The following is a 72,089-nucleotide window of genomic DNA, read 5'->3' as shown; positions in this document are numbered from 1 at the left end:
AGAGAATCCACTCACCACAAAGACATTTAAGAGGCTTGTTAAAAGATGCAATCCAAGTCATATAAAGCTTTCACTCTGTAACCTCTGGCCCCATTTCATACTCTCCCCACTACACATCCTAAACTGATCTAACTACCCTAAACTGATCTGAAAGTATGCAGTACCCCTTCCAAAGCCTGTGCCCTTTCACATCCCATTTTTTATTTATGCCTGTAAGGCTCACTCCATGCTTGTCCTTTCATTTGTCAATCTTAACACATTCCAGGCTTAGTTAGTTATTTCTTTCTGCAAACAGTGCTTTTTCCAGATCCCAATGAGAGTAGTTACCATGCTATGTTTTAATTGAAAGTTTACAATTGTTCTTGCCTACAAATTGTGAGTTATTTGGGGGAAGTACCTGTGTTCTACTTATATTTACATTCCCAAAATCAGGTACAATATCTCAGCAGACCTCCAGTGAACACATGCATGAAATAAATACCAAGATGGACAAAAGGACCATGGACTATCAGGGAAAATCCAAAACTGAATGCTACGCACTTGTAGTGCACAAAACCACACTTTTGTGATGACCTTTAGCAATGGTCATCAACATCTTCTGTTTTTGTCTATGCAGTTTCTCTCACCTCCTTTTAGCAATAGGCCTATCACGTGGACCCCCAGGGCTGAGCAGGTGATCCAAGATGGGAAAGTGATTGCTTCAAGGGTGGGAAGGCACATAGTTCAGGCTGAGCCAATTGGAATCCTTCCCTGAAAATGAATCTCACTGTAGCTGTGGAGATTTCTTACCTCTTGGTGATCAAGTTGAAAAAATGTGGATTACTACAATTTGGGCTTCATGAGAACAAAAACATTCTTAGTCTCATTTATAGCAAGACAGTGATGGGCACAAAATAAGCTCTTAAGAATATATGTCAGATGAATGAATCCAAAACTTCAAGCAGCTATATTCTCAGAAACAGAGTTTTGGCCACTGGCAAATAAGAGTCCTAATAAATTGATAGATAAATCAATTTAGGAGTTTCATTGCATTAGTACAGTCTTTTCCAAAATGTGCCAAGAAAAAAAAATACAGAAAATGTTTTAAAATAATTGCCATCTACTATTACTATCACATTTTAATAAGAAGAAACTAGGGAGGACTAACCTCAGAATAAAGAACCATTCTCTGCATTTAATTTATTTGACTTTGTGAAAATTTTATTGTCATTGATTCTTTTATTTCTTTGCTATCTGGCAAAATTTAGATTGGACTTGACCAATTTGTGAAACTAGGGTATAAGGGAGTAAAATAGGTTGAATAATGGCTCCCCAAAAGATATGTCCAAGTCTTAGCCCTCAGTATCTTATTTGGAAAAAGCATCTTAGTAAATGTAATTAGGTTAAGGATTACAAGATAAGGTCATCCAGATTTAGGGTGGGCCCTAAATCCAGTAATAAGTATCCTTATAAGAAGAAGGGAGAGGGAGAATTGAGTCACTGAGTCACAGATGGGAAGGCCATGTGAAGGCAGAGACTGAATTAGAGTTATGTGTATGCAGTATAAACCAAGGAACATCAAGGATTGCCCGAAGCCACCAGAAGCTAGGAGAAAGGGCTGGGATGCATCCCCCCTTAGAGCCTCCAGAAGAAATCAACCCCACTGATACTTTGATTTCAAACTTCTAGGCTCTAAAATTCTTAGAGAATATATTTTTATTGTCTTGAACCACCAAGTTAGTACTAATTTATTACAGGAACCTTAAGAAACTAATACATGGGGTTATTCAAATTGAAGAGTGAGAAAAAAAAACAGCATCATGAAAATGTAAGAAATTGTAGGAATATATAGTCTGAGAAAGGCCATTGTATTTGGTATTTTATGTCAGAAGAAGAATATCAAAGTGGCAATTCTCTCAACTTTGCATTTCCTTTAGCTGAGAGCTGGTAATCATACATAGCCATAAGCTACATTTTTAATCAAACTTGTTTGATGAAATTTATACCCGATCCAGAAGCCACAATGATGAAATTTTCTATTATTTTCCTTTTAAAATCTCACTGATACAAAATTGTGATCATATGGAAAGTAACTTCATATTTTTTCTGTGCCTATATTATCTATAACTCACATTAGTATCTGTAATGTTTTATTACACGTCTGTTCCAATAAATGAATGACCATGAATGAAAGTAAAATTCAAGCCCATTGATGCAGACTACTTATGTGCCATGGTTAGATCATGAAGTGACCTACATCATCAATCATAATCATGTATACATTTTTGTTATAGACAAAAATTTAAAATTAATACTAATCTTAAAGTTTGTCTTAATATGCAGAAATAAATGAGTATATGTGACTCCAGGTCTCTGTAAGATAAGTGCAATATTTTGTTCTAACATTTTCCCATCAAACATAGTAAAAAGCTTGGGCTGTTGTTGTTCTGCAATCTGACATTTAAGCTTATGTTTTTAAAATTTTTATGTTTCTCATGTTTCTGATTCATTATATTGTGCAACGAAAGCATCTCTGTTTCACTTAGCATTCTGTTGAATCTGCAGAGATCTTGCTACTTTAAATGTATATGCACTGTTCTTCCAGCATAAAAATCAGTCATTAAGTTGGAATGATGGAGCAGCGATTTCTGGGTTTTATAGAGATTAACAAGGCTTACTTCTACCTACGGAGACCATCTAACTGACAGACTGCACATTGATGACCAAATAAGAGATTGACAGATGCAAGGAACTCTCACGTGCTGTCAGACATCCATTGAATTTTTCCAAATATAGTAAATGATCTTTGGCTTTTTCAGAAGCTGTTGAGTAAAGCTACCATCCATTAATTACTAAAGGCACTAGGAAAAGTCCTTAACCAAGATGTGGATGGATAGTTATTTAGGAAACCAAAGGCTAGAAAGGGAGGTATTTAGTATTAATGAGGTTATGGAGTAACTTGATTCATTACAGCTACTAGCTGAAATTGAATGGAACAATCAAAGTTCATTACTAGGCCTGATTTGCTGAGCAGGAAAGAGTAAAGATACTGTGTATATGAACCTGTTTCCTATACCTTCATTTCTGCTCTTCTTTTTTTAAGATTTCTTGTCACTAAACATTATTCACTTCCTATTTTGTTTTCTTAGGACAGCAATGTACACTGAAATTCAAAAAGAAATCATTTATGGAGTATATAGTAAAATCAGAAAACTATAATTGCTCATATGAACAATTTCTTTAACACAATCTTACTTAAAAAAAAAAACTAGCATTACCTTAAAATCCGTTCAGACACAAAATGCAAAAATACCCATGAAGTTAGGTTGCTGTTTACTTTTCATGGCCAATACCATTAAAACGAAATTTGAAGAATTCAATTTATGTAAATTTTTTCCATTAAATTATTCATAATAAGAAATTCTCTCAACCTTTCTGAAGTGAAATGAATGCAAATTTAATTCATTAGATGACTAGACTGGTATAAAACCTTAGAGGAAATGTAAATGGTAATTGAAAATATAGAAATGATATTTGTTTGGTGACACAACAAATCAATCAGCATGAATTGTCAAGGTACAAAAATATTACTAGAATGTTTCTGTGTTTTCCCTTAAAAGGCATTTTTTTTCTCTTTAAGGCACATATCTTACAGGAGAATAAATGAAGTAGAAATTGTAGGTTCAATTGATCTGAATGCCATGAACCTTGCAAGACCACCATATTCCCTCCTCTCAGAAGAGGCCCCTAAAGAAGGCACTGTTGATGACAGGAGACCTGACTTTTATCTTTGCTTCTCCTAATAATTCTGTGACTTTGGCTAAGTCACGAGACATCTGTAAACATCAGTCCCCTCATCTATATTAAATGGAGTTTAAATACTATACATGTAAAATGCTGGTCCTACATCTACCAAAAGGATTTCATAAGAATAAAGTGAAATAATGGGTTGACAATGCTCAGTAAATCATAAAATACTACAGAGCTGGCATGCTTTAGTAACTACACATGAATTCCAGGCTGCTACCCTAAAAGTTTCATAGAATTGAACACAAAATCTACCCAGTCTTTCCTTGGTTGCCCTTATTCACTAGATTTCTGGAAAGCATAAAGCTCACTAACACTCAAATGCCTTCTAAGTCTTTGTATAGTCTAATTTAATCACTATGACAAACTAGAGTGATAAATTTTCCTATCTACATCTTACAAATGAAGAAAAAGACTCACATTGACTAAATTGCCTAATGTCATTTAGTAGGATAGAAGAGATGACATGTAAACCCAGCTTTGTCTTGTTACAATTCCTCAACTTTTTCCAACTAAATTTATAGCCCATCCAAATTTTTCCTTTTGGCGAAAGCGCATATTCAGAAGTGAAATGTTAACATAACCACAATCCTCTTCCATATTCAAAGGTAGCTGCTTAGTTTCCAAATTGTGAGTCTCCAACCATTTCTGAGCGCCAATTACCCGTATCCCAGGAATTCAGGTGTCACTGCTGCCATGCAGTGAATTCCAAGGCATTGATATGCCATGGGCACATTTCCATCTGTCCTTTTAAACTCTTGCTGAAGACACCAAATAAAGCTGCCTCATGAGCCCAAATTTATCTAAATCATCATAAGCCCTGAAAACAAAGCTGTGGGATCTCAAACTACACTATTGCCATGATGATTTGGTAAGGGCAGTTGAAGACGAGCAAACAGTTGTTGAACGAAGTGGTAGAAAAGTATATAATGAATTAGGAAACTGAGCTGGCTCTAACCCACGTGCCTCCCATCACTGGCAAGTAGGTCATGTATGGGGAACACCTAACGCAAAGAAGGCACTCAATAAATGATCGTTTGCATAGAATTAAAAAGTGAAAAAGACACAATTCTTTCGTTCTAATGATGTCTACAAAGCTTTCAGAGATTCAGGACTATTGCTGCTGTAGCACAGGAGAATATATATATATATAGAAAAATTATTTTGTTTCCTTGGCCAGGAGTAGGATGAAGAGAAATGATCTCAAAGGAGAAAAAGTATAAGCAAATATGGATTTTAATCCCAATTTAAGTTTTGTCTTACAGGGTCTATTTTTTCTTCAAAAACATATCCATGTATTCAGCACTAGGTAAACATTATGTGTCATTGATATTGTTTGTTTGTTTTGTTTTATATTGTTGTCATGGGATAATTTTGTTTCAAATATCTTGTAGAGATCCACGCAAATGTAAAACACTGAATACTTTATTACAAAGTCATTGAAACCTTATCATTAGACTTGTTACTCAGCAATTGAGTGAGCCAGCACTTCAAAATATCTAGAAAACCAAATTCATGACCTCAGAAAAAAGCAATAATTGTTTTGCAGATTAAAATCCTTTTCCTCACTCCAGCCAGTAACTTAATTTTCAAATGTAAATGTGGTGTGCAATCTGAGTAACCCAAAGGAGGAATTACGCATCATTTTGCCTTAGTGCCAGCAAAGTATCTCTAGTTGACAGTTATTAATTTCTAGTCAAATTATCCTGGAATAGGGTCAAAGAGAACTAATGGTTTTATTTTACATTCTACGAAGTGCTGTGTTCCAGTATTCAAAATGCAGTGCTCTGGAAAAAGAACTGCAGCAGAATGTAAGAGACCTTCGTGCCCTCTCTAAAAAATGTTAGCCAGATTAGTAAGTATATTAACCCTTTACCATTTCTAAGGCACGCTCCCACAAACTATAATAAAATTATCCAGCTATTTATTCTTGATCTTCATTGAGTAAAATGTACAAAATTTTAACTTTCCTAAAAATATAAATATCTAATTATATATCACTGACCAAAGATTAAAAGGGTTGTTATTGTTTTCATTAACTTTGCAGTTTGTGTTTTACTTTTAAGTTGGAATTTTAGCATACTAAACATGCATATGGAAGTTAAGGAGATCTAAAGTATTAGTTATTTAAAGCTCATTTTCCCCCTCAGTTCCCAATTAGATGATGCATGTGATATGGGTTGTACCAAAATAAAATTAATTATTCAACTCACATGTAATCCTTTTAATTGGCTCACAGAAGTTTAAACAAATTTTGTTTTATGTTATGGCATGCAAATAATGCAAGTAATTTGCTTTTGAATTTTACAAAATCCCAGTACAAATCCAGGTACATAAGTTAAATAAGTATGTGGAAAACGTTGGAATTTGATCTTTGCAGGTATAATATAACCAATGGCATGGTACAGTGGAAACAGCAGGAGATTTCAATTAAAAAAATTTAATATCCCTGTTCTAGCTCTGTTAATTTCACCTTGGGCAAGTCACTGTCTCTCTCTGAAGCTAGGTTCCCTCTCTAAAATTTGTTTGAAAATAGTATTTATTATTAAGAAATAGCAACAAACTTTATTGTAGCATTTAAAAGAAATATCTAGAAAAGTGCCTTTGCTAACTGTGATGCACTCAAAAGATGATACTTTTAACAGCTTTATTGTCATGTAATTCATATGCAGTATAATTTACCCATTTAATGTGTACACTTCAATGTTTTTAGTATATTCGCAGGATTGTGCAACAATCACCACAACCTACTTTTGAACATTTTGTGTCCCGCTAAAAGTAACCAATACCCATTAACAATCCCTCTCAACACACTCCCCCACCCTCATCTCAAGGTAACCACTAGTCTACTTTCTATCTTTATAGATTTGTCTATTCTGGACATTTCATAGAAATGGAATCATATATATATATACATAACATGTAATCTTTTGTGACTATATTCCCTCATTTAATTTAATGTGGAAAAGTTTTATCTATATTATAGCATGTATCAGTATTTCATTCCTCCTATTGCCAAATAATATCCCACTGTATGGATGTACTATATGTTATTTATCCACTCGTCAGGTAATAGACATTTGAATTGTTTCTGGTTTTTGACTATTATGAATAACACTGCTATGAGCATTCATGTACAAGTTCTTGTGTGGATATGTGTTTTCATTTTTCAGGTGTGTGCCAGGAGTGTGACTGCTGGGTTCTATGATAACTCTACGTTTAGCATTTTAAGGAACTGCCAAATCATTTTTCAAAGTGGTTGTGCCATCATACATTCACTAGCAATTTTCAAGAATATCAATTTTTCCATACTTTTGCCATCATTCGTTATTGTCTATCTTTTACATTATAACCATCCTTGTGGATTTTAAGGGGTATCTCATTGTAGTTTAATTTCCATTTCCTTAATAACTGATGATGCTTATTAATCATTTATATAGCTTCTTGGGAGAAATGTCCAACACTTTACCCATTTTAATGGGTTATTTGTTATATTGTCATTGGATTGTAAGTGATATTTATGTAATTGGGATACAAGTTCCTTATCAGATGTGTGGTTTGATAACATTTTCTTTCATTGTGTGGATTCTTTTAACTTCCTGATGTTATTATTCATACCACAATGTTTTACTTTGAATGAAGTTCAATTTATCTTTTTTTTCTTTGTTTGCTTGTACCTTTGGTATTCTATCTAAAAAGTCAATCATAAAGTCTAACTCCTAAGTTTTCTAAGAGTGTTATAGTTTTATCTTTTTACATTTGGGTTCAATTTTATTGTTATGTCAATTTAACGTGTCTAAGCCAATGCATTAATTCTAAGCCAATGAATACATACATGTTCATTAAAGAAAAATCAGAAAATATGTATATGAAAATATAATAAAACAAAATACAACCCAAAACAACTACTTCTAGCATGCTGGTTTATACTTCCAAACCCTATTTTCTGTATGTGTATTCTAATTTTTGTGTATATATATGTACATGTATGCATGTATACATTTTAGTGGGATTACATAATGCACACAGTTCTGTAGACAGGTTTTTTTCTTTGATATATTGTAAACATATTTGCATATCAGATTTTTGGACTTGGCTTTTCTGAACTTCAAGTGTTTTAGCTGCATGAGAGCAAGTAGTTGTGATAATCAAAAGAAATAATGTTATAAACGCATTTTGTAAGACTTCATCTATAGAGTAAATTAGCTTTATTCTATTATTGTATTAAATTAGTCTTTCTTGTTAAAATACTTTCTCCAAATACTCTATAAAATCCCTTATCACATTAGAATATTAAACTAGTAAGTTTTTGAAATACCTATGTCTTCTAAATTCTTCAGGACTAGCAGTCTACATAGCTTTGGGTCCCCGGGGCCTGTCACAATTCCTTGGCCAAAATAGTGATGAATAATTGTTGGAATTAATATGTATTATCAACACCTCTGAATATTTTAGAAACGGTACACTGTTGTTCTTTGATCACTGATTAAATTATCGAAAGCTTGATGAATATATGTTTATGACTATTATATCTTCCTGATAGATTGACTATTTTATAAAATGTTCCTCTTTATCATTAGAAATAATTTTGTTTTAAAGTCTACTTTATCTAATATTAGCACAGCCACTTCAGCTCTTTCATTGTTACTTTTTGCACAGTATATATTTTCCTATCTGTTACATACAAAGTAAGCCCCTTCAACCAGAACTATGAAGCCCTTCATCCTCATGGCTTGCCTTCCCTTTGGGCAGAACCTTAGCACCATTGCAACAGAGCTGGGAATGGTGGTCTCTAGTTTTCTCTGATTGCCACTCCTAGTGTGGAACCTCTGTCATCCAAAAGAGCTGGACTGGCAAGCAAAGCTTTGTCCAGAAGCAGGAAAAAGAGAGTTCCTGTTTGCACATTATTCACCTGACTCATTGAGTTCCCTTTAAGTGTGAGGAAACAAATACTGGAGTCAGGTCTAGGAGAGTGGTCGAATCAACGGATAGGCATCAATTACATGGCCAGCCAGCTGATAAGGTCCTAAAATTTCATTAGTTTTGAAATAAAGCAACACTGCTTTTGAAATTTTTTACCTTATGAATGTTATGTTGAGATTTCGGCATTATGTGTATGAATCAGAAAGTATTATGAATGATTTTAAAATACTTGAAAGAAAAAGGAAAAAGAAAAGAAGTTGGTGTTAACCCTCACCATTAAGATTATCTCTATCTTTGGTTGTTTTGACCATACTATTTAGAAAACTGATAGTAATGAAAATGTTTCTTGCTCAAAGTTATGCAAATGATTTCTGTTCATACAAATGCAAATAGACTTTGTCCAAAGGAAAATATAAATTGTTGAAAGTTAAATTCTCCTTTAACCAGTTGTAACATCTTACTGGTTCTCATTAATTAAAAAGTTAAATAAAATTTTTGACATATATTCATTTCATATTTGTAGGAGTCATAATTTTCTCTTTTTAAAAATATTATCCATTAACAAAAATATTGAACATTATTTGGGCAGCATTATTGCTGTTACCCTGATCTTTCTGTCCTTTATTAGTTTCCTCTCCCTTCTTAACCTTTCTTTCCTCTTCACTGAGCTTAATCTGCAGGGCAAGAAATAAACAATAGCAGACACATTGAACATAGATGATGCACAAGGGAAACAATGGAGATCATCATCAGAATACTGTCATGTCAAGAAGAAGGCATATTACTGAGAAGAACGTTGCTAAAATTTTTAATGTCATACACTAAAGGTACACACACCCAAGAGATAGGTATGCTACTTTATCAGAAAGTAGGTAGGTAGATAGATAGATAGATAGATAGATAGATAGATAGATAGATAGATAGATCTCATAGAACTTGTAATCTTTGTGGTTCTAGATATCACAAAGCTCATATTTTAAAATATTAATATTGAAATTTTAAATTTAAAATTAACTGGAAAAGTTTTAAAATTAACTGGAAAAAAATCCATAAACTGTTACCCTTGCAGTTATTATAAATTTTCAACCTCTTAAATAATGTCCTTATCATTTATTCTTTTTTAGGCCTCAACCATGTCTATGTCTGGTCCTGGAACATTTTTCTCTGATTTTCTTAACCAACAATTCAGTGATAATAAGCATTCAAGCAGCATGAAGGATTTAAATCAACACTTGCATAAATGCATCAGAAAACAAACTGTATAAGCAGAGATAAACTGTAAGCAAATATATACTGTCTTTGTAAGCCATAATTTGTTTGAAAGTAAGTTAGTTCTGGAATAGAGCGTAAAGTAGTTATTTTAACCTTAAGTGAAAGCAACTTGTCTCCACCGCTTACCAAGATGAATCTTAACAGAATAAGCATGTTTACACCTATTTTAATGTAGCAAGAATCTTTACAAAGAGAAATCAGATCAGTGAAGTAAATCATCAAATACATTAGATTATTAGATGATCCAAAATCATCTCTATCTTTTCCAACAGTTAAATTAATTTGTTTCCTTGCCTTGGCATTTATGAATGTTAATTTAATCACACAAACTTAGACTTCCTGTGAGAGAATTTGAAACCACATTGTGAACATGATTTTCACATAGGGTTTGTTCCTTTTTCCCAAATTAGAAAATAAAATTTAAAAACTGCATGCTTGTATTAGACCCTAGGCAAAATCAGCATAGGCCTGCCATCTCCCGTTACATTGATTCAGGACTCTGGGGAACCATGTCACCATCTGGACGGGAGAGCATATGGTCAGAGGGAGGCCTGGGAGAGTGTCCTCAAGAAGACCCCAGCTGGCTGAGCAGCCACCTGTTACTGAGATGAGCGAGGGCAAAATAGATCATATTCATCACAATCCATCTGCTTATAATCTCCAAATATTCAGTCCTGTCATGGCAGGGTACAGCTTCAACAGGAGAGGACTGACTTAGAGAGACCAAGACCACAAGTCCAGCTAAGCAGAAGACATGTGGAAGATCCTCTATGATGAGAAATAGACAAGGAGGGAAATCTGAAAAGGTCAAGAAGGCAGGGGTAGCAGGCTCGGAGCAGCAGAAAGGCAGTGATTATCTATGGCGCAGGAGCCTAGTGAAATCATAAGAATAGCATTGATGAACAGGGTTGGAGGTTTCAGACTCTAAGAAGAGTGGGATGTTTTAACAACCTGCTGAACACAACTGTCTCTGGATTCAGAAATGTTGATCATGGCTTCAAGACGGGCATATACGCATGAATTATTTCAACTCCTGATTAAGGCATGGATATAGAATCTAGGATTCATTGATATTTTTCATGGCAAACAATAATAGTTAATAATAGTCAATAGGTACATCGCCCTTCATAAGTACTATGCATATATTTACTAATCTAATCCTCATTGAAACCCTGTAAGATAGATACTATTATTATTCCCAATTTGAGGTTCAGAAACAAAATAGATAGAGGATTTTGGTAACTTGCCCCAATCATATAAGTAGTAGAGCTAGATTTGAAACCCAGCAGTCTGTACTCGTAAGCACTACTGTTTGCCACTCCCATTCCTTTTACTTTCCAAGAGGCTGCAATGACTGAGCTCATCTCTTCCTATTTTACACTCTCATTTCCCTATCTAACCTGTTTTACCCTGATTTTCCCTGTCTCTTATATCATGAATATCAGATTGGATATTCATGTGGAACCTGAACAATGACTGCAAATAAATGAAATGTGCCCTGCCCCTCCTCCTCCGAATCCATTTGTTTAAGTTGAAATGAGGAAGGACTCTTGTTTTAGGTTAAAGGGGAGGTTTGACTCTTGAGTGTCTAAACTGTGTAAAGGGTATGAGGGGTGTATGTGTGTGAATGTGTGTGTGTGTGTGTAAAGGGCAGAGGGTGGAATATGGCAGGTAGAAATTAGCGAACAGCTGAAGGTTGAAGGTAGAAGCTAGAAAGGCTGTGTTTAAGAGGAACTCCATGAGATTTACGATTTACACAGGCCTAGTAGACCCCAAGGGCTAAAATGTGGGACAGTTATGGAGGGGGCAACAGAATGGACTGAGATGCTCAGCATGGCACCAGCACCAGCAACAGTACTGAGACACTTCCGACAGTGACTCGTGAGCAGCTGACATCAGAGACAAAAGCAGATTAATGGGATTCTTCTTCAGACGTTATGAGAACCCTCCCAGAGATGCCTAGAAATAAACAGGGGAGATTTAAAATGGGAGAAGGAAAAAATTGATGTCCCACAGTTGTACAGAAAAGTGCTACAAAGCAGCAAAATGCAGGTATTAATGTTAATGTGGCTTCACTGCTTGCAGAGAATGGTGAGGCCTGCAGATATCCTAGTTTGCTGTATACAAAGCAGTAGGGAAGAGTAAGTGCAACACAACATAAACTATCCTGTTCGATCATGTCAAGCACAGCTGCTGACATATTCTACTAATAAAGGGCAACATAGACATTTTACCAGAATAGCTTATAATCTATTGGTGTCTTTTTTGTTGAGGTTTATTTTTGTAATCATTGCATAAATAATGAATTCTAGCCATATATTAAAGTTGCTGTCCTTTTTGTTAGGGAATTCTATCTCCTATTATGCAACTTTTTCGTGCATTTTTTTTCACTAGTATTGACATATGGTACCCAACCTTGTCACTCTAGACAAGGTTCAATTCAAGTCCTAAAAAATTCAACTGTGACCTTTTAATTGTCCCACTGAGCTTGTGCTTTCTTTGTTTGCCTAAAGTCAGATTCCAAGGATCAGGTGACATGGGATAAAAAACAGAATAAGCACTTTTGATCTAAGCTAATGTGACTGGACCATATGTAATAGCCCTGCTGTCCTCCCATTTTCTATTTTGCACTATCTTTTCTGGTCATCAGCTGTAACAGGCAATCTTAGGGGGGAAGCAGCCTTTTAAAATTTCTCAAAAGGATGAAGTATGAGCAGATGTCCAAGAGAAAGATAAAATAACATTGCAAGTAAAATGTAGAGATTTATTGATTCATTTTAGCAAGCTGTAATAGAAAATGTTGAGAACCCTACAGTACAACACTAAAAGAGAAAAGTAAAAAGTCTTATTTTCATCCCATTGTGTTCAATAAATCATGTAGTTCCAGTTGCTTTCAACAAGTTTGTTTCTTTACTTTGAGTTGTCATTAGTGCCAAGTTCAATTCACCATATGCAAAATATTTTCTCCTATATATATTATTATATGTAGATAAACATATTATATATTAGTATTTACATGTTGATTTGTAGAATGTAACATTTCATGTTAACATAAAGCTATTACACACAAAGCAATATAATTATGTATTAATATTTCTTTTTTAAAATTTTCATTTTGTAACAGTAATAGAATAATTACCCCAACAAAATAGAATTCCATGGGAAAAGGGATAATATGGAAACACAGTCCATATTTTTCTATTAAAAAAAGAAGTAGATGGCTGGTGTTGAAAAGATCAGCACTTTCTATACATGCTGACAGATGTACAACCAACAGGACATAGATAACCTGCTAACAGGAATTAAATATAAATATGCATTGAACACCTACTATGTACTAGGCACTATGAGGTTACTACAAGTAAAGTTTCTACTCTCTGATTAGTGAAGAAATAGACATGTAAACAACTAATTCAAATGCAAGACAGAATTGAATAACAATCAGTCCTGCTGGATGCGGTGGCTCACACCTATAATCCTAGCGCTTTGGAAGGCTGAGACGGGCGGATCGCCTGAGGTCAGGAGTTCAATACCAGTCTGGTCAACATGGTGAAATCCTGTCTCTACTAAAAATACAAAAATTAGCTGGGCATGGTGGTGGGTGCCAGCTACTTGGAGGCTGTAATCCCAGTAATCCCAGCTACTTGGGAGACTGAAGGAGGAGAATCACTTGAACCCGGGAGGCGGACGTTGCAGTGAGCCAAGATAGCGCCATTGCACTCCAGCCTGTGTGACATAGCAAGACTCCATCTCAAAAAAAAGAATCAGTCCTTTGGCATAATGAGATATCATGCCACACCTGTTAGGATGGCCACTATCAAAAAACAGAAAAATCACAGGTGCTGATGAGGATGTGGAAAAATTGAAACCCTTGTGAAGTATTTGTGGGATTATAAAATGGCACAGCTGCTATGGAAAACAGCATGGAGTCTTCTCAAAAATTAAAAATGGAACGACCATAAAATCTAATAAACCCATTTCTGGGTATATTTTCAAAAGCATTAAAAACAGGATCTCAAAGAGATATTTGAACATCCATGTCCATTGTACCATTATTCAGAATGTGAAAGCAACCTCAATGTCTATCAATTGATAAACTGATACAGAAAATATAGTATGGACATACAACGGAATACTACTTAGCCTTATTTAAAAAAGGAAAATTCTGTCATATGCCACAACATGAATGAACCTTGAAGATATTATGTTAAGAGAAATAAGGCAATAACATAAAGACAAATACTGCATATTTCTACTTACGTGGGGTATCTAAAGTAATCAAATTCATAGAAAAATAAGGTAGAATAATGGTTGCCAAGGGCTGGGGGAAAAGGGAAATGGAGAGTTGTTTTTCAGTGGGTATAAAGTTTATCATGCAAAATGAAACAGTTCTAGAGATCTGCTGTACAACGATGTACATATAGTTAACAATATTGTAATGTACACTTAAAAACTTTAAAAGAGTAAGTTTATGTTATATGTTTTTTAGCATGATAAAACGTTTTCTCAAAAAAAAAAGAAAAAGAAAAAGAAAAACAGTGCTTTGGCACATGAAGGGAAGGGTGAAGGGAAGAGTATTAATTCTAATTCAGAGGATTATAGCTTCAGAGCCATGGCAGCATTTGACCTGAGTTTTCAATAGTGAGTAAAATTTTGATGTACCAAAGGGGATGGAAAAGCATGAACAAAGACCCAAAGTGGAAGTTCATGGATTGTTTGAGGAATAAGCAGTCTGAGTGGCTGAAACATAGGCTACGGAGGGATTAGCTCAGACCATTTATCAAACAAGTTCCTTGAAAAGACAATAACATCTTTTCCATTATCTGTAACAATTTACAGCTATTTTACCAGCACACAATGTTATTTTATGTCCTCATTGTAAAAATATTATCCATCATAGTTTATTTAGCACCCTTCCTAGAAAGTGTGAAAAGAAATAAAGATGGTAAATCCACTTAATCTTAACCTTTTTGCCTTTAAATTTTGAACAGCTGTTTTTCATGGCCTGACATAGGACAAAGCAACTCAACCCAATAAACATAAACATTGAAAATACTAGTGAGGAAAAAAAGTATATAGGAAGCTCATTATCTAGTTTCTGATATATATAAGCATACATTTTGGTATTGTCAAAATCTTTTACTCAAAGACAGTTATTGATCTTAATGACCCAATCTTATTCCTGTCTAATTTGACAATGATGCTGAGAATTTAAATAGAAAATTGGGAAGAAATTGCAAGAAAAGTAATGAATTTAAATTTGGACATGTTTGAGATGCCTGAGGGACATCAGCTGGAAATAATTAATCAATTAAATCAGGAGTTTTGAGCTCAGGAAAGAATTTGACTAGTAGGAAAACATAAGGAGGCATCAAACAAAAAGTGATTGTTTAATTTATGATTTTATATAATCACCCAGGGAGAATGTGTAAGAGAAAAGAGTTAATTCATGTAGAAAAAAAATAACAGGAAGCACAGTGAACGAGGGGTGGATAGGAGAAGATTCAGGTAAATTGAGAGACTGAAGGTGAGTCAGAAGTGACAAATACCCTGGAAGCAAAGAGATGGGGTAATAGATGAAGGAAAATGTGGGCAAGAGTATCAAATGCCACAGCAGCCATGGAGGAGGATAATAGAAATATACTATTGAACCTACCAATTATATGGCTACTTTGCTAGAAAAGAAAGACTGAGTAGACTAGTGAGTCAATTCAAGAGTGTATGTTCAAAAAATATAACAGACTTGATAACCTGAAACCCTCCCACAGCAAATCCTAAGATATCTGGCTGTGATTTAACATTCTTGAAATGCATTACTCAACTCAGAAAAAAAAAACAAGTGAAATAATCAGGTGCCAAACAAGATTCCCCCAGACTACCATGTAATAACATGGAAATCCTCAAAACACCGTATAATGACATAAGCTGATGCTATAATTGGGAAAGTGAGGATGGGTCAAAGGGAGAGTAGCTAATCTTACTATTTTAGGACTTGACACACACAAGGAAAAAAGAATGTGTCTGGTCTATGTATGTGGAGACTTGCAACCAAGATACCCTCATAAACCCAGGATCTTAGGGTTACATGATCACTTAGGGGTATAATAGAAAAAATTTATTCACTAGTACAGGCAGATGGTAATTGACTTTAACTCTTCCTGAGCTCCAAGTGAGTAAACAACTAAGAAAGTTTATTAGAAACATCACACACCAAAAAATAGGCCTGTGCTAGTGTGTGGTGTTCAGAACCTCAGAGCCAATAAATTAATATAAAATAGCATAAAATAGGTTCAGGCTTTTGACATTCCTAGGACTCCTGAAATAAATGAGTGAATTGCAGTGACTCTCCCACATTCTGCAGCATTAGACCATTCTCTTTTTTTTTTTTTTTTTTTTTTTTTTTTTTTTTGAGACAGAGTCTTGCTCTGTCACCCAGGCTGGAGTGCAGTGGCACAATCTTGGCTCACTGCAAGCTCCCCGTCCTGGATTCACGCCATTCTCCTGCCTCAGCCTCCCGAGTAGCTGGGACTACAGGCACCTGCCACCACGCCCGGCTAATTTTTTGTATTTTTTTTAATAGAGACGGGGTTTCACCATGCTAGACAGGATGGTCTCAATCTCCTGACCTTGTGATCCTCCCACCTCAGCCTCCCAAAGTGCTGGGATTACAAGCGTAAGCCACCGCGCCTGGCCTAGACCATTGTTTCTCTCTTCTCTCTCTCTCTCTATCTCTCTCTCTCTCTCTCTCTCTTTCTCTCTCATACACACACAAAGGTGAACTGAAAATAAGCATTATAAAAGAATAGTTCAATATGTGTAAGAGATAGCAAACTTAAAAACAGTTGGATTGGAACTATGAAAACTTGAGATTACAGAAATAAAATTTAAAAATATATAAAATATGTTTAAAATAATAAAAATATTAAATAGCTGAAACCCAAAGGAAAAATCTGAACATTATACCAAAGGAATGGGAAACATAAAAAAGAACCAAATGGAGTATTCAGAAATTTAATAATATAGATAAATATTTTATTAGAACAAAAGATTCTAAATGATACAATTAACAAATGTTTAACCTAATGGACATACATAGACTATTTAGAAGGGAAGTGGTATATTCTGAATTGCATGTTAGGACGGCTCTGCCTGAAATGGGACTTAGAGATGATAAAGGTTTCAAGTATTGAATGGTCAGGATTCCCACAGGAAGTAGATGGCACATTCATATTAGAATAATTCTAGGAGGGTTTATATAAAAAGAAATTCATTTTAATGTTCCGAGTGGAGATAGCGAGCCAGAAAGGATAATGCAGAAATCTGGAACTAGAAGTGAAGCTAAAACCAATCTTAGGCCCAAAGGGACATCAGCTTCCCACAGTAGAGATAGGAAAATAATGTTTGATTTCCTAAGCTATATTAATTACTTTACTCCTTTAAAAACAAAAATTAATTTAGAAAAGTATTTTTGAGAGTGCAATATACCAGGGACTATGCTAAATTCATATTATTGAAACTTCTCAACAACTCTATAATGTGCATTCTCCCTGAGGCATTTAAATGAATAAATACATGACCTTACTCTCCTCCTTTCCTCAGATCTCCTTTCAAGGCTCCCCACTGGCCAGAAAGAGGAAACTAAAAGACAAGGGATCTCACTGATAGACAAAAGGGGAATCCTAGCAGCAAAGAAACAAGAGGAACTCATGCATATCTAAGACCAAGGCCTACCATGGAGTTGGATGCAAATTAAAATCAAAATCTGATTTTAGTCATCTCACCAAGCAATCATCACGATTAACTGGCTTCCCATATAGGTTGCTTGCTGAAAGAGACAGTACTGTTGAGGCCAGTACAAATATCTCATCTACTCTGCATTTTATATTTTCACTCAAAATTAATAACAGAGTTCTGGAATTACTAAAAATGGAAACTTTATGAACTGTTGATTATTTCTTAATGAAAGTTTTGGTAGTAGCTTCCATAGTTTCATGAGTCTAACAACGTAAATGATAGCATGTGGCTATGATATAAGCAAAGACAGAGACCAGAGGACACTTTAGTCAGTTGTCAATATTTGAAAAAGCAGATGTGGCAACACCAGGGCAGGGTTACTAGCCATCAGCTGGCCTAGTAACTGCTGCTTCCTTTAATGGCACATGCTTGGATCGGCATGCTCCATTTCCCTCCTGTGTTTCCCTCCCAACATGCTTCACTCACCTCCCAGCATGCTTTACCCCCTTCCCAGCATACTTCACTCCCCTCCCAGCGTGTTTTATTACCTCCCAGCATGCTTCACTCCATTAGGTTAACTACTTCACTCCTACAAGTATTTGAGGTGATCCCCATTATGATCCATAGGAGACTCTTCTCAGAGGTTCTGGAGCCTAGAGGAGTCCTCAAGTCACCTCTTGTGCAGGGGCAGCACATGAAATTGACTAGAAGCTTAACAGAGATAGGCTAAATTAGGGAATAACCGAACTTCAAAATCTTAGCCAAAAATATTGATCTCTCCTTATTCCAATTTTCTACTTTATTCTTTTGATAGCTCTCTGCCTCCCTAAAATTTTCCAAAAAAAAAAAAATCTATAATAAGTATAAGTGATTGGATTTGGATCTTGCAACTCTGTTATTGGTTCCAGCTGTGGCAATTTCTTTTTACCCTTTAATTATTTTTCTTTCACTGACTGAAATTCCTTAACCTGGCTTATGAGGACTCCATGATCTGACCCTGCTTACTGCTTCAATTGTATCTCTTTCCATTCTTCCCTAGTCCCACTCCAGGAGAGATCTCCTAGAGAGATCAAAGAGATCTCCAGGAATACTAAGCTAACTAAACTAATATAGTTAATGACATATAGTACTCCAGAATTTTACCCCTAGCAATTTTTACATGCTGCTACCTCTATTAGGAAGTCTTCCTGTATCACTGTCCTACTCCAGACCTCTTGCTAAGGCTCAATTTAGCTCACAGCTATTCCCAAATGCTTCCCTGACCCCCACACCATTGAGATTGGTTTAGGTGCCCTGCCTTTGCACACTTATAAACATGCTGTACAATTAGCCCCATCTGTATTATATAAGCTTGTTTACTTTTTTGTTTTCTCTACTCGACAGACCCTTACAAGCAAGACAAGCTGTACAAATGGCTAAGTTAATCAGTACCTTCAGCTTGATCTAGACTGCAAATTTGCAAGACTGCCTCTCCATTGTTCTACTAGGTGTTAACAATAAAATTTGAACCCTAAAAGTTATTTCTTCATTATATCTCCTTTTAACTCCCTGCATGTCCCAATCTAGCCACAAAAGTAAACTTCGTAATTTTTATTTGTTTCCCAATAGTCAATACTCGCCACTTATGCTCAGGAAACCTGTTTTCTAACTTCATAATAAATAATATAAACCATTATCAAAAATAATATTTTTGTAGAAAACGTAACTCAAGATGAGATACCAGTTTTCTCAGGTAACAGGTGTCTATTCTAACACACATCTTTTGGATTACTTACTAAATGGAGCCCTCTTATGATAGACTTCAAGTTCCTTAAATAAACTGAGGTTTGAACATTATGTTTACAGACTTTCCTCCTTACTCTCTTTTCTATCCCACCTTCCCTCTCCTCAATACATTCACAAATCCACAAACAATCCTTACTATACTACACAAACCTGTTTGGCTTTCAATTACAAGAGATGTCGGCTTAATGGATTGCGACTGACACTGTTCTTATTCCATTGGAGGAACACAGTCAATTGGAAATAAATCTCCAGCCATCAACATGCAAGAAATAAAAAGACTCTCTAGTCACTCTTTTATTCACTTAAGGAATATCTTAGAACTCCGTAAAACTACTCAGTTGTACCCTACATTCAGTTGAGAGACACACATACATCCCCACTAAAAAATTTACACATGCATATAACCACTAAAGGGACTCTAAAGAGTTCAAGCTAATTTCACCACAATTGACCAAATTTAACACAAAGGAAAAAAAAACCTCAAACAAGCTAGCCCTTTAGAATTTAAATTCATACTAGGATCCAAACGTGAAAATAGTGTGAGCTTCCTAATCAAAATGCACTGGTGTATAGAGACCAGAAGAATCTTCACATAATCCAAGAACTAAATGGCAAGCCCCTAATTCACTGAATGAATAATGAACAAAGTAACTTAATTGAATTACCTGCCTCTTGAAGGCCTATCTCAGTTGCTGGAGTGGCATACTAGTTTACTATGTCTTTATCTTCTTTCCCTTTTTATCATGTCACCTATTTAAACCACCATAGTAGCTCTTTAATATTTGTAGGAGTATTGGGGCACAAATTACTTGGCATCTACAGCCTTTCAAATTCTAGCTCCAATCTATATCACATTCTCATCCTCCATGTGGTCTTTTCTTTGGCCCTTCAACATGCTACCACAGTTTGGCATAAATGGTTTCCAGGTAGTTTCACCAACCCAACAGGCTCTATCCAGGTAGTATCTGATAACTCTCCTAGTCATTGGCACTCTACCTGTCCCTCTTTCCTTTTATTTCCAAATGCACTTAAAGTCACAGGAAGTTAGAGCTGAGAGCAGCTTGACCTACCTCTGTTGTGTCCAGTGAATATTTAAGCTGTTTTTTTTTAAGCTCTGACATACCTCCTATGGTGATCTTTAAATGACATAATATGTAGGAGCCTGTTACTCTAAGCACATAGTCACTCAAGTCAAAGGAAAGGGATGGTGACTGAGGCAACCTCACACTCACTGCTATGGTTTGTCTCTATGTCCTCACGCAAATCTCATGTTGAATTGTAATTCCCAGTGTTAGGAGAGACCCGGTGGGAGATGATTGGATGGATTTTCCCCATGCTATTCTCATGACAGTGAGTGTGTTCTCATGAGATCTCTTGATTTAAAAGTGTGTGGCAGTTCCTGCCTCGTGTTCTCATGAGATCTCTTGATTTAAAAGTGTGTGGCAGTTCCTGCCTCGTTCTCTCTCTCTCTCTCTCTCTTTCTCTCTCTCTCTCTTTCTCCTGCTCCATGTGGTAAGACATGCCTGCTCCTCCTTCACCTTCTGCCATGATTGTAAGTTTCCCGAGGCCTCACCAGCCATGCAGAACTGTGAGTCAATTAAACCTACTTTGTTTATAATTTACCCAGTCACAGGTAGTATCTTTATTGCAATGTGAAAATGGACTAATACACTCACCTTGACAGAAAATATTTGGAAAATATCTGATCTACTCCAATCTTTCCATTTTACAAATGAGAAAATAAGAACGGCCCACAGATATTAAGAACTTACCCAAAGCCACATATCTAGTTCAGACAGAAAGAACTTTTTAGCCCAGTGTTCTAGCTTAGAATCCAGTGCTCCTAAAATAAAATTCACTATAAAATGCTAACCTGCCCATTGAACCATGAGCTGAAAAAGCAGGCTGTGTATGGTGTACCTGCAAGCCTTTATTATTCAACAAATATATATTGAGTGCTTGTTGTGGCCAAGAATTATTCTAGATACTGAGGAATTATTACAGAAGTGAACAATATAGTATAATCCCTGTCCTCATAAAGCATATCCTTATTTTAAAATTGGCAGTTAAATAAGGAACAAACAGATAAACATATAATTAAAAATTGTATATACACAAGAGAAATGAAAATATATATCCCACCAAAATTTGTACATAATTGTTTATAAGATTATCTTAATAGCCAAAAAAAGCAAAAACAACCCAAATGTCCATCAACTGATGAATGGATTAAAAAAAGTGGTATATTCATACAATACAATATTATTTATCATCAAAAATAATGAAGTATTGATACATGCTATAACATGAATGAACCTTGAAAACGTTATGCTAAGTGAAAGAAGCCAGACACAAAATATCACATATTATATGATTCTACTTATAAGAAACGTCCTAAAAAGGCAATGCTGCAGAGACAGAAAGTAAATTCATGTTGACTAGGAACCACAAGGAGGGGAAAATGAGGAAGGGACTGCTATTGAGTATGGGATTTCCTTTAGAGGTGATACAGATATTTTGAAATTAGATAGTGGTAATGGTTGCACAACTTTGTATATGCTAATAATTACTAAATTGTATATTTTAAAAGGACAAATTTGTGGCATGTGGATTATATTCAATTTTAACAATAAAAGATGTAATCAGAACTCAGATATATGAATAAAGCATATAGGGTATGCTAATAGAGAATGATAGGGGAATACCTAGAAAATATGATGGCCAGGGAAGGCCTCTTTGAGGTGGTAATTATTAATCCCATACCTAAAGTATAAGCAGGATCCAGATACACAAAGGAGGAAATGGTGTTCCTAGAATACGGAACAATATCAAGACCTTGAGGCAGAAAAATGTTTGGTGTGTTCTGGGAACTCAAACTAGAAACAAGAAAGAGAGAAACACAAGAAGTCAGACAGGAAGGAATGAGTAGATCACCCAGAACTTATGGTCCATAGTAAACATTTCAGATTTTACCTTAAGTCTAAAAATAAACCATTTAAAAGTTTTAAGCAAAAAAGTTACATCTGCTCACTCAATAAACTTAATTATCATCTGCTATGTATTAAACACTGCTTTGTAATAGGAAGTACAGCCATAAAAAAAATTAGACAAATCCTTTGCTCTCATGAAACTACTATTCTAGTGAAGGCGTCAGCTATCTAGTAAAAAAATAAGTGAAGCATATTGTATGTGGATGGCAATGTGGGTGCTATAAAGCCAAGAAAGAAGGTACCATTGTGGGTTGCCATTTTAAATAGAGTAGAATGGGAAGGCCTCACTGTGATGTGATACTTCAGCAAAGACCTGAAGGAAGTGAGGAAGCATGCCATGAGCATGTATAAGAAAATCTGAGAAGGAACTGCCAATGAGGTAGGAAGAAAATGGAAACTGTGATGGCACAGAAGCTTACTAAAGATAGTGTTTCAAGGATTAAAGAATGATCATTTGTGCCAAATGAGGCTACAACTCAGTTAAAAATGAGGCTAAACATTTACTGTTGAATTTTGCAATGTGGAGGTCATTGGAAAACTCTGATTGAAATAGCTTCAATAAAATAATAGTGGTGATCTGATTGGAGTGGACTCAGGGAGAATGGAAGAATTGGAGGAAATTAGGATAAATTACTATTTAGAGGGCTTTTTTGTAAAAGGGAGCAAAAAATGGGGCAATATCTGGAGGGAGATTTGGAGAGATATGATCATAAATATGATACAATGGAAAGGGGAAAAGTGATGAAACCAGAGAGAGCAAGAGGGCATCTGGACTGGTACAACTTAGTAACTAAGAGGAGATGCCATGTCACACACAAGTAGAGGGTTAGCTTGGATGAAATAATAATGAGTTTATTCAAAATAATAGGAAGAAAGAAAAAGTGTTAAAATGGCATAGGTATAGATAGGTGGAGAGATGTGGTGGTGGGAACCTGTGGATATAATTAAAGTGAAGTTTTAAGAGTTCATTCTGTACACAAAAATCAGTAGCATTTCTGTACACAAATAATGTTCAAGCTGAGAGCCAAATAGAGACTACAATCCCATTCACAATAGCTGCAAAAAATAAAATAAAATAAAATACCTAAGCATACATCTAAAAAAGAGGTGAAAGATCTATACAAAGGAGAACTACAAAACACTGGTGAAAGAAACCATAGATTACATTAAAAATGAAAAAACATGCTGTGCTCATGGATTGGAAGAATCAGTATTGTTAAAATGGCTGTATTGCCCAAAATAATCTATAAATTCAATGCTATTCCTATCAAGCTACCAATATCATTCTTCATGGAGCTAGAAAAAAACTCTCCTAAAATTCATATGGAACGGAAAAAGAGCCTGAATAGCCAAAGCAAGCCTAAGCAAAAAGAGCAAAGTGAGAGGCATCACATTACATGACTTCAAACTATACTGTATGGCTACAATAACCAATACAACATGGTACTGGTACAAAAAAAGATACATAGACCAATGAAACAGAATATCGAGCCCAAAAATAAAGCTGTACACCTACAGGCATCTGATCCTTGACAAAGTCAACAAAAATAGCAAAGGGAAAAGCACTCCCTATTCAATAAATGATGCTTGGATAGCTGACTAGCCATACGCAGAAGAACGAAACTGGACCCATTCCTTTCACCTTATATACAAAAATTAACTCAAGATAGATTAAAGATTTAAAATAAAGACATCATAATATAAGAATCCTAGAAGAAAACCTAGGAAACACCATTATAGACATCAGCCTTTGGAAATAATTTATAACTAGGTCCTCAAAAGCAATTACGACAAAAAACAAAAATTGACAAGCGGGACCTAATTAAACTAAAGAGCTTCTGCACAACAAAAGAAACTACTGACAGAGTAAACAGACAACCTACAGAATGGAAAAAAATATTTGCAAACTGAATCGGACAAAGGTTTAATATCTAGAATCTATAAGGAACAAAAACAAGCAAAAAACAACCTCATTTAAAAATGGTCAAAAGACATGAACAGACACTTCTCAAAAGAAGACATACAACTGGCCAACAATATGAAAAAATGTTTCATGTCACTAATCATCAGAGAAGTGCAAAGCAAAACCACAATGAGATACCACCTCACACCAGTCAGAATGGCTATTACCAAAAGCATCAAAAAACAACAGATGCTAGTGAGGCTGTGAAGAAAAGGGAAGGCTGACTCACTGCTGGTGGGAATGTAAATGATTTCAGACACTGTTGAAAGCAGTTTGGAGATTTCTTAAAGAATTTAAAACAGAACTAACCTTTGACACAGTGATATGGTTTGGTTTTGTCCCCACCCAAATCTTATCTTGTAGTTCCCATAATCCCCACGTGTCGTGGGAGGGATGCGGTGGGATGTAATTGAATTATGGGGGTGATTACCTTCATGCTATTCTCATCATAGTGAGTGAGTTCTCACAGGATCTGATGGTTTTATAAGGGGCTTTTCCCCCTTTGCTTGGCATTTCTCCTTCCTGTTGCCACGTGAAGAAGGACATGTTTGCTTCCCCTTCCACCATGATTGTAAGTTTCCTGAGGCCTCCCCAGCCCTGAAGAACTGTGAGCCAATTAAACTTCTTTTCTTTATAAAATACCCAGTCTCAGGTATTTCTTCATAGCAACATGAGAACAGTTGAACACACCCAGTAATGCCATTACTGGGTATGTATCCAAAAGAAAATAAATTGTTCTACCAAAAAGACACATCCACTCGTAACAGCACTATTTGCAATATCAAAGACATAGAATCAATCTAAACACCCATCAATGGTGGACTGTATAAAGAAAACGTGGCACATATACACTAGGGAGTACTATGTAGCCATAAAAAGGAATGAAATCATGTCCTTTGCAGCAATGTGAATTCAGCTGGAGGCTATTATCCTAAGCAAATTAGCACAGGAACAGAAAGCCAACTACTGCATGTTCTCACTTATAAGTGGAAGCTAAACAATGGACATAAAGATGGCAACAACAGGACTACTAGAAGGGGGAAGGAGGGGGGAAAGATTTGAAAAACTATTGGGTACCATGCTCAGTACCACAGACCTCAGCATCACCCAGTTAACAAACCTGCACATGTATCCCCCAATCTAAAATAAAAGTTGAATTTTTTTTAAGTTCATTCTGGCTGCTCTATAGGCAATTGGGCAAGTGTGAAAACAAGGACCTCCATAAGAAGGTTGGTGCAATAGTACAGAAGAGAGGTCTTGGTGATGTAGACTAAGGTAGTGACAATGACAACAAAGTTTTATTTTATGATTAAACAAGAATATATGTTATCTCATTCTGTATATCAACATCAATAATCTTTCTAAATGGGTATTTACACATTTATTTTTAAATAAATTCAAACTCTTAAATTATATCTCAGAGTAATTAAAGAGAAAGAAAATTTTAATCTCCTATCACATGTATGGCTAGAAAATTAATTACTTTCCCAAAAGTTTTTATGTTCTGTTGGGTGTTTATCAAATTATTTAACCTTATTACAACATGATATTCAGGAATCAAAAAAACATGCAAATAATAGATGACAACATTTTTAATTACTCTTATCTCCCTCATACTTCCACCAGTTCCCACAATCATAGGTATGTGACAGGAATAGTTCCTGTGTTTTTCAAGAGATGTTACCTATAAGTTACTGGAAAATGTAGCTAGCTGATGGAAAGGAGGTGTGGATCCTGCTCATGAATTTTGAAAGAATTATTACTCAAAATGGAAAATTTCCATGGAATGGAGACTGAGAAAACATACCTCTTTATTTTTTCATTTTTTAAACTCCACGATACTGTGGATTTATTCTTTCTGTCTCTTTTAAAGCTTCAACAACAAAATTATTGGTAATCATTTTGCTCTTTTATTTGGTCACCTGATGTGAAACCATGTAACATGCACAAAAAACAAGATTCAACCCCCTACTTCCCAGTAAGGTTTGAAACATGCCTAGACTCTCTGGTAGAAAACAGGTAATTCCCAGTGAGGGAGAATGTTATGCTGTAAATAGCTGCCTCTTGTATTAATCCACAGGCTTTACTATTTGCTCCATTTTCTTTCATAAGATTAACATTTAAAAAGCCTCTTTGTCACAGGCTGAAATTGAATTGTGAAATGTGCTACTGAATAAATAATTTCTTCCTGAATGTTAATTACATAGGCAATTATCCTGAAGTAAAATTTTACATAAATACAATGTTGGGGTTCTACAGATGCAAACAACTGCACAAATGCCTCCTCATTTGGAAAAAAAAACTTTTTGAGGTTGAAATGGAACATGCTGAATACATATTTAATATTAATCTGTATGTTTATGGAATTCATCAGAGGCTTTAGGGTGACTACACAGCTAAATCTTTATAAACACAAACTTTATTTTCTTTACATATTTATAATAACGGCAAAATTTAGTATACTGATACTTAAAGATCCTAGCCAAAAATTTTAAATGAGACAATTTCCAATTATAAGAATCTGAAAATAAAATTTATCCAAATTTCATATTCACAATTTCTTTCAGATAAAGTATTTTATATGTAATTATCAGCTTCTTATTTCATAATGATGTGATGATGATGGTAATAAACTAATATTCACAAAACCACCTCATCCACTGGCTACAGCTAATAGATTTTTGGTCAAGACTTCTTACTCCAATAAAAATTACAAATTGGATCTAGACTCCTTTGCTTATTGAAGATAACAACTAGCAAAATAGGTAATTTTTGAGCACTTATTATATACAGCACTCAATTAAGCCTTTCACCTGTGTTGTCCCTTTTAACATCACAGCAACTCTGTGGCATTCAGATCAGGAAACCAAGGTTAGGAGTTTTTTAAAAATTTATTCAAGTTCATACCACAACAACAAAAAATTTAGATCCAGGCTTCAAATCCAGGTTTTGCTAACTCCAAAGTTCACACTATAAAGTAGATTCTGCTTTGTAATGTAGAAAGAAACACCTTAGAGTTAAGCCAGAGTTCAAACTCTGTCAGTGCTTTCAATCACAGCCTCAAATTCTCTGCCTTCTTTCTACTTTTGTAAATATTTATCCTAAATTGGCATTAGGTCTTGGTTAGATGCAGCACCCAAATAATTTCTCCCGATTATAACAGTAAATCAATCAAATTATTGCTGCTATCTTAAAAGGGCAAGACAATTCAATGATTTCTATTTCAAACTTCGGCTTAAAATTTCTTCTTATTCAAAGTGCAATCTGAAGACCAGAAGCATCAATATTACTTGGGACCTTTTTGGAAATGCAGAAATTCAAAATCCACTCCAACCTGCTGAGTCCCCAGTTTCAGAAGCACTAATATAAATAATAGGTCCTCCAGGTTCACGTAGACTCTGAACTAATCTCCTCTAATATTACATAAAATCACTAAGAAGTTTTACAAGAGTCATTTATAAGTAGTCACTATAAACTTCTAGCATTTGATAATAATGATGAAAGGAGGTCAGCAGATGCACAAAGTGAGATCTGGAAAGTACAGACCTTGTGTTTTGAAATTCCCCCAAATTTTCCAATCTATAAAGCTAACCCAGAAAAGCTTCTATTTAGAGACTTTTAGGCAGACATCTTTTACTAATGCTATTATTGCTGCTCAACTTCAGTGGCAGGATTCTGTTTTTAGAAAGTATTTCAGTCACTGCTTTTAAAAAATAATGAATAGATATAATTTTTGCATTATATTAAGGCTTGTTTACACTTTTATTCTGTAGCGCATTTCATCAATCACAAAATACCACATTGACATCTCCAAACACTTTTTATTATTGCTAGTTTACCTTTACATTTTTTTACTTAAACTCCAAAAGAACTAATACCTATACTCTGTTTTTTCCCTTTCTCAAAGTTTGAGTATTATGACAACAATAAAATATTTTAAGGATATATTATAATCCATTACTGTTGAAACGTTCTCAAATTTCCACATGTTAAAAGGCCCTGGTTAAAATAACCTTTACTCGTACGTAAACAGTTGTCTGCAGAAGGATATTAGGAAAGACTTTCCCACCTATATCAGTCAGGATTCAGAAAGAGAAAAAAATGAAATCCATAGTTACTAACTGAAACAAACATGGAAATTGTTACGGGGGGTTATTACATGACAGTCTTTAGAAGGGCTGTGGAAACTGAAGGTAGTCTGAGATTCGTGGAATGACACCCAAAGTCTCATTCTAGAACTTGGATGCTATGAGAGCTGCTGTCCCTGATACAATAAGACAGCTATAGAAAGAAGAGGCTGGCTGTAGAATCAGGAAGCTACTGCAATAGCTCCTAGTTCCAGAATCAAATCACTTCTGCCATGATCTCCACTAACCAGTATTCAATAGAGCCCGCTAAGCATTCTATAAAGGTTTTTGTCTGTAAGTGACATAGTACATGGTAAGACCAGTGTGTTCCATGAAAGTACAACCACTGTCTTTAACTTTTATTCAAAATAAGTTATTTATTCTGGCTCAATGTTGTATAGAATACCATAGCAGAGGTTGAAGCATTCAGTGAGTCTACAGGTTATGGTGCATGCAGAAATATGGCAGCATCCAGATCAATCCAGAATGAATGACTATTTCAATGACAAGTTGCTGTCCCTTCTAAAACAGAAAGGGCTTATTTAAATGACCTACCATTAAGGTGGCTTCCAAATCTTTATATAGTATGGTGCAAATCACACAATGAGCAGGGCAGTAGCCTGATCCGTCTTGGTGAAGAGAACTCTGTTTTGGAGTCCATGCATTACTTTCATCCCTGCCACCATGGTCACGTTTTTCATTTGCCATTGATCCCGGTGTGGCCAGGAAAGATAATAATGACATCTACAGGAAAAGTTGTTTTGTCCACAAGATTACAACAGATCTCTACAGAGGAGGAACTTTGGTAAATATTCACATGGATACAAACAATTTTATGTTCTGGGCCCATTATTAGAAGTCTATTCACATATTTCTTCCCTAAACTTACTTATCACCAATCTTCCAACCATTGTCTTTCCAAAATTCCTGAATTCCTTAGTTTCTTTCCATGAATTGGTACTGAGCCGTGATTCTGACCATTCAGACAAAATGGAAAATCACTTAAACCATTCAAATTTCCACCTGCTAAAAGAATCTTCTTTACCCATTATGCTCTAGGCCCACCTCCTCCCTGGATTAAAATGCTACAGCAGGGCATTTGTGCACTGCCCAATTGCCAGGCAGGGCTCCATGTAAACCAGACTTGAACTTTTTCTCTGTCAGTTAGCTGGTTGTAGAAAATGCTTCATGAGGCCACAGGTGGGTTGATGGCAAAGTAACACTACAAAAGGAGTAGGTATTTTGGAAATGTGAGTCACCTGCTTTTACAATTTATTAGTGCCTACAGGCTTGGCTTAAGCCTGGTCGTATAGATGCCATTTCTACATGATGATGCAGTGCTGCTAGACAGACTTGATATTAATGCCTGGTAAGGCAAAAAACACTCAGGTCATTATTGGAGACTAAGTTTACATGATCAGACTTTCAGTGGGCCCCAGTAGCAAGCCAAGAGCAGTTTCTCAAGAGTAGACTATTTTTTACTTCCGAATACTACTTGTTTGGATGCATGTAGTACATATTTGGGTAGGTGGGTGTGGTTCCTAAAGGTGTCTGCTGGAAGCCACATAGGACATCCCAACTACAGACAGTTCAAGCACCACTGGATCTGCAGGCTCATAAGGACTAAATGGCAGAGCTTTGCACTGAAGCTTCGACCAGCTGCAGTGTCTTCTCTTACTCCCACTCTCACCCAAATCTGAAAGCTTTATGGGTTCCCTCAATAAACAGGTCAGAGAAGATTCCCAAATGTGGGATATGTTGCCTCCAAAGTCCAAAGCGACTCCCTAAGCATTATGCCTCCTTCTTAGAGGCATTTGGGGGGAATATCCCTTCATATCCCAAATCACTGGTCTCTCAGAAATTTCAACAAGGTGCCAGCCCCTACATTTTTCTTTAAATTTTTCTTCCACTCTCAAATTACATGTTTCATACCAGGGCATCTAGGGTACATGTTACTGCCTGTTTAGCAAGTCCTGCTATTATAATGTTAACACTAAAGTACGTCTTCCTATTTTCCTTTGGGATGGTAAAATATTCAAGAGTCTGCATATACAGAGAAGCAGGAAAGTTGGAGAGTTGGTATTACTCATGATATGACAGTGAAAGGGTGTTTTCTCTGAATAGAAAAGCATCTATCCATAACATCCATCATTCCCCCTTCAGAATACCCATTTACCTGTAAGGTTTGAAATCCTACTATTTAAAATTAAAGTATATTCTTTAATATGAGTGATGTATACCCCTGAGTTGAATATAGTATTAAGCTGTTATCAATCATTTATACCTTAGTAAAAATTAGTTGATCAGATTTCTTCACTCTATAATATTTACTGGAGATCATCGCACTGAAGCAAAAAAGAATCTTTTTTTATTACAGGCAATTGCAGATGTTACTTCATTTATTCATTCTTTCCCTGCCTACCAAGTTTTTAGGGCAGCTAAGTGAATATGCATTTTATTATCCTCATTTCTGAGAGGACAGAAAATGAGTAGGAATATAAATAAGTTGCTTAAAGGGCAGGTCTGTCTCCAAAGGCCTTTCTCCTGACCCTCACGGGATAAGCATCTATCTGGATGGGGAAGATTCTTGCAGCTGAGTAGGTGGTACCAAAGACACAAGGAAAAGGAACAAGGCTAAACTTCAGAAGTATGCAACTGTCAATATGCAAGGCAAAAGTTAGCCATAGGCATGCTTTTCCCTTCCCTAAGTCTTTTTCAAAGTGCTTAATTTATTCTGATTTTTTTTTAAAAGTCTTTCACATATACAAAAAAAAAAATCAGATTTCTTGGCATTTCTTGAAAGACTGGATGATGTGGCAGCACTAAGGCCCACATTTTCACACAGTAACATCAGCAGGAGCTAAGGCTGCCTCTGTAGATGAGTTCACATGCTAATTCACCACGGAGCCCAAAAGTCTGTTGAAACCGGCCACTCTCTCCCATTAATGTAGCCTACAGTGCTCTTGAAGGCATTTAAATATACTGTTACTATCCCAACTCTACTTGGTACAGGGTTGAGAGAATACAGAAAAATAGGCAATAAATAATTTGGTCTGAAACAGATCTTGATAGCTGAGATACAAAAATACTATTTTCTGATTTGATGCCAATTGTTTTAGAGATACACTTTCACAATGGATTTACCTATTTAAGAAGAACTGAAAATTAGGCTAGTTTTATTCCAAATGCCAATGCAATTGAAAGAGTTTACTCACAACTATAATGAATTTCATCTTGCTCAAGACTTGGAACTACTGATTACTAAATCTCTATCCCCAAAATCATGATAGCTTTAATTTGTTCCATCTCCACATTTGTTTTAGCAATTCCTCTGAATCATATGTCAACAACATATGTCATTGCTGTGTAAATTCTCTATATGGTTGCTTTGTTGAAGGGCAACATCAGGAACTATCACTGTTAATTTAAGTTTATCAAACAACACATATGTTCCTTTGGCCAGAGTTTTCATCTGTTTGTTACAGCTATATTATCTCATATTTTCATATTAATTATTTCATATTACTTCCTTGGTTTAATATATATAATAGACCCTTAAACTGTTCATTTGTTTAAACTTAAAGATAACTTATTAATATATAATCTTAGCTACATTTAATCTGGTAATGCAGTTCACAACAGTCAAAAGCAGTATATATCTTTCAATTACAATGTAAATCCCAGTTCTGCCTCTCAGAAGTTGGGTGTGATGTTTACTCTTATGTGTCAACTTGACTGGGCTAAAGGATGCCCAGATAGCTGGTAAAACATTATTTTGGGGTGTTTCTGTGAGGCTGTTTCCAGAAGTGATGAACATTTGCATCAGTATACTGACTAGAGAAGATAGGTAGAAGAAGGGCAAATTTACTGTCCCTCACCCCATTTGAGCTAGGACATCAGTGTTCCTGCTTCTTGGGCCTTCAGACTTGAACTGGGACGGATACATCATGCCCCATCCACCACCACTGCCACCACCACCATCCTCTTGGGCCTCAGTCAGACTGAATTACACCATTAGCTTTCCTGGTACTCCAGCTTGCAAATAGCAAATAGAGACTTCGTGTGTGTGTGTGTGTGTGTGTGTGTGTGTGTGTGTGTGTGTGTGTGTGTTAGTTGTGTTTCTCTGAAGAACCCTAATACACTACATGACCTTAACCAAGTTATTTCAGCTTTCTGAGCTTTTATTATCTGTAAAATAAGGTAACAATATCTACCTCATAACATAATCACAAGGATCAAATGAAATAATAAGAAGGAAAACACTTCATGAACTGTTATGAATTAATCCCATGTGACTTCTTAAAGTTGCCTCAATAGCAAGTACTTCTTGTACTGAATGCCAAAAGTCTGTTTCTAGGCTAGTGTACTACTTAGTACGTGATGATATAAATGTTGGTAAGAGTACAGTTCCAGCTAAACTGTGAGCTTCTGAATACCTGGTCCTATGCCTCATCCTTTTCTCTTCCACCATGCCTAATATAGTTTCTATCATCAAATTGGTAAGATAAGCTGGCAACACAGACTCTTTGTCCTACTTCCTATCAGCCAGGAGACTTAAAATCTAATGGAATCTGATTGGAACTAGTGCTACCCCGCCCCCAGGCCAATGAAGGAGAGCCACTTACAACTGCAGTAGTAGGGCTTAAAAAAAAAAAAGATCCATATCTAATAAAAAGTCAAAATATTTTTAGTAAAATAATTATATTTGCAGATGTTGTTGTTTTGCAATGAGCAATGTCAATTACATTAATAGAAGAAATATACTTTACTTATTTTAGATAATACTGTGTTGTCTATGAAAAAAAATCCCTACCTTGCTTCTTCGGTGAAATTACTGAGGAAATCAACCACAACAACTGCTGGAGGGCAGACTGAACCAGGTTTGAAAAATCTTACTTTTCCCTAATGAATGGGGCAAAAAGCCATACCCTTCACCTCCAAATCAGATACAGTCAAGGCCTGAAGCTCTTAAGACACAAGAAGAAACTGCAGGTGAGGGGAATAGAAATTGCCTTCTATGAGGGAAGAGTAGGGAACAAAACAGGGAACAGGAAAGCAGACAGAAAATTATCAAGGAAAGAGAAGTCATTCAGGGGAGAGAGAGGATTTTTTAAAGCCTAATTAAAGGAAGGTTCTTCCTTTCCATACTACAGGAAAAAAAGGAAGAGAGACAAAATCTTCATCTCTGCTCTTCTTGATTGGTTCTGGTATTTTGAGACCCTCAAGATGCCCCATTAAAAAACATCAGAAACCTCTGCAGTAATTAAACATGTGCTTGGGCTGGGGAAGAAGTGGGGAGGGGAGGATCAGATACAGAATGGTAACCTTTCTGTAATCATCTTGCTCAGGCTTTGGAAGAGAAGGAACTGGAAGGATGTTACGTCGCTACCAATGAATTACAAGAAAGAGTTATGCCTGTCCATCCAGCAAAGGAGAAATACAGGTGACAGCAGAATAGAAGACCCCAGGCACCGAAGACCCTCTTCCCCTAAGGGTAGCAAGAAATAACCTTTGGTGTTCTATAAGATATAGTATGAATAAATGAAAAAAAACTAAAAATTCATTATGAACGAGTGACCTGCATAACCTTTGATTTTCCCTACTTGCTTATATTTGTGTTGTACTGCTTCTAGCTATTTTATGTAGCCTTGGGTGGCTCCTAACCATTTATATTTTACAGATTAGTAAAAATTCAAGAACAAATTTGAAGGCTGATATACATTTTCCGCTGGTTTTTTTTTTTTTTTGAGTGAGATTTTAGAAGTATCATCTACTGTAACATCACTTTACAGAAAAATATATATTTTATCCAGCCCAAATCCCATAATATCAGGATTTTAAAATTGAAGACATTTAACTGTTGAAAAAATCCTTCATACTGTCATTATTTCTCTCACTTTGCAAAGACAAACTGCAAAATTTTAACTGCGGTTTGTGCATCATTTCTGTATGCTTTAGTCTAGACTAGACTCTAAACAGTCTGCATGAAGAAGCCCTCACCTCTCAGATACACAAAGCCATTAACGCTATTATGGTGCATAATAAAGTTGATGCATATGAAATTACCAATATTTGACTATTTTGGCCTATTGAAAAAATGAAAATGTCATATGGCTGAACCTAATATCGTGATCTTTTTGTCTGTACTTGACCATTTTATAATGTCAAATAAATGTTAGAACTATGACAAATGTATTCACAGCAATTCTGGGGAATTATATCTTATCTAAAGAAAGCGTTTAATAATTCTCCACACATGAACTAGTGTTCAAGAGAAGATTTTACTAAGTGCTCCTTATCATATTCTATGCAGTTTCTGGGAGTCTGTATTGGGGCGAAGGGGGCTATTAAAATGCTAAACCTTTTAAATATCAAATCTTTAATTACATTCATTACAACAAATCAGCCTCTCACCAAATTAACTCGAGATTATTGGGTACATACCACAGTGTAATAAAGTTTTAGTAAAGGTTAGTTAGTGTCTTAGGGATGGCTTGGTTAAAGAGAGAGGAAAGTTTTTCATCCAAGTTAAGTAATAGAAGTTATAAAGAGTTGAGGGACCCTCACAGAACCCATACTAAGAAGAAGGGGCAAGCTTCATGGCAATAGAAATGTCAGGTAGCTCCTTTTTCCACATTTTCTGCCAACTGATATCTCACCTCCTCTTCCCATATTGTTTCTGCTTACAGACTCCTAATTCCTATTCCCCCATAACATTGTCTTACAACACTGGTTCCAAGACCACATAGAGAAAATAAGCCTCTTTCCAGCCCCAGACTCCTGCTTTGGCCCATAAAACTGGATGTTTTCCCTGTTTCAAGAGTATTGGGAAGGAAATGTATCTTCTCTTTACCCTCTTCCTACACTTCCTTCCCTGAGCAGGGTCTATCTGACTGGTGAGGCCGAGAAGAGCATCTTTGGACATGTAGAATCCAGGCTTTTCTTAATTCTTTCTTTTGGGGCCTGCCCTTCCTACATGGCTTGGGTATTCTCTCTCCACCAGGGTGGTATGTTTGCTGTACAGAATGCTTATCCTGGCAAGTCTTCCTTTCAACAGGAGTGGATAAGGGGGAGGTCTGTGAAATTATATCTGTTCTTTCCGCTACTAGAAGAAAACTTCAACTACAGAGGTAACAGGTAAGAAGCCAGCCAATTTTGGTCCTGAGTCCAGGTGATTTTCCAACTCACATTTGCTAATAGCAAAGCTGATATTTTGGTACAACTGAAGTCCTGAATCTTTTTCTTTAGCACAATTACTTGATTCATTCATTCCCTAACAACAGCTCTGGGTCCTCCAGCTGTCCAATTCGGTCTTTATAGCTCTTAATTCAAACAAAGGAAAGTGAGATAATTTAATTGGTTCAGTTTAAATAAACTCTCCATCCCTGTTGTGGACAGTTACTCCAGTCATAGCCAAAGGGGTAAGGTTACTTGAGCCTAGGTCTACTTCTTCAGGAGAAAATGTGGGGAAAATTCCAAAGAAGGTAAGTTGGGTAGACACACTGAAAGTCAAAGGACTATTTTGATTTCTAACATTTCAGGGCTCTAAAATACCATTCACCTGTAAAGCCATTGTTATTTAATAAGTTCCACCTAATGCATCCAGTGACAGGATGGCTCTCAATTTGACAGATATAAAACATTTCTACCCAAACTCCACATTTAAAAGATGTTGGATATTTTCTACTTTTATTGTAATGTGTTTCTAAAAATTATGTCATAAAGTGGGTTGCCATTGAGCAAACTATAAAAACGACATAATAAGTGGGAGGTGTAGGCCACTACACTCCATGTACATTACAGCCATGTACAGCGCATAAAAGTTCAAAATTGATCAACTTCCTTGTCCCTATCTCCAAAATTGAAGTTATCCACCCAATAGCAAGCAGAACAGCTAGAAATTTCTAGGCTTCTCCCCACAGAGACCTGCCCTGATGAAGACTTCAAAGACAGAATGATTGTGGAAACTAGTCTCTGGTCAATGAAAATCACGCTTCAAATCTTACAAACAGGTATAATATTCTCCAGTATATTATTAGCATACAAATACATAATTTTAAATCATGCTATATATAAATAACTAGGTTTATAGCTTCAAATTAACCCAAAACTAATATGCAAATGATAATACACATTAAATATTTAATTTAAATTTTTGTTGCTTGAAACTTTGTAATTTATAAAGAGAGAAGTGAGCTGGTTTGGTTAGCCTAGGGCCCTTTGAAGAAGCTGCACAAGTGAGTTGAAACTGGGGTTTTCTTTTTCTCTCAACAAATTCCAATAAAGCTAGCAGAGAAATTCAAAATCATTCTACTGACCTTGGAGATGAACTCGAAGCATTAAGCCCGGAGGTCAGTAGAGGATTGTTGTTGATGCTAATGATAGGGCTTCTCTGAGTAGAAAGCATTTTAAAAGTCAAGGATGACCCAACATTTCTTTCCTTCAGTGAACCCTTTCTACTACTGAAATGTATTTACAAGGCGCTGCACACCAGACACTTCTTAATTGTATACTGAATTGAATCCAAAACTTCAAATGTAGCTCTATATAACAAAACCAATGGTGCCACCAGGAAAAATAAGTCATCCATTCTCACTCTTCTTCTACCTTGTTATTTGTTACCAAGAATCAGATACCTTCATATAGGACTGCCATTAACAATTACCAGGTCATTAGCACTCTGGATTGTTCAGGGTAGGCTAACTGCCATAATAAAGAGACCTAAATAAAGTTTTACCATAGTTGTATATATTTTGCTCACATAACAGGAAGCATAACAGTCAGTAGGTCAGCTCTCCTATAGTCAGGATCATTGAAGAATCAGACTCCTTCCATTTGTGGCTCTGCCAAGTACATGGGCCCTTATGTTCATCTGCATCCAGCTTCAGAAGGAAAAAGTCAGTGGAGAAGTATGCATGGAAAGTTTGCATGGGGTAGCCTGAAAAGTAACAATTATTGCTTCTACTCCATTCATTGGCTAGAACTCAATCTACTGGCCAAACTCAACTGCATGGAAAGCCAGAAAAACATAGTCTAGCTTCGGATCCAGGACAAAGAAACTGATTGTAATGAAGAGTTAAGGTCTCTGCTATAATATCCCTTTTCAAAAGGAATGTTAAAATAAGGATAATAAACTCAAGGGTCTAAAATGACCAGGTAAGAAACATATAAGAAAAAGGGCCTGGGAACTGTCCAAAACTAGAGAACATTCCATGCCTAAAGGGGCTGGCACTATTTGAATCCAGCAAATTGTTGTCCTGAAAAATAGGGACATAGTATTACCAGATCTAATTTTTCAAGAGAAGGCAGGAATCTAGTGTTTTTAATGTTAATTCTTATTATAATATTAAGATGTTGACAATTATTTAATGTTTTAAAAATAAGATGAAAGTCACACAAATATTTCTACATGTCCTATTTGCCTCAAAGTATCTAAATTGTAAACTGCTTTAAAATATACAACAAAGCTCTAAAAACATAACTTTTTTTTAAAAAAAAGCACACCTTAGTACCCTAATACATATTTGCATAGGCTGAGATAATAAAAGAACAAATGAACTTCAGAATGGAGGCACAAGTATTAATTAAGCTGCATCAATTAATACCACCTAATCAATAGTAATTATTACTAGTAACATTAATTACTAATTATTAATAGTGATTATTTATTAGATAATATTAATTGGCTACCATGTGCTACATGGATAGCACAACTTGTTGTAAAGTAACAAAGGGCAGGGACTGCCTGTACCTTTATAAATCCCATAAATAACTAGAAGAATCACAAGTAGACTCAATCATATTTCTTAGTTTATTAACTGTTTGGAATTTAGGCTATGATTTGTTTGTTGATTTAACAAATGTTTACTGTATATACAAGATACTGTGTTAACTGCTGTAGAGAAACTCATTCTGATTAAACTCTTCCCTTGAGGAATTTATATTTAATAAGGAAATAGTATAAGAATATAACTAGCTATAATATGAGGTCAAAAGCAAAAAAAAAAAAGCCATACATGAGTTATGACTGTAGAGTTCAGACAAGGAAGAGACGGTATCTCACTGAGATGACCAGAAATGGCTTCACGAAGCAAGTGGTATTTGAAGGTGAGATGGGGATATGTAAAAATGGGGAGGTAGGGATGCCATGAAAAGCAAAAAGCATTAGCAAAGATATGTAACTTGGAAAAGTAAAGGTGTGTGTTAGGATAGTGGGTGACTGCAACATGAGGTGCCTGGAGGTGACAGGTACATTCTATAATAGTTTAATTTTTTAGTCCTTCAGTAATTTGTAAAATCCTTGAAACTCATCAGTGGAGATATTTCTCTCCCAATGGGACAAATCTATAACAAAACTCATGCCGATAGCTTATAGAAGGTAGGTAAAATGTTACTGATGTAAATTCTACTGACTTCAAAATACTGTTATTTGCAGTTTTTGCTTGTTTCTGTGTCTTATTAAATCCAGTATTCTTCTGATTTACTCACGATATATCCTGTAACAACTCCAAGTGTTGTCATGAACTTCTTGTACCAGAAATCTGCAATAAGTCAGGTCCTGAGCTTTCTGGTTACAAGCTGCTTTTATTACATCAGTCACCTCCTGTTCGTATTTCCAATAGGTGACATTTGCATGATTCCATCTGTCCAATTTATCTCTCTCAAGGCCATATTGTTTCAGTGACATTTGGGAACCTTCCAAATTGTTCTTCTATATATCTTCAGTTTGTAGAAATTACCTCTGCAGTCAATTTCTCATGAGAAGTAATATCAGAGATATTTCTTTTGTTTATTTTAAAAAAATATTTTGATATTTCTTGCCCTAGATTTATCATTTTATTTGCTTTCACAGTTCAGATAAATCTGTTCTCAAGTCAATTTAACAGTGCTAGTCAAATACGTTATAATATCTTGTATTGAAGTTAGAAATATTCTTCTTATGTATTACAATTAGTAGAAAGTGATAACTTTTAAACTGATGCCTGAGTGGGATAGATTCTGCAGGTATATAAGATTTCTCATTAGCCATTCTGGAACTACTCCACTCAGCATGATAGCTACCTCTATTTTGATGTTCCTCCATTTCCATCCCTCATCAAATCTTGTCAAACCCACAGGCTACAGTAATTTTGTTCCTTTCTATTATTGAGATATTTCTAGTTAGTAAAACAGTTATCAGCTTAGGCTCCTTTGTATTATTAGTTTGGGAAAATAAAATGTTTGGTCTATTGGGCAAGATTTTTAAAAATCAGTTCTTAGAGTTCTAAACCACTTTATGTATTGTCATTATTTCTTTTGGAATTATAAATTTCAGTCTTGATATCATCAGTGCTGTTACCATTATTCTTATTATTATTGTTTTCATAAATATTGCTATTTATAATAGCAGTAAACTGTCTGATGATTCAATATCTGGACCTGAATATCCTAATACACAGTACAATATTCTATGTACACCATCATGCTACCAAACTAAGTCAAAGTAAATACTTTCCCTATGTGTTTTTCAACTTAGAAGCGTAGACTATTTAATCAAAAAAGCTTCTGAATCATCTGTGAGGCAAATTTATCAAAGCAAAGGCGCAAACATTTCAATTAATGGTGCTCGATATCATAGAAATTGCTCATTTTCTGAATTGTATGTTAAAATGATCTTTAAAAAACTATTTAACACTTTTTAAAATGTATATTTGGCAATTATAGCCCCAGACTTCTCTCTCAAAAAGTATCCTTATTTTATGTATCTTGGAGATTACTTTGACAAAATACAATATGGCATAAGGTTAGAAAACAGTTCCAAGTACTCACTTGTATTTGTTTATTTTTCCTTTCATAGGCAGCCCAATCATTACTTTCATAAGTAATATTGCTGGCTAATATAAATATATAGGCTCTAATGCTAGTTTATAATTTATTATTTTATATATTTGGGGGATAATTCCACAGCTATCTGAAGTTTCAGGCAGCCATGCAGTTTAAAATATTTATTTTTTAAAGGGAAAAAAGTTTTATTGTCTAAGCCCACACCTTACTGTGACATTCTATAAACCTAGTTTTATAGAAAAAAAAAATGGTTTTTAGTCTTTGTTCTACATATGTAGAATTTATAATATATATTTACTCATATGATAACATAGAAATTTTACAACTTTGTTCTTACTGGTCATAGTTTGCTAGACTGTAGTTTGGATTGTTTGGGTTGTTTTTATTGTAGCTATTTATTTGATCTTCAAAATAAATATACTGTGTTCAGTATACATTCCTAGATAAATGCCACTGAATGACCTGAATTGATTAGACTTCTGGTTTCAGGTTTTAAGGCACAATGTATATTTTCCAAACTGTATTTATAAAATCAAGTCTCAAAAGTACCTTATTCTCATATTTTTTAAGCTAACATATAATATTATAGAATTGTTGCAAGTGGAAACCTTCCATGTTTGGTACTTTTGAAAGAACTATAAATATAAGCAATCCAATTTAGCAATGATAAATGCTGCCTTCCAAATTCCAATCATATCTGTCCTTAGTTATAGCAATTTCCAATTAAAAAAAAACCTTTGGTGATGCTCCGACACATATCATTTTTAAGACCTAGAAATAAAGACCTGGACTAAGGCCAGTCACTTGAAATGTGGGGATAGCCATTCCAAGAATATCTTTTATAGTTATCACCGCTCACTTGTCGTCATGATCTATTGGACTGCCCTAGCTTCCTTACCAATGGAAAAAAAAATTTTATTTTCCATTATTTATCTTGTTCTTCTTGCATGCTTTCTGCCTCTCTTTAAGGTATTATTCAACTTGTTCTTCTAAATAAATCCACAGCAACCTTGGTATCAAAATATCAAAGTGACTATTTTAGTTTTTGTACTATCTTTAAATGAGAAGTAACTCTTTTGGAAGTAAAGTTTTCAGAGTTCCTTTATTATCTCTGAAATAAACGAAATGTGACTGAAAATTTTCAAACAAGTTAATGACCACTTTTCATTTAACAACTCAATCTCAATTGCTGCATTTTTCCCATTCTAAGATGACATTGGCTACACGTGCACCATAGATTTAATAACAGCTTCTTAGGAAAAAATCATACCACTACATTAATGCACTCAATTAGTTTTAACTAACTGAGACAGCATGTATTTACTCATACAAATACCTGTCACCCCCTTTTTGAGTATTTTAGTATGGAAAGCACAAAGATGAACTACCCAGAAAGACTCATTGCCCACACTCACAGCCTCTAGTTGTCAGCTCCTTTAGGGTCTGCATCAGCTGCAGAGTCAGCTAGCCTGAGCTCATTCCCTTCCCAAGCCAGCCATATCTAGACTAAGTAGGGTGAGAATGTAAGCAGTGGCACTATCTCAGCTCACTGCAACCTCCACCTCCCCGGCTCAAATGATCCTCTTGCCTAGGCTTCCTGAGTAGCTGGGACTACAGGTGTGCGCCACTACACCCAGCTAATTTTGGGGAGTTTGGGTTTGTTGGTTTTTTGTGGGTTTTTTTGTGTGTGTGTTTTGGGGTTTTTTTGGTAGAGATGGGGTTTTACCATATTGCTTAGGCTTGTCTCAAACTCCTAGGCTCAAGAGATCCTCCTGCCTCAGCCTCCCAAAGTGCTGGGATTATAGGCGTGAGCCACCATGCCTGGCTGGACCAGAAATCTTAGCCAGACACAGGGTGCTCTGACTGACAAGGTGGGCCATGGCCTTGTTAGGCCTGAATCACAGTTCTGTATCAGCCCAATTCTGCCTCTTCTTCTTTCCTTTCATAGGTATTAACCCCTAAATAACATCTAACACCCTAAACTCCATCTCAGCATCTACTTCCAGAGATCCCAGCCTGCAATATATGTTCAGAGTTGATCCTTCTTCACAATCAGACTCTAAAATTCTTCTGAATTGCTTTTGCCATTTGAGGTTGTTCATAGAATCATAGTGGCATGCTTATCTTCATAATTCACACTCATGATCTTGTTTACCTTAGTAATATTTACATTGGCAGTATACTTTTAATGGGCTGTACTTGTAAGTATGGGTGGTACATTAGGTAAAGAGTTAGAATTACTTTCATAATAAGTAACAAAAACCCAACTTTAAGCAAAAAGTTGACTTCATTGACTCTGAGAACTAAGAAGCTGTAACACTTTGGATGTGGAAAAGGCAAGGATGCAGCCAGGACTCAGGAGCAGAGCTCTGCTTCATTCTTCCCTCTGCTGACCAGCTTGTTCCACATGAAAGGGAGTCTTTCCAGTGACATCTACCTGCTACCATTGACTGCTGATCTTATAGATTCAGTCAAACAAAGAGATTTACCTAATGCTGTCAAATCCTATGTTCAAAAATCCCATTGAGGCCCTTTTGCAAATACCACAGTAGTAATTTTTTCTAGTAAGGAAGGGAAATCCTGCAGCGTAGGACAACATGGCTGAACCTTTAGGATATCATGCTAAACGAAACAAGTCAGTCACAGAAGAATGAACAGTGCATGATTCCACTTAGATGAGGTATCTAAAATAGTAAAACTCATAGAAACAAAGAACAGAATGGTGGTTGCCAATGGCTGGAGCCAGGCAAAAAAGGGGAATTGCTAATCACTGAGCTTAAAGTTTCAACTATTCAACATGAATACATTCTAGAGATCTGCTGTACAATACTGTGCCTATAGTGAACAAGATTATATGATACACTTAAAAATCTATGAAGATTAGATCTCAGGTTGTTTTCTTACCACAATAAAATAAAAATTTTTTGAAAAGCATAATACATACTAAAACTTTAAAAAAGTATTGTGTGAAAGTAGAATTAAAACAAGATATTTACTTTGATAATATAGCTCCCTGTAGATTATTTAGTAATAGCAAAGGGAAATATAGTAATATTACAGTGGAGAAATGAGGTGGACACCACCTTAATGAAATGACAAAGTTAATACCATCAATAATAAGGCAAACTAACATCCCATGTACTCTGATATGAAGCGCTAAGAAGGACATGGGATCATTTATGTAGTATTCTTACAGAAAAAGTATATTACTTAAATCTAATCACAAAGAAACATCATACAAATTCCAACTAAAAGACATTCTTCAGAATAATTGCTCTATGCTATCCAAACATATCAGCCATGAAGGAAAAAAATAGGCTAGGAAGAGTTCCAGATGAAAAGAAATGAAAGAGATGTGACAGCTCATTGCAGAGCATGAATCTGGATTGCAACATGAATTGGGAAGGAAAAAATTATATAAGAAACATATTTAGGACAATTGGAAAATTTTGAACATGGATTAGATAATAAAATTGTGTTAATATTATATTTCCTATTTTTATCATTTTACTCTGTAGATTAGTTTCTGCTGTGCAGATAAACCACGTTAAAACTTAATAGTTTAAAGCCACAAACATTAATTCTTTCTCATGGTTCTGTGAATTGGCTAGTAATTATATTCTGGGTGGGTTCAGCTGAAATGATATAGTCTAGATGACCTCACTCACACTAATGACACTTGGCTTGATGTTGACAAAGAGGATGGCTAGATGTCTCTCTTTCCCTAGCAGCCTAGCACAGGTTTGTTCACGTGGTGGCAGACACATGCCCAGTATCAAGAGAGAGCAAGTCCCAAAGCACAAGCATTTTTTAAGCTTCTGCTTACATCAACGTTTAATATTCCGTGTCCAAGGCAAGTCACATGGCTAAGTTCAGATTCAGGGGTTGAAGAAATAGACTGGTTCTCTTGATAGGAAGAGCATCAAAATTACATGATAAAAGGACATGCATACAGGTATGGAAAGAATATTTAGCCATTTTGCAATGCATCATAGTATAATTAAGAATATCCTTGTTCTTAGAAAATATACACTGAAGTATTTGAGGACAAAGGTATGTAATGTCTGCAACTTATAAACAGTTTAGGAAAAATTAATGTGTGTGTGTGTGTGTGTGTGTAGGTATGTGTGTGTGTGTGTGTGTGTAGGTATGTGTGTGTGTGTGTGTGCACAGAGAAAGAGAGAGGAAGAAAATGTAGCAAAATGATAACAACTGCTGAATCTACATGAAGGATATAAAGGGCATATGGGACTTTTCTGTACCATTCTTGTAACTCTTTAAGTTTACAATTATTTCATAATAAAAACCTTTTCTAAGTCCCATTGAAGTATTGGTTCCCTTCAATCACTGTAGTAACACAAGAGCACATTCAGGAACAATGCAGATGGGATAAGTAGGTTCTTAAAGGAAGGTGCCAGGGAGGCTATTTCAAGAGTGTCCTATGTTCTGGGTTTTGGGTACTTTCCTATTTATTTAAACCTTATATTTGCATCTTTCTCCTGCTATGAATTATGTATCACAGGAAATTGTGCCATTTCTCTCTAATGTCAAGTGAAACCTTTAGTCAGATAACTGGTGAGCACCTGGATGGTAATCCTTTCCTACCCACTATCAGGTCACAGCAACCTCTACTAGCTTTGTGTCACTTGAAGGTCTGTCTATCCACAAAGTCACTCCATTTCCCCTTTATTTTATTCTGTCCAACTGTGATACCAGATAATGATTGTAAATGGCACTGGGGTCCCTAAACACATATTTCTAATTATTAATATCTGAAGGCATTATTTTATTATTTGAGCATTATAGAGACAATAAAAGAAGTAGTTAAAATAATTTATAGCTCACTAGTCAGTAGCTCAAACATAAATACAAAAATTTTAAATGCAATACACTAATAAAAGATAGTATTCTGACATAACTTCAATGTGTTTCCGAAGTTGACTACTAATCTCATCTCACTAGGGCAGCAGAGCCTTTGGGGGAATTTGTTGTTACACATAAAAGAGATCTGCAACCACATATGTTTGAAAAATGTTGAGTAAAACCAACATTAAACAGGTTCTGCTAATAAGCTAATTTATACTATGCATCTTTAAGAAGCAGCTATCCTCTGCAACTTCTGGTAAGCATATTTAACATTGGAACCATCTTCTTGTGAAGCAACTTTGTAATCCTCAAATTATTAGGACACTGATGAAAACTTTAGCTAGGAGTGGCCATGGTATTATCTTAGGTTTGGTTCTACTCCATGTCACTTTCATCTCCTGTACTTGAAACCTTGATATTTCCCACCCCTATTCATATTTGTGCCCATCTCTAATGACTACCAGTCATTGTTATATTGGTCATATCCTTGAATCTAAACTGGAATACATTGCTCTATTCTACAGAGTCAATATAGTGCTGTACTGTTGGCACTATATAGGCACTGCTTGTATGGGCACTACACAAGCAGACCTGAGTTAAACCTTAGTTGCCTCATATTTAAGATGAGAAAATTTTAAAAATGCTTACTTGATAGAGTTGCTTGGAGATGTAATGAGATAATACTTGTGAAAGGCTTAGTATTGTATCTGGCATGCAGTAAGTGTTGAATCAAGGTTAGCTGTCATACAGTGTTCTCAATCTTTTTGTCTGAAATCATACATAGGTCATACTTTAACCAACTTCAGTTGAACCAGATATTCTGTCCTGTTTGTTACTTAATAGATGAACGAAGAGCCAAGACATTGGCCATGTAGCTTTCTACGTGTAAGAGATATAGTTTCCTCCATTTGTGCCTTTCTTGGAAGATACTGATGTGCCCTTACCCTGTCCAGTGGTAGAGATATGGCAGGTCCTTCTCATAAACTTACTCCACTAAATGTCTAGAACCCTCTTGTGCCTTAAGAGTGTTATTGGGTTTGGGGAGAAAGCATCCTCACAGAGCAATTGAACAGTGGGCATGTAAAGACTCAAGGCTCATGTAGTATATTATCCCCACTCATTTGATGACTCTGAATGTGGGCAACTTAAAGTCTCATAAATTCAACAGCTGGAAGACTGGTGAGCAAGTCTTCAGGCATAGACAGGTGACAATATGAACCATATAATGATAGAACAATCAGTAGGAAAGCTCTTGGGGAACATAGGCCATAACATTCTTAGTCACTAAAATACCCTCTTCTGGGAGCTATCCCACAGGCAGTGGGCTTGTGTTGGCTCCTTGGTCCCACTCAGTTCTGTAGCATGAGAAAGGTATCCGTCTCTTGGTACTTCTCTCACACCATTCGCTTGGCAACTTCTAGACAGCAACACAAATATAGGAGCACCCTCAGAAATGGACCAGGACATCTGGACACAGTCTTTCACAACAGGCTGTACTCCCCTCTTTTTGTCCACCAACCTCACCTAACCAGAGATTCTGCTGGGAACCTGCTAGCCCAAATGGAGACTTAATATAAATTAGAAAAAGACCCCTTTCTTATTATATTTTCCTACCATCCATCAGATAATCCTCCAAATAATTTTTTAAGCCTAAGCTACATTAGAAAGAGCACTTCTTGCATTTACACAAAGCAGAGTTAGAACACTTGTAAGTGAGAGCCTGGGTCTTTTCCCCTTTTCTTTAAGCTTTGGACTAACAAAACTAATTCCACTATTTTTTTCTTGGACATTTAGATAAGGCCTCTTTTTCTAAAAGATTCCTTCCCTAAATCCTTAATTTTCCTTTTGAGGAGAATCTATCTTTAGTGGTTTGAAGATGAGAAAGGAAACTGAGAGAAGAGCACAAGTTAATTTATATCAAAGAATTCTGATAATATGCACATCGAAAAGGGCCAGTAACCCTTGCTAAAACATGTGGCCACTGTTATGATAGAAGAGAACTTATTGATCTCCTTAGCTTTAGGCAGAAATAATAACTTCTTGGTTGAGTATTATCTGGGGGATTCTTTCCCATTACCCAGAAGCCCTCCGAATAGATTAGCTTCCTGGATATCTATATAACACCCTGTCTCCAATTATCAAAAGTTGCTTTCCTACCTTCTCTGAGTTTTCCTATTTAGCTATTTGTGCAGAGAAAGACAGAGAGAGAGAGAAATTGTGGAGATGGGCACATATATATAATGCTTTACCTTTTTAAGCATTCACATATAAATTGTCTACTACATGCACACAGGTTCAGTTATTCTCAAAGTGGTCTCCAAACCAGCAGCACCTGAAAACTTGTTACAACAGCAAATTCTTCATCCACCCCTGACCTTTTGAGTCAGAATAGGTCCATCCTAGATCTACTGAGCCAGAAACATCAAAGGTAGAGCCAAGCAATCCTTGCTTGAGCAATCACTCCAGGTGGTCCTGACGCTCACTAAAGTTTGAGAACCACTGCTCCAGAGACTAGACCAATGAGAGCCATATCCGTATTAAAAAGATTCTTTACACCACCGACAAGTGAGTTTAATGATAGTCAGCTGTTCCCACATCAGCTGATCATGGGGATAGATTTAGCCTTCCGTTAAATCTTCTCTAACCTCCCCAATGTGTGTCCTTGTTGGCTTTTGAGGTCTCGAGACTTACTTTCCAATTATCACATAAAGTCAATAGCATTGTTCTGAAAACCAGTTTCCAGGACCATGCATCTATTCCCCACTGAAATTGGACCCTGGCTCTCATATTCTTGTTGTCTACTTCAGAAGTCATCATTTTAAGAACTCCAGCCCTTGACAAGTCTCATTATGCAATTCACCATTAAATATGAATTATTTAACGTTAAGGCTATACAAACCTTAACACCTTATGCCAGCTTGAACTGGACTTGAGCCTGCCATTCTACCAAGACTATATGTTCTGGTTGACTAGCTCCTTCTTCCAGCCCATACCTTTCCTATATATTGTCACTTCTTTCCATTCTACCCTGTGGAAGTTGCCAGGTTGCCACATAGACTAAATCTGGTAAACCTGTGATTCTCTGGCTTTTTCTTTTGCCCTAAGATCTAACCCCAAAGTCCAAATGATTCCACTAAAGCTGTGATTATCAGTCACCAACGTCATGGACTGAACTGTGTCCGCTAAAATTCATATATTGAAACTCTAATCCCAAGAATGACTATATTTGGAGACAGGGCCTTGAAGGATGTAATTAAGGTTTAATGGGGTCATAAGGGTGGGGCCCTTTTCTGAGGGTATTTGCATCTTTCTTTCATTATTATATTATTATTGTTATTATTTATAGAGACAGGGTGTCACCATGTTGCCCAAGTTGGTCTTGCACTCCTAGGCTTAAGCAATCCTCCCACCTCAGCCTTCCAAAGTGCTGGGATTACAGGCGTGAGTCATTGCACCCTACTAGTATTTGAATCTTTATAAGAAGAGGAAGAGACACCAGAGATCTCTTTCTCTCCACACTGGCACAGAGAAAAATCGGTCTACCAGCCAGGAAGAAAGGCTTCACCAGAAATCAACCCTGACAGCACCTTGATCTGGGACTTCTAGCCTCTGAATATGTAAGAAAATAAATTCCTGTTGTTTAAGCCACTCAGGATATGTCATTTTGTTTGGCAGTCTACGCAGAATAACATTAATTGTGAATCAGAAACATCTGGGGGAGGTTTTTAAAAATGCATACCTACTAAGAGAATGATTTATCTGAGGTGTGACCCTTGCATTAATACTTTTTAGCAGTTTCTCATATTATTCTGTGTATAGCCAAGGTTGAGAACCACTGAAACTGCCACTGGTTTGTAGAAGTGAAACCCTTGGGCTTCTTTAAAAAAAAAAAAAAAAAAAAAAAAAGTCTGTTTCATTGACATAACTTGAGAACTGGAGAGGATATCTTTAGACGAATCTGTTCTCCTATTTCAAGGAATCCCCAAATAGATAGGAAGGCATGGTTATGTAGCTTGCCAGCTTGAGCAACAGAATGTAAACTGAGCTTGAAATTAAAATAACTTTAGAATAACTCAGTTCAGGATTTTTTATGTAATAACTTACTAAAGATCTCTTCTCTGTTGAAAATAAATCTCTAAGAAAGAATCAAAATTAGTAAAGAAACTCGGTCCTGTAAATAAGACAGAAGCCTGACCTTAGAGGACAACATTTGAGAAACATTGTCTACATTTGCACTAAATTAAAACAAGTTGCCAACAATCTACATCATTTACCTTCTCAAAAGAATAGCATGACATGATTGGAAGTGGAAATTTATCAGAAAAAAAAAATCTCACTAATATCTCTAGTTGGAGGGAAGAGATATTGGACAAAGTTCAATTGCAGAAAATAAAATCCACCCTAGCTAGTCAAAGCATAACAGGATCCAATGTAGAAAACTAAGTACTTACAAAATTGCTGGAAGGTCAAGAGGAGCAGGATTGAATCTGAACAGCTCCCAAATCCACACTGTCTCTGCTGTGATCAAGAAAACTTCTTCTGAAAGAACCTACTGAATCAGGGAGTCACATTCTAAATGAGAAAGCTTTAGCAGATGACCCCAGAACCATGCAACCTCTATCATCCTCTATTTGTATAAGCAAAATGGATGTATCACATCAACGAGAACTACCCACGTGAATCAATTAATAATCAATATATCACACACAAAAAGATGCTTCTGACTGGTATCATCTAAATTATGTCCAGAACTCCAGCTGCAAGAGAGCCTGAAAATGTGGTTTTTAGTTTGTCAACCTTTCATTCTAGAAAATTTGGAATATTTCTTTTAAAAAGCTGTTTTCAGTTTACCCAGTATCTACATATAACCTGTTTTTTCATACTGGTATTTCCAAACAACAAAACAATCTCCAAAATATGCATATCTGTTTTAGTCCTTTAGTTATAGACTGGCAATTATAGGAGACATTCTGGAATGTCTAGTGTTGTATGGCATAAAATGACTAGTGTTGCAGCCGTATGCCTCCCTCTGTTTCCCCCTTCATAATTAGAATCAATTATGCCCACCAATATAGGATTAGCCTCTTTTTCTTAAGAAAGCCAGTTGATATTTCATCTTCCAATTAAATTTTTGTACCCCTGGAGGACACAGTCTTCTCTTAGATACTTAGGCCTCTGAACAAGCAGAGCCTAAAATTTCATGAGCAACAAGCAAAATGTTATAAGTAGGTCATTTGATATAATTCTGAGAGATGTGATTCCCATGTCTCTCATTTTATTTTCAGGCTCCATGTATTCCAATTATGGAAGAAATATGTTGATCAATGGTTTAAAGTAAATAACACATCTGGTAAGAAAGCACCTTAATCCCACAAGGTATGTTACACATATACTGTCATAATGAGTCTTCAGTAGGCCATTCCATCATTGTATACAGCAACTGCTTCTGGATTGGTATTACCAGTGAAATCCCTTAAGCATCAACCTGATGCTTTACTTCTTTTGCTATAAAAATTAGCTATTTGGTCAGAAAAAGTATTGTGTGGGATACTGCAAATAATCTGTTTAGTAAGTCCTCTGACATTAGCTTTGTAAGCAGAGAAGGCAAATCCAAATCTAGATTGAATAATCCATTTCTAGCACAGAAAATTACTGCTCTTTCCATGATGTAAAGGGCTTAATATAATCTGTCTACCACCAAACTATGCAGGCATGATTCTCTGTTCCTTGCAGTTTGGGCAGTTAGTTGATATATAACCATATCAACTATGGTGGAAGAAAGTTGATGTACTTAAACTGATAGAGAAATCCACCTGTGCTACCATAGTCACTTTGTTCATTAACCTATTGAGCCAACACTGGAGTGGCTGGAGAAAGAGTTTCTCTCTCATCTAAACAAGTGACCATCATGTTCAGATTTTAAGAACCTTGTCTCAGACTGAGACCTTTTGGAGAATAATCACAAAGGACACATGCCTCAGCCTCTGGGGGCATCCTCAAATATTTGTCATCAGTACTCAAATCTTTTCAACCCATAGTCATTAGCTATTGCCCATGATTGAGACACACACACACACACACGTTCGTCTATCTTTCATTCTTTGATTCTAGGCAAAATAGACTATTAGGTTTATCACTGTATGTTCTGCCCATTGGGAAGATTTCCTTCTCCTCTGTCTTCCCTTAACACCCCAGAGCAAAGCTATAATGCTTCAGCAGTCAGTCTACTTCCAGCTCATGCTACATGTCATGAGAAATCATCTTTACACAGGATTCATTATTTTTCTATCTCAGGTCATATGAAACTTCCCGTCCAGTCCTAGATGTGGGTTAAAGGAAGAATGGAGTGCATCAGAGGAACCTGCACAAGCCTTAGAAATATATATTATACTTTCATTTGAGGATGGAGCACTGCTGATTATACCATAATTTATGACTTGGTGAATCAGACACTGCCAAATTCATGAGAAAGAGCTCAGTTCATACAGATATCTAGGAATTTTATGGTTAGATATCTGGTCCCTGTTAGAGTCTCCTAGCACACCAAGAGCTGTTCTTCAAAAGGAGAATGGTTAGTTACCACAGAGAGTATGGCATGTGTGAATTCTGCTGGTAATTGTGTATGTGTGTGCATACGTATATGTGATTGATATATATATATCTCCACATGTACATACACAGTCATGTGCCACATAACATCATTTCTGTCAAAAATGAACCACATATATGGCAGTGGTCCCATGAGATTAAAATAGTGTATTATTACTCTACTTTTTCTATGTTTAGATATCTTTAGATACACAAATACCTACCCTGGTATTATAATTGCTTACAGTACTCAGTACAGTATTACACTGTACAGGTTCATAGCCTAGGAGCAATAGGCTATGGCACACAGCCTAGGTGTGCAGTGGGCTATAACCATCCACGTGTGTATAAGGTAAGTGCACTCTATGATGTTCACTCAACAACAAAATTTCTTAACAATGCATTTCTCAGAATATGTGTGACTACATTTTAAGTTAAGCCAAGTGTGGCTATATATGTTTATATATGTATATATGGATTCTATACTCAGAAATTAGAAAAATAACCATAGCATATACACATAAACCTACCAAAAATACTCTGACGTAGACATTGGCTAAAATTGCATTTCTCACTAGAACCTATAAGCCTCCCATCCTGACAAGTAGACCACAGTGCCAGCTTGGTCCCCAGGGATTAGTGTTATTTCAGAACTAATATCAATAATTGCTGAAAGATCTGAGTATTTTTTTTTACTCCGTACATTATTACCTTATTATCAGCAATGGGAGGAAGATTTATGGTATCTGCTTGTGAGATGTTGGTAGTCTATCTTCAAGGATCATTAGTGAACTGAAAACTTGAATTTGATGGTGGACTAGAAAGAATAAAGATTCCAGAAGTCCCTTGGTGTGACAAAGAAGGAATAATCCAAAGTCACAGAGAGAGCAATGATTCCCTTTCATTCAAGAGACTCATCCATGTGCTGACAGGTCTGGGAATTGGTGAGAGGTCATGATTATCATGATATCTCATTTCACGTGTTTGTTCACAGACCTTGAGTTTTCAGTGAGCTGCCCATCTATTTTATTCCTAGGGCCCCAAGATCAATAAGCCACACTAAACATTTATGTCAGCTGTAGGGTAAATGCACCTGATAGCAATAATTTAAGCATATCCTTAGAATGACCCTGTATGGCAGATGCCCCTGAATGTGTGTTCCAAGCTTGGCAATCTGGAAGTGGCCAGCCCAGAGATTTGTTCCTTGTCTGTGAGAAACATATGTGCCCCTAGCTCATCCCTTGCAACACAGGACTTATAGGGGATTGAGGCCCTGAGTTTTGGATTAAGTGAAGGTTGCCAGGTGGAGATCAGAGAGGAAAATGGTGTTAAGTGAAAATGCTATACAAACTACATGCTGTTTGCAAGCAGTGGCAGTTTTCCTACCCATTCTGTCATCACTGGGTCGTGTGATTATCTTGTCCAGCTCGCTGCTGCTGGACTGTATGTAAGGTAGATAACTTGTCTAAGCAGTCCACTGCCACTGGACTGTATGTAAGGTGGACATCTTGTCCAGCGTGCCACCACTCGATCATTTCTGTAAGTAAGGTAGTTCTGTTCAGCTCACCACCACTGGACTCCCCTGCATGTAAGTCCCTAGTGAAACCCCATGTCTCATTTGCTGGCTCTGGGTCTTTTCTTCAGCCTCTTGAACCTGGTGCCTTCCCTATTGAGGTTAATAAGAGTTCAGCACAACACCATCAAACCACCCTTACCCTTCTGCCTATCAAGGTAACTCTGCTTAGGCTTTCTGATGTGGTTGTTGCCAGAGTTGGCCTTCATTACATAAAATTCTACATCCCCATTAAAGTTGTGATACCATTTGAATGGCAACATGTCTGTCTTTATTTCTAGCCTATAGAAAACAGTCATATCAAAAAAACTGCCTTCATCAATGCATTTATCAATGAGTTTTGTTTGTTGATTTTTTGTTGTTGTTGTTCTTTGTTTTTGAGACAGAGTTTCGCTCCTGTCACCCAGGATGGAGTGCAGCAGCGGATCTCTGCTCACTGCAACCTCCACCTCCGGGGTTCAAGTGATTCACCTGCCTCAGCCTCCCAGTTAGCTGGAATTACAGGCATGTGCCACCACACCTGGTTAATTTTGTATTTTTAGCAGAGGCAGGGTTTCACCATGTTGGCCAGGCCGGTCTCAAACTCCTGACCTCAGGAGATCTATCCACCTCGGCCTCCCAAAGTGCTGGGATTACAGGCGTGAGCCACTGCACCCTGCCGATGTGAGGACTCTTGAGAGACATAGTTATAGGACAATTAAACTAATTACATGTTAAACCCATTCTAAGATTTGCATTTCTTCTTTTTTATGATACTCAAAAATGTATAGCACCTCAATTTCATTTAGCTTAAGCCGCCATTAAGTCTAGGATTAATCAGTTATCAGAATAAACATAAATACTCTCAGATGCTCAGCCTACACACTGAATCCCGCATCTCTGGTAATTGTGTCCATATCATGAATTTAGACCTATCAAAGCCTTGGTCTAGCAACATCAAAATCCATTTCCCACACATAATCTCTAGTTTTCCGCTGTTATAAATATATTTGCAAAAATCATTTAACCCATTTCATTTAAAAGCCTTTCCCCCTAAGTCTTGACATTGCAATTGTTGCCTGAGATATGCAGGAATCTGACTGGCTATGGATGTGGTAACAATAAAGTTAGTAAAGATACTGCAAGAGGAGAATCGTCATCACTTTGAGAGGAAGCTGCCTCAGACAAGCTGTTATAGGCCTTCAAATAAGGTAAAATCAACATCATCAGGCAAAGGAGGAGCTGCTTTAGCTGGCAAAAGAGACTTGGTAAGGTTCAAGGGTATAGAGTATGCATATATATTCAAATTCTCCTAAATGAAACCCTTTCAATGATGAGGTCTATCTCATTCCAAGGCAATGTTTTCAATTTTTTGAAAAACAAATGGTAAAACTGTAAATTCAACCTACCTTATAATTCAACAAACTGCAGCATCAGGCTTTCCATCTGATTTCCATCTAAATTAGTCTTGAGGCTACAAAAGATGAGAGCTTTTTCAAGAACAGTTGTAGAAATTCCTTGATTCTCAGACAGTTCCTAGAGCTAAGAATTTAAAATATTGAGCCTATCACTTTCTTTCTTTTAGTTCACAAGCACAATTTGGAAAAAAAGAAATACCAACCCACCCCAAAGTCCTTTTCTTCCTCATGCCCCCTATGCTTGTCTATCACAATAGTCATTCTGTCTTCCAAATCCTTGCCTTCAATAGCATTTCAGATAACCAGAAGTGATAATTTAAGTAATTGCTCACTCAGTGCCATAATAGCCTGTACATACAATAAAGTCTTATTTTTTATGTTCTATTGCCTGCAACCACTTCTGCTAATTACTTTATGACTCAGGGCTCCATTGCACACAACAGAATCCACGTTAACTAGTTTAAGCAGAAAGCATTTTATATAGGGAATTCAGTGCTTATATAAATTTGAACAGCTGGAGGAACTGGCTCCAGGCTAATCTCCCAGGACCAACTTCTAGCCCTTGGAAACATTCTGCCACTACTGTGAATGAAAAAGCAACCATCGCCAATGCAGGAAGATAATAAATCAGGAGTCTATTTGCACTATTGTTGACTGCAAAACCATACTAATTCTGATGTGACTGAAACACTGCCACCACTGTGACAGGAAGCATCTGGATCAGAAACCATCTCCACATTAGGAGGTCACCACTTAATATGCTGGCTCCAGAACCATGTCACCTCTGCAGCAACCTGTGCCCCCACACTCTACCTCTGTCTGCTACATTTATTATTTTAATCAAAGTCTCATGCTATAATATTTCTAAGGAGTCTAGGAATATTGTTTCTGCTTTCCATTCTCAGCATACAAGAAGAGAGCTAGGATGAACGTTAGCCAAAATATCTTGTAGTATGCTTTTCACTGAGTATCAGAAACACTTCAAAAATCACAGTGAGAGGCCTAACAAAGCCAGTATATCTTGCCATACTTTCTGTCCTGTGGATGATGGGAAGACAGGAAAATTTACTAAGCGCCATGGTTAGAGCCAATGACCCACATCCACAAACCATACTGTTGGGCAAACTGTACTGACATGCCTACAAAACCCATGGAGCTTTTAAAACAGATTTATTGAAGCATAATTGATATGCAATATACTATCCATATTAAAGTGTACAATGGGATGAGTGTTCATATCCATGAAAATACATACCAAGATCAAATAAACATATCTGTTAGCCTTAAAAGTTTTCCTGGGTTCCTTTGTAATCTGCCAATATGGAAGCTCTTTTTCATTTGACATCCCACCAAATTAGCCAACTCATTCTTAAATATGAAAATAAACCAATCCCCTCCCTATCCTTCTGCCAACAAAGCAGGATATGTTCTCAAATCCAAAAAGCTTATCTTCCAGTACAAAAGTTCCAGTTCACCCACAGATAACCCAGAAAAAGAAAAGCTCTTAGGTTGGGGCATGGCTCTAGTTCTCATCTTAACTCCCACAAAAAACAATATGACTAGACACATAATATAAACCACTGGCTCTTAAATGTGTATAGCAGAAAACTGATGTATAGCTAACATCACAAATATTCTTCCAAATTTGGATCAATGCAGCAATTTTTTTTTTTTTTTTTTGAGACGGAGTCTCACTCTGTTGCCAGGCTGGAGTGCAGTGGCAAGATCTCAGCTCACTGCAACCTCCACCTCCAGGGTTCAAGCAATTCCCCTGCCTCAGCCTCCCAAGTAGCTGGGACTACAGGCAAACACCACCACGCCCAGCTAACTTTTGTATTTTTAGTAGAGAAAGGGTTTCACCATGTTGGTCAGGATGGTCTCTATTGCTTGACCTCATTATCTGCCCACTTCGGCCTCCCAAACTGCTGGGATTACAGACATGAGCCACCGCAGCCGGCTGGCAAAAGTTTTTATTTGGTACAACTGATAACACATACTATTAGCGGCAAAGTCTATCAGCAACTAAGATGAGAAGGTCATACAATACAGGTACAATTTGCAGCCAATGAGAAAGGAGATACAGGTGAGAGGAACCAAAAATAATTTTGTATTTACTAAAATAAACCAAAAAATCTCTGGTATTGAATATATGAAAAGGAATTCCAGGACAGTGAATACTTCTACTCAAACACCCATAGAACACTAAATACTACCAACATAACAGTAATCAATTTCAAATACATTGCCCCAGAATTCTAGTATTTAGAAATGTGACAAGAACATAAATAGAAAGGGAACTACGTGGCATAGAGGGAGCAGGGAAACATATCTAAACCAATGATGCTCAGACTTCATATGCCTAAGAATCACGAGAAAGTTTTTTCTTTTGTTTTGTTTCATTTCATTTTGTTCTGTTTGTTGGCTCATTTGTTTAGACGGAGTTTTGCTCTGTCGCCAGGCTGGAGTGCAGTGGCGCGATCTCGGCTCACTGCAACTTCCGCCTCCCAGGTTCAGGCAATTCTCCTGCCTCAGCCTCCCAAGTAGTTGGGATTACAGGTGCCCGCCACCATGCCTGGCTAACTTTTTTGTGCTGTTAGTAGTGATGGTGTTTCACTATGTTGGGCAGGCTGGTCTTGAACCTCCGACCTCAGGTGATCTGCCCGCCTCAGCCTCCCAAAGTGTTGGGATTAAAGGCATGAGCCACTGTGCCTTCAAGGAGGTCTTTTCAAAATATAGATTGCTGGGTTTTATCCCAGAGATTCAAATTCAAGAGACCTGGGATGGGGGCTTAAGAATTTGCACTTCTAGTACATTGCCAGAAGATGCTCATGCTACTGTTTTGTGGACCACACTTTGAGAGCCACTGACTGAGTGTGAGTTCCAACTTAGTTCCTAGCAGTATTCAAATGGAAGTCAGAGAGGCAGGGAGGGCAGCCAAGAAATCTTGGCCAACAATATGGGTATGTAACATAACCAGAGAGAACTTTTTCTAAATAAATAGCAGAGGAAAAAGAAGAAAAGAAACATCAAACATATGGAAAAATTCTGTCCCCTTAAAGAAGAAAAAATAAAAGCATGGCATGAATGGTAGAAAAAGAGCACAATTCAGAGGAGATAATTTCACAATTAGATTTAGAAAATAACTAACCTCTAAAGAAATTTAGAAAAATCAAGAATGCTATAAAATGAGAGATGTAAGATGAGACAACATGACAACAAAATGAGATGAAAAGAGAACTGGGGAAGGAAAGGAAATAAATTAGAAAAAAAGAAACACTATGGGAGAACTTAACATTGTATTTGCAGCAGTGAAAAGCAGAGAAAAGACAGAGAAAACAAAATCCATAATGTAGAGGACAGACTTGAGTAAATCATACAGAAATAAAGAAGAGATGAGAAAAAAAATTAAATTGAAAAAGATGGATATGAAGTGAAAGCAACAGAGGTCCAATGTATAGCTAGTTGGCATGCCTAAAGAAAACAAAATAATTGGAAAATAAAACATTCTCAAACATGTTTTGCCAAAGTTAGATATCTGATTTGAAAATCCCTGCATATGGTCAAGAAGAATTATATATCATCTTGAAGAAATGGCAGTTCAAGGTTAACAAATACAAAACTACTAAGCAGAAGAATCATGTCACCTACATTCATATTACTGAAATTCTGCTATTGCCTTAGCTTCATCACAGCCTAGTTGAAAGAATTCATGTGGCTGGGTCATTCCCATCCTTCTCTTGTGAAGTCTAATGTTAAATAAAGTATCAGAAGTCTTTCCTGATCTTCCTCTATAAAGTAGATCATGGAATTACTATCACTGTACTCTAAGTATGTGTTTCTTGACAATTATTGTTGTTTTTGTTTTTGTTCAATGTATTCTATGGTTAATTATTAGTAACTTTCCACTAGAATTTAAGCTTCATAAAAAGAGAAACCCATATTTGCCTGGTTGACCACCGTGTTCCTAGCATTTGCTAGTGATTGGTACACGTTACGTAGTCAATAAATACATTAAATAAATGAATAAATATAAAGTTACTGTAATTAAAATCATATTGTAGACTGACAGATCAAACAGAATTAAAGAGCCTAGAATCAGACCCAAGTTTATATAGAAGTTCTGAATACATTAAAATGGCATTTAAGGCAGAAGAGGGGTATTCAGCACTTGGCACATTCATTGGCCATTTGTAAGAATAAATAAGTCTCAATCTCTTGTGTGAATGGCTTTTGAGAAATTCAAGGAATGGTGAATAAGTTGGCATGGAATCATAACTAAGTAAATAGAAAATCAGATGTTCATGAAGTCAGAAAATGCTATAAGATATAAGCCATCAGGAATTTGCAGATATCTTAGGAAAGGCTTCCAACAAAATAGAACAGAGGATTATGCAAATCTTATTTAATTCTGAAAGAAAATCTGACATCTGGGTTACATAAACACCGAAACAAGAATTGAAACAGAAAAAGATGAATAGTCTTTACTGTATATAAATTTAAGACTGTATTTAAAAAGTAATATCAGAAATAAGACTGAATAATAAATGGCAACCTAAATGAAAAGTTACAGCATATTTGGTAAACAATTGTTTCTAATATACAAATAATACTCATAAATCAATAAAAAGGTGAGAATTACTGAAAGATACAAAGAGGCAATTACACACACATCGCAACAAAGGAGCCTACTCTTCTACATATACAAGTATGTATGAAAGATACACATAATATATACACATATGAATGTATGAAACATATATATTATATATATACATATAATTTCAATTTTATTTTAGATTCACGGGGTACAAGTGCTGGTTTAACAACAAACCTTTCTTGATTCTGTATTCCATTGTATTCCATTCTAGCTTTCATCCCATTCCTCTCATCCCTTTTACAGAAAAAATAAAATAAAATAATTCATTGCCTTGTCATTCATTCTTGTCATTTTCTCACTTTTCTTTTCCAAACTCTCTCCTGTCAGACTTTCATTGACACCTCCTACCAAAACATTTTGCATGAACATTGTGAACTTTACATTATGAAATCCAGCAGTCAATTCTCAGTCCTCTTCCTATACGACTCTCCAGCACTATTTGACACATTGATCGTGCCCTTTTTCTCAAATATTCAATTTAGTTTTGAGATGCCATACCTTTCTCACCTTTCTCCTATCTCTTGCCTTTCCCCATCTGATCTCCAAATCACAGGCTCCTTTCTCAATGATCTTCTCTTTTCCCGGCTAAACTCACTCCCTATCTGGTTTATCTATTTCTACAGCTTTTGTTACCATCCAAATGTCAGTATCTCCAAATTTTCATCTCCAGACCTGACCCTGAATTCCAGGCTTGTATATTCAACAGCCAACTCAACATCTTCACAGAAAAATCTAAAAGGCACCTGCTGCTTAATACTCAAAACGAATTTCTTATTTTCCACCTCCCATTTTCTTCCATGGTCTTCCCCAACTATAAAACTAGCACCACCATTCACTGGGTATATAAGGTCAAACTATTGGAATCTTACTTGACTGCTTTCTCTCTAAGACTCCATATCCAATCCATCAGCAAATCCCAGTAGCTCTTCCTTTTAAGCATACTTGGAACCTGACAATGTTTCACCACTTCTGCTACTATCACCAGATCAAAGCCACCATCATCTCTTGCTTGAACTATTATTATGGCCTCCTAACTGTCCTTGTACTTTGAACATTTGCTCCTTCACACAGCAGCTAAGATGATCTTCCTAAAACACATGAGATAATGTCCCTCTTCTGCTCAAAAGCTTCTCATCCCTTCCCATTATATGTAGAAGCAAAACTAAAATCCTCACCATGCCCTTCAAGGATCCTAGCTACCTCTCTGTCTTCATCTTCTATCACTGTCTTCACATTCTATATTCCTGGATTTTTTAGAACCATCACTTAAGGTTGCAGTGAGCCGAGATAACGCCACTGCACTCCAGCCTGGGTGACAGAGCAAGACTCTGTCTCAAAAAAAAAAAGAAAAAGAAAACATCAGTGTAGTTGCTGATCCTGCCATTTCCTCTGCTCAGAACAATCATCACCCAGATATTGGCTTGGCTCACTTGTTCACTGCTTGTAAATGTCAGTTAAGTGTCATCTCTTAACAGGCCTTCCATCACCCTACCAAACAGCATGTGCACACATCCCTCTACCCTGCTTTAATTTTCACATGCATTGGTACCAAACATTCTATTACGTGATGCTAGAATGTCAGCTTGAAAAGGGCAAGGACTTATGTTTGGGGAATTACCGAATCCTAGCATTTCCCATTCTTGGGGACATAAAATATGGTTGGCATGAGATAATTGCTTCATAAATATTTGATGAAAGACAGATAAATAAATGACTGTTTCCCTTGTTTCTTCACCTAAAATCAGCACCTCCAGGACACTTAGATTCCTCAAATAGCATTTAGAACTTTGAAAAAATTTCCACTCAGAATAAACTCGCCCTAATCACAGCCTATGAGGCACAAAAAGATCAACCTCCTCCTACTTCTGCAATCTTTTTTCCTTCCTATTTTTCTAACACTCTCTCTATTACTCAACCTATTTAAGACTCACTATCCATACTTTTGTTCTTGAAACATTCCCAGGTCATCCCAAATCAGTGCTTTATTCCTAATTCATATTGACTAAAGAATTGAATAGAACATTTCATAATAATAAATTATTCCTTTTTCTCTCAGTCTTTGTATATGAAAGAATGAAGTATGAGGACTTATAACCAATTCTGAGTTTTCTCACCTAGTACACATCACACACCTTACCTTACATAAGGTACCTAGTAAACTCCAAATTACAGTTTGGAGAAAATAAGAGTTATTGGACTCCTTGCAGTGAGGTCTATAGTCTAATCTAAACTCAAAGAACTCTGTTCGTCTTGCAATTTTCAAGCCAGAAAAAAAAAAATTGTTAGAATTTACCAAAAAGAAGGCACAAGGTAATCAAAGACTGCTTCTACTCAAACATTCAATGATAACCATGTAATCACAGAAGCATTAAAAAAAATCAGGAAATCTGAGTGAAACCGTTCTTGTGAAAAGGCATTTGAACATATGCACTGTCATATATGGAGCTGTCTGTTCATTGCAGCAGAGTCACAGCAATTTCTATAAATCATACTGACATACTTTGTTCTAGTCCAGCTTGCAAGATAGTTGCTTTCGCAAAACAAGTTGCAGGATGTAGTTAAATTACTTTTCTGACAAACAAAACAGCAAAAAGAAAACTTGCAAGGATGAATTCATATGAGATTGAAACGTGCTTGGAAGACCAAGAACTGAGAGATCACTGTGATTCCTAAGGGCACCATGATATGCCAAAATTGTTTTATGACACTTAACCATAATTGCAGCTAACCGCACTGTTGGGGCTCTTTCCTTGGCAGGATCAGAGGCTATGAATATGCGTGTGTATTTGTGTGTGTGTGTATAAATTAATTTTCTTGTGAAGATGTGATTGCTCCACCTGTTATAGTCTGTCTGCATCTTCAATTTCCATCAAGTGTTGCCAATTAGTTCACAAAACAGAAATGAGAGTAAAAAATTGAGGTGCAAAATGTCTGATTTATGGATGAAATTGGTTATGCCCAGTGATTTTTGTTGCTGCTTTAAATATTGTGGTATTAAATTGATTAAATAATTAAAGCTTTACAAACATGTCAGATGGAATTTCACATCAAATTTCAACTAGTGCCTTGGAAATGTCACATATTTTCTAATGCTGTTGGATTATTTACATTTCTGGAAGGTCACTTGTGGGTCTCACCTTCATGCAAGAAGCAGTTGTGGAAAAATAAAAGAGTTACCTCCCAGGAATTAGAAGTTCTGGATTTTGTTATTTATAAGCACCATGATCCTAAGAAAGCAATTCCTCTCTGAGATCTTTTTGTCACATCTAAGATAGAAATATTTGTTCTGCTTGTCTCCTGGGATTCTTTAAAGATTAAATAAGGTAAGTCATGTCATTCGATGTACAGTGTGAAAACTGTAAAGTACAAAACAAATTCATTAACATTATTATTTAAGATAAGTCACTATATCAGGAACTGGTTTGTAGTAATCATTAGAGAGCTGTTCAGCCCAGCTGATACCACTCAACACGTGCTGAGCATTTACCCTGGAAAGTACTTTAGGTCTTCAAAGATGACTAAAAGATTGTCTTCCTTCAAAAAGTTCACACTCTAAAGGAGACTACCTCATACATCTAAATCTGTAAATACACATGGCAATAAGTAAGTGCCAAACAAGGAATATCAGTATAAAGGTTGGGAGATGGAAAGTAAAAGATTTTACCGTGACTTTCAATGATGAGAGAAGTCTTGAGACTTGATAGAAGTTTTATTTATTGTTTTCTTTTTTAACGGCTTTTTGAGTTTGAGACTGAGGTTTTAGAGTAATCATGTTCCTTTTCTATTCCAAGTTCAAAGCCAACTGATAAGTAAATGCTGTTATCAAAAGATGCAGATTTTAAAAATCAGTTTTATTGAAGATAAGATTACATTATAGGATGCAATTTAGCCTATTACTATTATCATATTCCCTTAGGTAAACTTAGCACTCAGCTCTAGTAGATCTGCACAACTGCAAGCTTCCCCAGGGTGACAAGGCAGAATAGAACTTGTCCATCTGAGGACAGTCCACAAATGAGAGGAAACCTGAAGGAGCTGAACCAAGCCTGCTTAGACCTGTTTTCAAAATTCCTTAATCAGGTAACGATAGGGACAAGAGACAGGGATATACTGGGTAGAAGAGGGTAGTTCCCCGGCAAAGGCCCCCCACCCTCAAGCCTGAATTCTCGCAGCCCTAAATGAGAACAGGCATTTCTGTTTTCGTGCCCAAAAAGTTGCCTCTTGGCCCACCACACCCGCTATTTTGCCCCCATATAAACCCCGAACTCCAAGCTCCAGAGCAGACCACCACACCAGCGACGGCGGAATGATGCGGCAGAGAAAGAGAGAAGAGAGACGTCTGGATGCCGAGGGGAGTTCGGCAGGGCAGTTGGAGAAGAGTCAGGCTGCTAGGCGGCCCGACTCCAGGGGAACACGGCCTTCTCACCTAATCCCTTCTTCCGGCTCCCCATCCATCTCACTGAGAGCCACCTCCACTACTCAATAAAAGCTTGCACTCATTCTTCCAGCCCACGTATGATCCAATTCTTGCGGGACACTGGGCAACAGCTCAGGGTACAGAAGGCTGTCACACTGGCCCTCTGCCCTTGCGATAAGGCAGAGGGTCAGTTGAGCTGATCAACACTGAAGCTGTCTGCAGACGGCAAAGCTGAAAGAGCTTTGTAACATGGAAGTTGCAGACACCCACCCCTAGACACTACCGCGGAGCAGGAGCGCTTGCCTCTGCACCAGCCCGTCTGCGTGCTCCCCCTTCCTCAAGGGGTTTGAGCTGCAGAGCAACCAAACACTTTTCCATTGACCAAATTTTCTGTGTATTTAAATCTGTTATTCACCACTCTCTTCTGACCCATTAATTTAGTTCTACCCAATCTTAAATATATTCATATCTGGAAAAATTAGCCTCTCCGTGCTATTTTGTTATGCCTTGAAAAATAATTAGAAGTAAGAGATGGAAATTCAGATGGGCGAGGTAGCATAAGTAAAAATAAGAGGTGAACCTGGACATTACATACTTGGGGAAAAATGAATAGTCCAAATTTGCTACAGAAGAGAGTTTCTGCAAGCTTATTAATACAGTCTAAGAGTAAAGAAACAAGGACAATGTTGACAACTGAACACATCTCCTCAAGTATTTAAACAAGACAAGGAATTTAGTTTCTCAGTGAAGGCTAGCCAGTTATAACTAATACATGGGTATGCGTCACTCCTAAACATATACTTTCCTCAAGGAGATCACTCTTAAATACCTTTAATAGCACATGGTCCTTATTTTAGATCTTTTAAATTATTTTCTTATTATCGTGACACATTTCTAGAAGTGAGAAATGCCTAGTAGGAGATAAGAATTTTAAAATAAGAGTAGCACCAGGAATATCTTTAGAGGAAATTAGGAAATTTTAAAATAGAAAAAGTTTACTTTTAGGAATCTCTACTTTAACTCCCAAAACCTATGAAGGAACAGGTCTTAGTTTTAATAAAAATTATGTTTTATTGTGTTTTTTGTTTAAGATATTTGGGCACTATGTGCACTGGGAGAAAAGCTGAGAAATTCTAGAACTGGGAAGAATTAGTTATCAGGACTAGAAAACTAACCATACCTTTGCTACCCAAATGATCTGAAGACTGAAAGAGGTTTTCATAAAGAAAACAAAATGAAATGGGTTATACAGAAAGGACTCGGTCTTTGAAGGAGTCAGCTTTTGACCATGAAATAGAATTGGTGTCACGAAAACAGAATTTTTTTAAAAGATAATATTTTACTTTCAAGCCCTAATGATTAAGCCCTCATTAGAATCTAGCCAGGCACTAGCTTAGAACCATCTATGAAACTTCAAGGGACAAGAGACGTATCGTAGGAAAACAATTCAGGATGTGTATTAAGACCAAGCTACTCTGGTGGCTACTGTAGCATTTTTGTAGTGTTGTGAAGAAATTAAAACTCCAAAAACAAAGAGAGGTTGAATAAACCAGGGTTCTTCCTCAAGATGGAATCTAAGACATAATTTTAAATGAAACAAGTCTGAATGGTGGTATGCGGATCTGTGGACCTTCTTCCCAAAACAACCATCACTAGAGAATATTATATTTCCAAAAAAAGCAACAACAATTTAAAGTCTCTGGAAATTGTCCTAAGGGCATATAGCAAATGGAGAAATACTTATGCAAGAAAATACAATAAATCTCAGTAAGAACAGCTTAGTGTGATGGAAACTCTACTTGGGGCAGGTGCAGCTGAGAAGACAGGGCTCCTTCTTTCCCAGCTCCCAAGCCAGGGTGATGATTTCTCCCTGGAAGGGGCAGTCTGTCCATATTTATCAAGCCCACCTTCATCCCCTAACCTGTGTTGTAGAAACTCTCTTCCAAGTAGACATGGCAGAGAAGTCTGGGACTCCCCTCCTCCACCAGCTCCTGGCAGAGCAGAAGCTCTGCTACAGGCATGACAGGCTGAGAATACTGGGCTCCAATCACCCTATCCCTGGCCCTCCCATGAGATAGATGTTACACACCAAGAGGGGAAAGCTGAGAACACCAGACACTACTACATATCCCCAATGCCCACTCACAGAACAGCATTGTTATTCTGAGAGAAGTGGGCTATTGTTCCTGACTCTAGCTCCAGCAGAGTAGCATGGATATTCTACCCACTGAGAAAGTCAGGCCATTCAGACAGAGGGCTCTATAGCTCTCTCCAAGACTCAATTTGGAACAAAGAAGATGAATTCAAGCCCAGGGACTTCATGGAAAACAATGAAAATTTGATGGTGAACATTTACAAGGAGGCTAGTAGCTTATGATAGCCACAAGTAACACACGAGACATCTCCCCTGCCCAGAAGTTTAAAAGAGAGAACCAGGGAAAGAGAAACTTAAAACTCACCTGGAGTCAGAGAAAATTTCAAAGAGTGCTTGGCAAAATGATATGACTTTAATTGGATTAGACTTTGGAGCAAGTTATACCCCTAGGACATTGTCAAAAACAATAGCACAATCAGCTAGCAATCAGTAGAAGCTAAGAGCTGGGTGGGATACCAATAGAGACAAAGCAGCCAGAACTTTAAAGGATGGGTGGGTTGCAGGGGAGGTGGTTCAAAGAAAGAGACAGAGTCTGGCAAAAAACACTGACCCACTGTGAGTCCTACCATGGCCCCTAAAAAGTCAACCTCTTCTGAGGTGTGTGTCCTCCCTAGAAGCAATGAATTCCTCCTCTCCTCACTATTTATCTCCTGATTGAGCTATCATTCCAGAAACTCATCTTTGAGGCATGACAAGATGCCATAGGTGAACAGTTGCTAGTAAAATTAGAACCTTGAACTACTGGCACTAGGAACCCGGCCCACTCCTTAAAAGCAGTGTTAATCTGTCCAATCTATAGTTACAAAAGTGAGTGATAAACTTAAGTTTCGATAAATTCATCATCTGTAACAAAGAAGGTTCAATCTGGTAATTGAACACGGTGGCAGAAGTAAACTAGCAAAAACACCTGAAAGGTATTTGGGTATGGTGTTGGGTTTCTTCTACTATATTGGCATCTGAACCCAATCCAGTAATTCAAGAAATAGGATCTAGTTCATCCCTAACCCTCTACTTATACACACACACATCATAGCCACCACTACCATCATGACCAAGGAGAGACTAAAAAGAACCAAGTAGGATGATACATGATTCCTGCCAAAGGGGTCAGAACAATACTCTAGCCTCAAAAAAAAATGGCCCAATGCTGAAAAGGAAACTGAGACAGAGGCCTACTTAGCCCATTTAATATGGGAAATGCAGGTAAATAATTCTCAGCATGCCAGAGACATCCTCATAATCTGCTCCTGCTACTCCAGCATTACCTCTCGCCAGCCTGTACCCCAAATCTAACAGACATCCTAGAGCTAAGCATGAACCATATTCATAATTCCCTGAACACAGAGTGCTCTCTCCCTTTTGTTTCCCTGCATGAACAAATCCCTTCTTAGAAGGCCTTTCCCTCCTTCCTCCTACTCCTCTCATCTGGCCAATTCCTAATTGCCATTGAAACTCTATTAAAGCTTCACTTTCTCCAAAAGTCTTTCCTAACACTGTTGAAATGGGAGAGTTCCCTGATCCCTGTCACAAGATGTGCAAGAGGGATGTGGTTCATCTGTTTGGTCGCCCCACTGCTCAAATCCCTAGTGGGAGCGGGAGCATGCAGATGGGCAGGTGCAGAGGCCAGGACAAGTACTTCGGGCTCTCAGCCCCACAGTAGTGTCTAGGGGTGGGTGCCTGCAACCCCAGGGCTACAAAGCTCTTTCAACTTTGCTGTCCACAGACAGCTTGAGTGTTAATCAGCTTAGTGGACCTTCTGCCTTTTCACAAGGGCAGAGGGCCAGTATGACATTTTTCTGTATCCCAAGTTCTTCCCCAGCATCCCAGAAAAATCGGGTCACACACAGGCTTGAGGATGAATGCAAGGTTTTATTGAGTGGTGAAGTGGCTCTTGGTGAGATGAATGGGGAGCTGGAAAGGGGAGTGGAGTGGGAAGATGATCTTCCCCTGGAGTCTGGTCACCCAGCAGCCTGACTCTTCCCTGACCGTCCCCTACTGAAATCCTCTTGGCATCCAGATATTCCTCATCTTCTCTTTGTCTCTCCCTTGTCATTCTGCCATCCATCTGCTGGTCTGCTAGTCTGCTGGTCTGCTGCTGGAGCCTGGGGTTTGGGGGCTTATATGGGTGCAGGGTAGGGAGCATGGTGGGCCAAAAGGCATCTTTTGGGGCATGAAAACAGGAGTGCCTGTTCTCATTTAGTGCCATGGGCACCCAGGCTTGAAGGTGGGGCCTTTGCAGGGGACCACCCTCTTCTACCTGGTATTTCCCTATCTCCTGTTCATATCACTATTAGGGTAGAAGAGATCCACGTTACCCTAAGTCACTGGCGGTGTATCCGTGCAGGTCTGTAGCAGCTTCAGCCCTTGCCTCCTTAGAAGAAGGATTCAACTGAGGGGCAGAAAGCCAAAAAGAGACTGAGGCATATTACAGAGCAGAAGTGGAAGTTTATTTAAAAGGCTTTAGAATAGGAAAGAAAAAAAAGAACCCATGGAAGAGATCCAAGTGAGCACCTGAAGGTCAAAGAGAGAGAAAAGGGCCTTTAACCTTGATCCTGGGACTTTACAGGCTTACCTCTTTCCTGTGATTCTTCCTTTATGGTGGACTTCCCGCATGTGCCGTGTCCTTTTTACCCTTCAGAATTGAGCAGGTGCAGTGTGTTTAGGAAATTGTATGCATGCCCATTTGAAGATTTCTTTTTTTTTTTTCTGATGGAGTGTACCCAGAAGATCATACTTTGCCATTTTTGTCTCTTAACGTGCATGCCCAGGAAATTTCTTCTCCCTGGGGCCTGCCTTTAATTAACACTTTAATATTAACAGGTGTGGACCATCAGGAACTAGCCTCTCCCTGGCACCAGCTGCCAATTTATCACTCTTAAAGAGGAATGTGATAATTGCCAAACCATCACCTGTCATTTCTAGTGGGTAGGGGAAAGCCCTCTCCTGCCCCGCGCAAGCCTAACTACCTGTAAAAATACCCCCACTCTGATTTGGAGGTTTATCTTACATACTCCCTTGGCACCCAGAGCCTCCTTCTACTGTACTACCTACATTATAGCAAGTCATGTTGTATTGATATTTATGACTGTAAACTCATTGAAGACAAGAATCATTATTTTTAGTCTTCTTATCTGAAATACTTGGCATAGTGCCAGGCATAGAGAGACTCAACAAATATGAGTGAGTGAAGATTGCAGCTTCAGAGGCACAAAACTGCTATAATAAAAAGCCAAGTCATCCTAAGAGAAGAAACCATAACCACAAAAATAATTCCAGAACCCCTTGGTGGTCATTCTGAGACTTCAAGAGCATTGTCTACCTTGTTCAGGACTAGCTAATGAATGGATGGAGCTAAGCCCACAGGTCACAAAAGACTTTCTCTGTGGCTATCGGGGCAGTGAAAAATTGGGGTCTCATAGCATGAGTCCCTGGTAAACTAAGATAAAATAATGCTATCATGTTTGCATTTTTAAAAGACCTCTTGGATAGTGTCTTAACTCAAAGGAATGATTTTGTAGTGGAATATCAGGCTTTAGAGTAGTCAGGGGGAAAAAATAGCATTTTATTCATAGAAACTTTCCTTGAGGGCCTGCTCAAGACTCACCTCATAGGTGTGACTACCTATTTAGGGTTGCCAGATAAAATACAAGGTGCCTTATATCTTCATATAAGCAGGTCCCAAGTATTAAATGGGATGTACTAATACTTTTTTTAAAAATCATTTTTTGTTTCTCTGAAATCTGAATTTAACTTGGCATCCTATAATCTTTTTGGTGAGAAAAAATTAAAACTTTTAAAAAAGCAGAACTATTACATTATAGGAGTTTTCTGATTGTTTTCAGCTTAGCCCTTTATATCAGCAGTTACTACTCCTTCCTCACCCTCTCCCCAGATTTGTTTTCAGAACATTTATGTTCTGCTCAATGAGCTACACTATTTTTATTGGCTGTTGTGCCAAAACTCAGTTGAAATAACAATCTCAGCATATACCTGAGAAAATCATGCACAGGGAAAACAGACAACAGAGAACTCCCAGACTAATTACTAGGCTATGCCATCCAGCTCCTTAACATACTCTGCCACTCATATTATGGCTGCTCTAGTCACAATAAAAATAATTATATCCTCAATAAATAAGACTATTTCTCAAAATAGTGTTGACAAAGGAAGGCAAACTCTGTAAGATATTTGAAGAGATTTATTCTGAGCCAAAACTTAGTAATCATGGCTTATGACACAGCCCCAGGAGATCCTGAGAACATGTGCCCAAGGTAGTCAGGCTACAGCTTGGTTTTATACATTTTAGGGAGACATAAGATAACAATCAATACATATAAGATATACATTGGTTTTGTCGGGAAAAGTGAAACAACTGGAAGTGGAGGTGAGGGTAGGGGGTGGATTCCAAGTCTTAGGTGGCTTTGAAGATTCTCTGATTTGTAATTGATAAAGAGTTTATCTACAAACCTAGAGTCACTACAAGGGAGTGTCTGAGTTAAAATAGGGGCTGTGGGGACCAAGGTTCTTGTTATGCAGATGAAGTCTTCAGAGAAAATAGACTATATGTATGTATTCTTCAGAGAGAATAGAATGTTTCTTGCTAGACTTTAAAAGGTGCCAGACTCTTTATTAATTCTCTCCTGGATCAGGAAAAAGACTTGGAAAGGGAAGAGAATTCTCTACAGAACATAGGCTTTCCCCACAAGAGACAGCTTTGCAAGGCCATTTCAAAATATGTCAAAGAAATATATTTTGAGCTAAAATGCTTTGATCTCTTTCAGAGCCTGCTATCTGTCACACTGGTATGTTATTGCTATGAAAAGTCTGTTTTGTAAGTCTTAAAGTTTGTTTTAATGTTAACACTGGTCAGCTATGCCTGAATTCCAAAGGAAGGAAGATAATAGTGAATCCTATCCAACCACTCATTCCCATCATGACCAGAACTAGTGTTTCAGGTTTACTTTAGAATGCCCTTGACCGAGAAGAGGGGTCCATTCAGTTGGTTGGGGGGCTTAGAATTTTATTTTTGATTTACAATAGGGTAATTTTATTTTCGATACAAAATTGACCCAGCAGTACTTTAGAATGCACAGTGCTGTTGATCTCAATGTCAGCTTACTTGGCGCAAAGTACAGAGAATTCTATTTTCCTGTTCAGCATCACTACCACCTGTGTCATTCCTAACGTTCCTTCTTTGTAAAAATTAAATCTCCTGCTTTGGCTGAACACATTTATTTCTATTCATAATGGCTACACATGCACACCGAGGAGGATTCAATAATCCCCAGCTCTCCGCTAGTGAGGTTTTCTGACTTTCTTCAGATGTATTTTACATAAAACATATACTTCGATATTTTATACCCCTATTAACATTAAAGTCATGCAAGTATGACTATTATAATCTTTCTAAAGTTTTTATTATTATAAAATTTGTCAAAATTTACATGTTGTCTGAAAAAAATTGGTAAATTTACCCTTAAAAGCCATTTTACTACATTAAAAAAAAAATCAGTTCTGCCATTTAAAATTTGGTGGTGGATGCAGAAATATTGCCAGAATTTTCATTTGTATTTCTTCCTTTTACACTCAACTCTGCTAGTTATAGTAATTTTAAATGTTCCTTTAAAAAGAACACCTCAACTTCACTGGAGAGCCAAATCCTAATATGTTACCAGGTACATCAAGGATTGTTTCAAAATCACCATGGTAACCCCTAGTTAGGGAGGCTATGCTCACACAATCCATTCTCTTTCTGAAGTAAATCTACTGCTCATCATTTGGTTTTGTTGAGATACCCCTTTTTCATAGAGCAGAAATGAGTTTCAACACAGTCTTGCTTCCCACAGCCAAGTTCATGTGCTGCTTTTTGCATAACTTCACTATACCTTAAAGTGTTGAGGACACCCTCCCTCTGTTTCGGGGTCAATGAAAATGGAAATGTCCACCAGGGAAGTCTGGATAGTTCACAACAATGTTGGGGCACTGATGAGTGTCCCTTCTGCCAGATGACCTACAAGCACTGGACAGAGGAAT

This window comes from Macaca mulatta, chromosome 11 (assembly GCF_049350105.2).
Source record: "Macaca mulatta isolate MMU2019108-1 chromosome 11, T2T-MMU8v2.0, whole genome shotgun sequence".
Classification (NCBI taxonomy): domain Eukaryota; kingdom Metazoa; phylum Chordata; class Mammalia; order Primates; family Cercopithecidae; genus Macaca; species Macaca mulatta.
This window is presented reverse-complemented; position numbering follows the sequence as displayed.